Source organism: Prionailurus bengalensis, chromosome C1, assembly GCF_016509475.1.
Source record: "Prionailurus bengalensis isolate Pbe53 chromosome C1, Fcat_Pben_1.1_paternal_pri, whole genome shotgun sequence".
NCBI lineage: Eukaryota > Metazoa > Chordata > Mammalia > Carnivora > Felidae > Prionailurus > Prionailurus bengalensis.
Genome location: NC_057345.1, coordinates 220,026,680 through 220,087,627, shown reverse-complemented (window position 1 = coordinate 220,087,627; position 60,948 = coordinate 220,026,680). Strand labels below are relative to the sequence as shown.

The 60,948-nt window shown below is 57.2% G+C and overlaps 2 protein-coding genes and 1 long non-coding RNA gene across 6 annotated transcripts in view; 2 read left to right on the top strand and 1 right to left on the bottom strand.

Annotated features, from left to right (window-relative positions):
• The first annotated feature begins 380 nt into the window (after positions 1-380).
• Positions 381-40,642, top strand: PER2 (period circadian regulator 2). Of its 3 annotated transcripts, none has more exons than XM_043578339.1 (23): positions 381-542; positions 9,582-9,808; positions 10,296-10,358; positions 11,198-11,349; positions 14,168-14,289; positions 15,098-15,299; positions 17,231-17,282; positions 18,428-18,570; positions 20,188-20,266; positions 22,833-22,939; positions 23,491-23,644; positions 23,916-24,024; positions 24,806-24,931; positions 25,353-25,440; positions 26,975-27,134; positions 27,224-27,348; positions 28,173-28,337; positions 29,493-29,732; positions 31,620-32,431; positions 33,629-33,806; positions 34,707-34,899; positions 36,260-36,410; positions 38,455-40,642. In XM_043578339.1, the coding sequence occupies exons 2-23, from the start codon at positions 9,600-9,602 to the stop codon at positions 38,602-38,604; spliced, it is 3,780 nt and encodes a 1,259-aa protein (XP_043434274.1). In that variant the 5' UTR covers positions 381-542; positions 9,582-9,599; the 3' UTR covers positions 38,605-40,642. The 3 variants fall into 3 exon arrangements, with proteins under 3 accessions (XP_043434274.1, XP_043434272.1, XP_043434273.1); XM_043578337.1 differs by having other exon boundaries at positions 383-542; positions 11,195-11,349; XM_043578338.1 differs by lacking the exon at positions 381-542 and having other exon boundaries at positions 9,325-9,808; positions 11,195-11,349.
• Positions 40,643-45,001: 4,359 nt separating this feature from the next.
• Positions 45,002-46,826, top strand: HES6 (hes family bHLH transcription factor 6). Of its 2 annotated transcripts, XM_043578336.1 has the most exons (5): positions 45,002-45,184; positions 45,259-45,345; positions 45,464-45,545; positions 45,765-46,205; positions 46,478-46,826. In XM_043578336.1, the coding sequence occupies exons 1-4, from the start codon at positions 45,104-45,106 to the stop codon at positions 46,187-46,189; spliced, it is 675 nt and encodes a 224-aa protein (XP_043434271.1). In that variant the 5' UTR covers positions 45,002-45,103; the 3' UTR covers positions 46,190-46,205; positions 46,478-46,826. The 2 variants fall into 2 exon arrangements, with proteins under 2 accessions (XP_043434271.1, XP_043434270.1); XM_043578335.1 differs by having other exon boundaries at positions 45,765-46,826.
• An 11,731-nt stretch (positions 46,827-58,557) lies between these two features.
• Positions 58,558-60,948, bottom strand: part of LOC122481971 — a 3,593-nt gene continuing 1,202 nt past the window's right edge. Inside the window, exon 2 of the long non-coding RNA XR_006296969.1 lies at positions 58,558-59,135. This is a non-coding gene — a long non-coding RNA (uncharacterized LOC122481971). The remainder of the gene's footprint in view (positions 59,136-60,948) is intronic.

The following is a 60,948-nucleotide window of genomic DNA, read 5'->3' as shown; positions in this document are numbered from 1 at the left end:
GCAGCCTTCCAGGGCCCGGGCTTCAGCGGCAATTCGGCCGCCCCGCCGGCCGGTCCCAGGTGCACTGGGCCAGATCCCGTCCGGTACCCAGCTCCCCCCGGCCCGCGGTGGTACGCGCCACTCCGGGCTCCCCTAGCCAGACGACGCCAGCTGTCTTGAATGGAAGACTCCGAGGCCGGAAGTGGGAGGGATCACTCGGGAGGACGAGGAGGGGGAGACGAGCGCGCCGCGTCTTCATTGAGGAACCGACGCGGTGAACATGGAGTTCCATGTGCGTCTTATGTAAAGAGAGCGACGGGCGCTGTAGCCAATGGACACGCGGCGCTCGCAGGCCCGGCCCCTTCGGTATGCAGATGAGGCTGAGCTTCGGCCAATAGCGGGAGGCGGGGGCGGGCGCGGCGCGCGCAGTCACGTTTTCCACTATGTGACAGCGGCGGCGGCGCTGCGGGCTACGCGCTGCTCTAGGCGGCGGCGGCGGGAGCCAGGTCGGCGGACCGGACCGACGCGCGGACGGACGCGCGGACCAGCGGGGACGCGGCTCGGTGAGGGCGCGGCGTGACACGGCGGGCGGGGCGAGCGGATAGGCCGGTGGGTGCCAGGCTGGGGCGCCGGACCGCGGTCCGGCAGCCCGGCTGGCTGGTTACGTAACCGCCGGGCTGGGCCTCGGGCAAGCGGTCTGGGGTCCGGTGGACGAGCTCCGGGCGGGCGGCGGCGGCTCCTGCAGCCCACGGAGGCGTGATCCGAGAGTTTTCCGGGCCGTTTGACCCCTTCTCGTCTCAAAGGGGTGGGTTGGGGGTGAGTACTGTTACCCCATTTTGCAGATGGAGAGACTGAGGTCCAGAGAGCTTAGGCAACTTGTCCAAGGTCCTGGAGCTACCGAGTGACTACCACACGGGACTGCTCTTCTCTAGATGATCTTCTTTAATGAGCCCTGCCTCGCCTCCCTGTGCCCCATGGGGAGAGGGTCCTGGGAAGGCTAAGGCCACAGGTTCAGTGCCACGGTTCCGGGAACGTGCAGAGCCCCTTAGGGGGCTGATTTCCTGCTCTGAGGCCAAAGAGCCAAGTCTCGGGCTGGGGAAGGGCCACTGATGGACGCTGGTCTAGGAGCTTTACCTGGACAGCCCCCGGGTCCCCTGGGCTGGTTAAGCAGAAAGAGAAGAGAGCTCCTGTGCCAGGCCAGACCTAGAGCCCTGTGGGCAGGGAGGCGGCCCCACCCCCTTTGCCTCCCCTGGACCTCGTTGTATTTACTCCCTCTCCCCAGATTGAGTAGAAGGGGGTCCCACTTTGTGATGCCGCACTCACACCATCTTTTTGGGGTGTACCTTGGCTGCCAAGGCCCGGACATGGACCGGGGGCAGGTACTGGCCTGCTTAAGCGCTCCAGAAGGGCCAGGTAAGGGATGAGAATTGGGTTGCCAGGGTTTCTGTAATGTACACAGAAGAGAGCAGTTTGGAAAGCTGATTCATACAACAGAGACAGAAGGTACCCTGGAAATCATCCAGGGTAACACCTTGGCTTCACAGATCAGGAAACTGAGGCCCTCATCCCTGCTGGGCACACACCAAGGAAGATCTCCAAGGTCTTCCCGTCATCCCGAGGGTCTTGATCTGGGGCGGGATGAGCTTCACACATTCTACAAAGGCCTGAAATTGGGTACTGAATGCTGAGTGGGCCAGAATCTGGGGAGAGGAGTCCCAGGTCCCCCAAATGTTAAGCGCAGAACCATGGCAGAAATTCCTCCATGAATACTTCTTACCTCCCCTGTCTGATGCCGGGGGGGCGGGGGGGGGGGGCAACTGTCTTCTCCCTGGCTGCAGAGGGGCGATGCCCTGCCCCCAGCCCCACTGGGGGTTTCTTGTCCCAGGCTGGATTTGGCGGAGAAGAAACTGGGCTCTGTCTGAAGGCTCTAGCTGGAAGTTGAGTTTTTACATACAAAGTTCATCACTTTTTTTTTTTTCAACGTTTATTTATTTTTGGGACAGAGAGAGACAGAGCATGAACGGGGGAGGGGCAGAGAGAGAGGGAGACACAGAATCGGAAACAGGCTCCAGGCTCTGAGCCATCAGCCCAGAGCCCGACGCGGGGCTCGAACTCCCGGGCCGCGAGATCGTGACCTGGCTGAAGTCGGACGCTCGACCGACTGCGCCACCCAGGCGCCCCATATAAGGTGTATGAGTAAAGAGAGAAAAGGGACTCCTCTTTTTCTCCGTGGGAGCTACGTGATGTGCCAATGCAGGGCTGGTGCTGTGGGTGTTCACAGTTATCTGTCACTGTCATCTTGGTGTGACTCACTAGGACAGAACTAATGCAGCCCAGCTTTCTGTGGGGGCTGAGGTGCTGGGCAGAGAGGGGGTGACTCAGCCACCCCTCTGGGCCTCAGTGTCCTCGTCTGCACGGAGGGGCTCAGATGAGCCAGCCTGCCAGGTCTGTCTCCACTCCTAGGCTTTTGGATTCTGGTTCCTCTACGGCTGATTTCTCCAGGCGCTTGGGCAGGAGACAGGTGTCTGATGCGCTCTCTCCTTCCTTCCGGTCACATGACGTTCCCCGGTGAGGTATGTGCGCCATGCTTCGAAGAAAGTAGGAAAGGTTCCCTCTTTTGTGTTTCTCACGCACACGCTGGACTTTCAGAGAAATCCCGGTGGACACGCCTCTGTTTTTAGACGGTGATGTAACTTCACGGGGCCTCAGCAAACCACAGGCTCCGTCAGGTCACCGAGTGGCTGGCAGGACCTCTCGGCATTTAGTCCAAAGAGCAAGTGACCCTCAAAACGACCTTATTGGGCAAAGCTCAGGAGAAACACACAACCCCTCCGCTGCGCATCCGCTCTGGGCGCCGGCCCCCATGGGAAGCTGGCCCACCTGCTGACCCAGCAGAGAGCCGAGGGGCTTGACGGGCCTCGGATGGGCCCTGCCCCTGAGCTGTCGTTAGGCCCGGCTTCAGCTCTGTAAGCCCGCGGTGTGCAGGTCTGCAACAGGCGTGTTACTGTCTTTGCTCGTCTAGGGCAAATCCCAAGCAGGTGGCGGGAGGCCCTGCGGGCTCCGGGTGCTCCCGCAGGGTCACAGGCACCCAGGGTAGCCCCCTCCCTGCACGCTGGAGCCAGGAAGCTGAAGTTGCCGCATTCTCGGCTTTAAGTCTCACGCCTATCCACGTTTGAGGCTTTGGAAGGCAGAGCCGAGAGAATCAAAAGGAGTCTCGGTGAGGCCGAGAGGCGCCTCTCTCCTGCCTTCTTCCTGCCATATTTGGTCGGCGTTTTCCCCAGTCACCCGGCCGTCGCCATGGAGAGCGCGGGTGTTTATCTAGCAGGACAAACATTTTCTCTGGATTACGGCAGGCTGGCCCTGGGGGAATCGGCTCCTATCAGGAAGTAGCAAACGTGTTATAATATTCGGGGTTGTAAAATACCGCAGGCTTTCAGACAGAGTCCAGAGTGTGAGATCCCCGTCGTATAAAGTGTGAAAAGCGACAGAAGTAACCCGGCCGGGAGAAGTCGGGCTGGCGATGACCCTGGGGGTGGGTGATGGTGGGGGGGGGGGGTGGGAGGGGGAGCCCAGGGGCCTTCTGGGGGGGCTGGCAGTGTTCCACCTCCAGAGCTGGGCGCGAGGTATGCGGGTGAACTCAGTTCGTGGACGTACATCAAAACCTTACAATTTAGGACTTTTCTGGATGTATCTTAGACGTCTGTTTCAAAAAACGCGAGCACCTGAAGCGATGGAACCACATATACGCTGACTTCTGATTTCCACCAAGAGATGCCATTGGTCAAGGGTACTGAGTCTTGAGAAGCCGCCACCGTCCCCGAGGCCTGCCACTGGCCGTGGTGGGTAGACCGAGGACCAGGCTGTGCATTCGTTCAGGGGCTTTTTTTTTTTTTTTTTTTTTTTTTTTTTGCTATTTATCATGGAAACTCTGAATGCCTGTAAAGTAGGATGGTGTCATGAACCCTCATGAACTCATCAGCCGGCTCGGACGGGCTGGCTCCCGGCCCCTCTCCTTCCACGCCCCACCCCCCTCCTGCCCCGTGGTATTGTGAGGCCCGTCCAGACTGTGATCTCACTGTGGACTGTGCTTTCTAAATGTTCCCCTGTCCAGTCAAGACAACCCTCGCTAGTCAAGTGTGGTCACGTGACCAGGGTCCTTCCCTTGGGTCTGCCCATTCTCAGGGGCAGAGCCAGGGGATGGATGTCTGCGAAGGGGGCAGCAAGGGGGCCTCTAGGGACAGGAGCACCCCAGCTTCCCCAGCAGTCCCCTTTTTGGCCTGGGTGTCTTTGCCTTTCTGGGGCCCCCGGCGCCCCGAGCTCTGAGCACCTGTCCCCGGGGGTGGAAACAGGTGTGCCCGGGGCTCCCCAGGTGCTCCGGGAACATTTGTGGAAGGCAGGAGGCAAAGTCCGCCCCGATGAGCATGTTGGTTTTGCCAAGTTGGCAAAATGAGGTCGGTCCGTCAGAGCCCTTGGTGCCGAGTGACGCATCTTCCGGAATGATGAAGTTTCGGGTGGTTGGGATGGTGTGTTCCTGCACATTTCTGCCCCCTCGTCAGACCCTCTTGGCGAAGATCTACCCTCCAGCTCAGCTGATCTTGTGGCCCCTGCCCGGTGAGTCCTACTCCGCCAGGCCAGGCAGGCTCCCGGGGCCGGCAGGGCCGCGAGGCGGGGAGCTGAGACACCAGCAGAGTGTGCGATGCCTCCGTCCAGGGGTGGGGGGTGGCCGGCTAAGCTCCTTGTCCTTGAAGTACGAGCCAGGGACAGCTCTGGTGGCAGTGAAGAATCTCCTTTAAAGAAACACATTATTTTGTCGCCCCATCTGTTTGCCTGTAGCGATTGGTGGTCCTGATGAAAGCTAGCCTTTGTTGGACACGACCGCGTTCGGTCAGCTGGCACAGGCTGGGTCACTTAACCAACGAGAGGCGGGTGCCGCTGTCACCCCCGTCGGGGGTGAGGAGACGAGGCACGGCAGGCTCAGGAACCGGCCCGAGCTCACACCACAGGCAGGAAGAGGTGGAACCCACCAGAGCCCGTGCCGTGGTGGCTCACTTGACCCCTCAGCCTTGAGCCTCACTGAGCAGGGAGGACGGGCCGCTCGTCTGGGGAGGGCCGTGGGATGAGCTGGGTGATATCCAGAGTGCTGGGGCAGGAGGGGCAGCGGGGGGAGAGTGCCCTCAGCGCCCCGGGCAGCCCCTTGGCACCTCTACTGAACGGTAGCAAGGCCCCTTAAAGGTCTCCTTGCTGCCACCTTGCCTTTACCCGTTGCCCTGTCAGAGCGTAAGGCAGATCTTGTCGCACAGAACTCCGTTTCCCATCTTACTCGGAATAAAGCCAGAGCCCTGTCTGGGCCCCAGCGAGGCGCCCTGTGATCCAGCTCTGACCTTGTATCGCCCTCCTGCCCTCCGCCTCGCCTGCTCTGCTCCAGACTGGTCCATCTTCCTCACGTGCCCCTGCCTCAGGACCTTTGCACTTACTCCCCGACCTGGAATATTCTCCCTCCAGCACCTTCCTGGCCCACTCTCTCACTCTCTTCACTCTTACAAGCAGAGTCCAGGCCGAGACCCAATGGTAGCATGTCACTGGGAGGTGCAGTCCCAGGGCAGCAAGAGTGAGGGGAAAGGGAAGCAGAGAAGGCTCAGATGAGGCCCCGCTGAGAGCACATCCCGCTGAGACGGTGCCCCTCCGAGACGACGCCCTGCTTCACAGATGCCCAGCTCGTCTCTCAGCCCACTGGGGCCTTGTCACAAAGGCCATCCAAAAAAAGGAGGAGAAGGAGAAGAAAGGAAAACTTCGGAACTCCGTCCAAGGGAGGGGTGCAGGGGTGCTTCCCTGCTCACCGGTCCTCTCCCCCATCCTCCGTGGCCAGAGTTCACGTCCCTCAGGCCCGTTTGGTCCACCAGGCCCTCTGGCGGCAGCTGGGGAGGAGCAGCGGCCACAGGCCTGAGGGAGAGTGAGGTCGAGGGGCCGTGAATCGGCACCACCCGGGGTGGCGGGGCTCAAGGACAAGGTCAGACGTTGCTGACGCACAAGCCTTGCCCGGCGGCCCGCCCGGCCTCTCCCACACAGCAGCCCGTAGTCTCCTGCTCTGCCGCTTCTCTGCAGCACTTAGCAGTTCGTCCACTACCTATGCCGTTCCCTTGCTGATGCTCTTCTCCCCGTTGGAACGTAAGCTCCACGGGGACGGGAAAGACACCTGTCCCCATCCCTGACCTACTCCAGCCCGAAGCGCCACGTGCCGTAGGAGCGCGTGAATCAACGGAAGGCAGCGCCCAGCCCCGCCTGAGTGCCGTCCGTCGCTTTGTTGTTATTTCTTGTCCTGTGAGGTGTTCCTTTGTGTCTTAGAATCTCCCTACATCAGTGGGTCTTGCCTTCCTCTTTTCAGGAGGTGCACAGTATCCCCTAGCACAGCTGTCCCAGGCCTCATGCCTTTAGCAATTTGTGCGGGGCCCTGGGGTGACAGCAGGGAACGACTCAAAGCCGCAGCACACCAGGGCGGAGGGCAGGGGGAGTCTGGCAGCAGGCAGCGTCAGCACCATGGAGGAGAGGAAGCCAGGCCGGGGATGTGGAACAGGTGGGGAAGTCAGTGCTGTTTGTGCAGGGTGGACAGGCTGTCTGCAGGATGGAGCCTGCGGGCACCAGGGAGCAGCACGTGCAAGGGTCCTGAGGTCGGAGCTCAGTGTCAGGGCTGAGGAGGCAGCCAGGGAGGCGTTGCAAAACTGTGGGCCGTCATGCAGACCGAGGCTGTGCTCTGAGCCGGGGGAGCAGGGAGGTCACTCACTACTGTGTGGACAGGTGAGGCACACGCTCAGATTGAAGTCGAGGCTGGCACTGGCCGGGGTGCTCATGGTGGACCAGGTGCCCGAGATGACCTTTGGTGGTTTGTGCCTCTCCAAACACCACACTCATGGGTCTTTGTGCAGGTGTGTAGACCCTCCCATGGAGCGGAGGGGCTCCTAGCAGTAGGAAGGGGTGCAGATTATAAACGTTGCTGAACATGCCCAGAGTCCCCTCCAGAAAGACTGAGTTAGTGACCACAATGCACAGAAGTCCTCCGCCTTGTGGACACTGGATGTCGTCAGTCCCATTAATTTCTGGTAACCTCATCCTTTGCCTTTTCCTCGTGACCACTGAGGTCGAGCATCTCTCCAGCTTTCTAGATCTTTGGTGTTTCTCTTGGTGGGAATACCTGTTCTTAGTCTCTGGTCTCTCTCTCTCCCAAAGTGAACACCTTTCGTTCTGTCACCGGATCAGCCAGAACTTGCCTGAAATGTTAAAAACAAACAAGCGAATCGGCAACACAAAGGCTGAGTAGTAGACTTGTTTTGTTCCTGACTTTGCTCGGGTGTTGTGGGTTCTCTAATCCAGGACCCCGCTGGCCTGCTGCCAAGGCCATAATGAGCAGGTATGCTGGGCGGAGATCTCCTCCCTTTGACCACAGCCGCCTCCTCTCTGAGCTGCATGCAGACTGTGTCTTCCACCCAAGACTCATATGACTTTCCATCCTTTGTAGGTAATCTACTTGTTTCTCCTGTTTGGATGCGGGTAGATTTTTCTCCCCCCCCCCCCCCCCGGAAACATCGTTTGTCATCGGGACATCGCCGGCTCCGACCCGTCTCTAACTTTGCCTGGTCTTCAGGGAGTCCTTCAACCAGCAGGTGGGAATCCGTCTTCACCCAGGTTGGCTTTCTTGGGGTGTATCTTTCGTTTTAACCTCTGTTTTAAGGTGCGGTGTCTCTTTCAGGAAGAGATATTACCACAGGTGAAAACACGAGGCTCCGATAGCATCGCCCTTTCTCTTGCCGCTTTTCAAAGTTCCTCGCGCTCACCTCCCCATCGCTGAGGCCATCTTGTCCGTTAGGGACTCTGGACTCCGTCTCTCTGGTGTTCTGTTCTAAGGTGGCATTTTCTTCTCATTCTGTGGCTTCGGCTCATCCCTCACTACTTGTTTCCTTGAACCCACCGTTTCTCGATTTTTATTTATGATACGGAGGAGGTGCCGTCCTAACTCTGCTGGTCTCCCCCACGCCATGTGGCTTCTGTTCATCTGGTCTTTGTTGCACATCTTTTTAGAAGCCACACGTTGGCTTTTGCCCATCTGTTGGTTCATGCGCAAGACGAGGTCTAATCACACCTGCTGTTTTCCGGAGAGTAATGTGGTTGGATTCCCCGTGGGTGCCCGTCTTCAGGAGCAGGTGGACACAGGATCCAGCCCTGTCACCTGCCATGCGTGGCCTTGAGTGGGTCACTGGCCTGTTTTCTCATCCGTAGACTGATACCAGGAATGGTTTCCTATGTGGTATCTGATGATGAGTGATCACGAGGGTTACGTGAAACACTGTGTCCATAGCCTCTGCCATCAACCGGGTGTCTGCTCTGTTTCTCTGAGCACACGGAAGCCGTGGGGACACATTCTGTCCCCGGGGACTCCGCTCAGTCAGGGCACTTTGGCTGGGCCCTCTGGATCTTCCCTCCCTGCTCAGTGCCCAAGGGCTGGCCTTCCAGGCCTGTGCCAGCAGGGTCCCCTCGCTTTCTGGCTCTCTGACCGCTGAGGGCAGGAGGAGAGAGGAGCCAGGGGTCTATAGCCCCAGCTCTGTTCCCCCAAATTGCAGGTCGTCTCGGTTCTTTGGTTTCATAACCCTCCTTCCTCCTGCCCCCCTGGCCGGGGCTGGGGGCAGGGGTGGGGGGGTGTGTGTGGAATAGCAGCTGTCCCTCCCCCACCTGCCTAGCTTTTCTTTCCCAAGAGACCCTGAGGGAGACACCATGCTGGGTCATCCTTTCCCAGGGACACCTCTCTGCCCATCCCTAGGCTTCCGGTCAGGCCCCTCCCCCCTTGCATACTCACCGTCAGCTCATTCTCATGGTTGTGTTCCAGGACTGTTGCAGAAACCTTAGGGCTGGCCTGGCTCTAACTTCAGCCCCCTCCACCCTCCCGCCCCTAATGCGCCAAAGTTTCCGCATAGTACGGTGGTGAGGACCTGTCCGAACGCAACAGAGTTCACTCGTTTGCTACGTCTGCTACCTCGAATCCTTCAGTGGCCTCACGCCGGTCCCTCTCCCTCCACATCCCGCGTGCACTCACCCCTGTGCCGCTGTCCGGGCTCCCGCCCACTCTGCCCTCCTCACAGGGCAGCGCCTGCCCCATGGCCTTCTCTCTCCCGGAGGGTCTCCCCCGCCCACAGCCTGGGCTCGGGGTCTCCTGCAGCTTGTGATGCAAAGACTTCTGAGCCCTCCTGCTCTCCCAACGTCACCTGGGGAGACTTGTAAAATGCAGGTTCCTAGGCCCCACCAGCCATCCGGTGGGAATCCGTGTTTTTGCCAAAGCTCCCCACGTGCCGGGCGGCGGTCATTGATGCTCTTGTCGCCTCCTGACCAGGCCGTCGGCAATTAGAGACGTCTGGGGGCTGCGGCCACGCGATTCATCCGCTTCCTAATTCAGGGCAGGTAGGAGCTCAGCGAACAAGAACAAAGATTGCCCACGGTTGACTCTGACCGCGCCCGGCTTACTTAGCGGACCGTGGAGACAGATCCCAGTGAGGCGCCCCACGCGGCGGCTGCGGTGACTGAGCTCTTCGAGGCCTGATGACATTTCTCTCTTTTCCCAGCTTCACTGTGGAGCCAACATGAACGCATACGCGGGATACCCCCCCAGCCCCCCGGCCCAGGAGCCCGTGGAGCCCCCCCGGCCCCACGAAGCCCCCCTCCAGGAAGACGTCGACATGAGCAGCGGCTCCAGCGGAAATGAAACCAACGAAAACTGCCCCTCGGGGCGGGGCTCGCGGGGCAGCAAGGAGCTGGGGGCGCTGGTCCGGCCGCCTGTCGCCCCCCCGGGGTAGGTGGGACCCTCGGCCCACCGAGGCCGGGCTGGGTGTCTGTTTTCTCTGTATCTCATCCTGTTGGATCGCTTTTGTGATCTTTAAATCACGATGGCCCGGTTTTTCAACATTAAAAAGAGAAATCTCATTAACCCAGAATAACTAAAACGTACTACAGCGATGCGACTGTTGGTGTCGAGTATCTGGTTGCCAGCAGACAACCGCTAACGAGAGCGGTGAGGTCTTGGGGGCCGAGGACTCGGGAGCCCCGCGAGCGGCCGGGCGGCCTCCAGAAAATGAACTTGCTCCCTCAGTCCTTCTCGGAACACTTAGTTTTCCTGGTATCTGAAGGTTTTATGCTCCCGCTTTCCCTTTCCCTCGTGTTTTTCCTCAGTTGCCTTGCTCTGGTATGATCTGGATCGTTGTCTCTGGCGGGATGGGGGGAGAAGTGGGTGGAGCGTGCAGCCCTCTGAGTCTGGCCTTACCTCTCGCTCGTGCTTACAGTGCAGATGCCTTTGGCCTCCTGATGGCGAAGTCTGAACACAGCACGACAACAAGCGGCTGCAGGTGAGGCCGGTTAGAACCCCTTTGCTTTCGGGTCTTTAGAGACATGGAGACTTGTTACTGGAGGTTACGTCCCCCTGGAACATTCCGCGCCCACGTTAGGTGTTTGTGACACAGGCATCCTTAACTTCATATCCACAGACATTTTCATATGACCGCTGGAGCAGACGCCGGCTCTTAGCCCCGGGTGTGTGGGCACCTGGCCACCTCGCCCTAGAAAGAGACCTGGTTTCTAACCTTCTTTCTGCTCTTACCAGGAGGTGCCCACCTGTTCTGGCTTCCTCCTCTCTCTGTATCCTTACGTTTAGATGTCCTTCTTAGAACTTTCCTCTCTGAGGACTTCTCGTGTTCCTCATTCACATGCCTGCCCCCCAGGAAACCAGTTTGCTGTGCTCTGTAATGTCCATCACCCGATGCCTTTCTGTCTGACACGGGTCAGGCAGGCAGGGCTCCCGAGGGGGTAGCCTGCTCAGCCAGACTGCGGGTCGACCAGCAGGCCATGCTGGGCAAAGCCCGGCTCTAGCCACGGGGGAAGGAAGCCCAGGTGAAGGGGCTCGTGCCGCACTCACTTGGGTCAGAGCAGTGGTCCCCAGCCGGGGCGTCTCGTCCCCCTGCAGGAGATGTCTAGCAGGGTCGGGAGACAGCTCCGGTTGTCACAAGGGGCGAGGCGATTCTGGCGTCTGCTGCTGAGGCCAGGGATACTGCGATGCATCCCACAGTGCGCCACAGAGAACCACGCAGACCGAAGTGTCCTGGGGGCCTGGTGCAGAAATGGGACTAGAGGCACAGGAAGGAGGAGTCAGGAAGCCAACGTGTGATGGCTTTCTTTAATGCCACAGCAGCGAGCAGTCTGCCAAAGCAGACACGCACAAGGAGCTGATAAAAACCCTCAAGGAGCTGAGGGTCCACCTCCCTGGAGACAAGAAGGCCAGAGGTAAAGCCAGCACGCTGGCGACCTTGAAGTATGCACTGAGGAGCGTGAAGCAGGTGAAAGGTAGGTCCGGCCGCGTCTTTGATCCAAACTCGTAGAAATCCGTGGGGTGGTGTCGACTTTCTAAAACCCAGTCCTGAAACTGCAGAAGGAAATTGTGGAAGTCTGGGAAAAGGCAATGATGGGAAACCTTAATTCTCTGGGAGTTTTCTATTGTACTTGGCACTTAGAAAAAAAAGAAAAACAGAAAAGCAGCTGATATAAGACGTGTATTTACAGCGTAACGCTTCTGTGCTCTGGGCTGGGGTCAGGTCGTGCTCAAAAGAGCACAGCTTCCTCCAGGCTGAGGCGGGAGCTGGTGGCCCTACTGTGTGAGCAGCTCGGAGCACGGATGTGAGTTGAACTGAGGGCCGGTGGCTCCTTTGAAAAATAACAAGAGATGCTCCTCTCCTCAGTCGGTTAAGCGTCCTACTCTTGATTTCAGCTCAGGTCATGAGCTCACAATTCGTGAGATCGAGCCCCATGTCAGGCGCTGTGCTGACAGTGTGGAGCCTGCTTGGGATTTTTTCTCTCTCCCTCTCTCTGTCCCTCCCCAGTGCATTCTCTCCCTCTCTCTCTCTCTCTCAAAAATAAATAAACTTAAAAAAAAAGAGAGAGAGATACGAGAGAGGCTTTTGCCAGATCTCACCCTCACAGGACAGTATTTTAGGGTCCCTGCTTTAGACCTTCTTGTTTGTGTAAAAATCTCCATGTGAGTCTCCGTGTGGTTGTGTCTTTCACCCGGGAAGCCAAGCTGGGAGCCTCCTTCCATCACAGGCCCCGCCCAGACTCCACTCCCGCTTGGGGGCATGTTTGGATCTGACTCTCAGGTGGCAGATTATGTAAGAGCCCTTAGGGCTGCCCGTGGTCTAGACTAAGGCTTCCACCTGAGGGTACCTGTGCCCAAGTCCTCATAGATGCAGTGCGGGAATCTGAACAAACACTGCAGTTTCCAAAACCTTTGCATCATCCAGCTCAGACACTTGACGTTTCAATAAACTCCAAGCCCCTTAAGTAACTGCCGACAGAGTGGGGACTTCCTTCGCTCACTGCGGCTGGACTTCGCACTGAGAAGGTACCCCGCCCCCATCTCCTGGGACTCAGGCAACCGCAGGTGCCTCTGTCTCCGGGACGGGTAAGGGGCACACTGCCCTAAGGACACACACACGCGTGCACCAGCTTTTCTAGAGAAGCAGGAACTTGACTGCTGGGTGAGCCCTTCTGCAGACATCCATCCCGAGGAGTTTGGGCTGTGACCCCTCTGTTTGGGTCACCTCGGATGCTTTAGCTACGGGACAGTCAGAAAGGTTCGTGCAGCCTCGCCTTTTGGTCTGTTGCTGGGAATGGGGATATGAGCTTTGAGAGTTTTTTAAAATTTCCTGCAGTGCTTGAGAGAGAACAGCAGAAAGCTTGGGGGAAGTATCCCTGATCTTCGAGCAGTGAACCCTCAGGCGAACCTTTCCGTTTTGCTGGGAACCCCCCACTCCTGCACTTTGAGGAATCTCTCAGCTGTTTGGGCCCCTTATGAGCAGGAAACAGAGACAGAAGAAAAGCCAGCATCTCGTTAGGGCGGACAAGGGGGTACACGTCCCTCTACCAGGGAACCCCAGCCCGCTCTACCCCTTGACCTTCGTGTACCCGTCACAGGCACGCGGAGGGCCCAGTGGACCCTGCACAGTGAAAATGTGGGTAAGAAGAGAAAAACCCGGGAGGTTGAGATAAAGACTCAAACATTGGCTTTGTTCTGTTGTCATCAGTTACTCCCTCCAGGCAGGGCTTACACTCACCTCACGGCATGTTTGTCACTAACGGTGATGGATACGAAGCCATATTCCAAATGGTCTTCATGTTTCCAGACGTTTGAACAACTCTTGTCAGAAGGGCGCCCTTGCTCGCCCGTGCAGTGTGGCGGAAAGGTCCGGTGCTGGGCACGGGGGGTCTGCAGTGTGCGGTATCCGCTGGCCTCCTGGGTGCCCTCGTCAGCCCCAGATCTCTCTGCAGGCTCCTGTCTAAACCTGTGTCTGTTTTGTGAGGGTTAATAGAGTAGAAACAGAAGCCATGCTCGGCCAGCCCACCCGAGGGCGCTCACAGACTGCAGGGGTAGGGGCTTCTCTGAAGGGCGGGGCTGCCGGAACCCATCCCTGGGGGCTGCCCCCCCCGGAGGCCTGGGGGGGGTGGGCAGCACCATGATAGTTGCCCTTGAAAGCTGTATGTCCTGAGATGAGTGGATTCTGTCCGGATGGGAGCGCCAGGGCCACAAGGAACCACATACTGGGGCCACGGCCATCCTACAGAGAGACTCCCTTGTTGGGTCACGATTAAAGACCTTGTGGGCAAAGTGAGGGTTAGGGGGGACTCTCCACCCAGGTTACTTAAAATAATGTGTACTTACCATTTGACTTTTATTTTATTTTTTGTTATTTATCTTTTGAGCAACAGAGAGAGTGTAAGCGGGGGGGGGGGGGGGGGGTGGCAGAGAGAGAGAGAGAGGGAGACACAGAATCCGAAGCAGGCTCCGGGCTCCGAGCCGTCAGCACAGAGCCCGACGCGGGGCTCGAACCCGCGAGCCGTGAGACCGTGACCTGAGCCGATGTCGGCCGCTGCACCGACTGAGCCTCCCCGGCGCCCCGTGTACTCACCACGTTAGAAGTTCTGTAATCGCAGGTCTTCGGGGTTTTCAGGACAAATGAAGGATTTCTGTTTGCTTTGCCTTCACATTTCTCTTTCCGTTCTCTCGGCGTCCGAGGAGGCTAGTGTGCGTAGCCCCCCTTTTCCGTGAGAACAGCCGCGTCCGGACGCGCAGAGGCGGGAGCCGTTTTCAGCCCCTTGGTCTCTCCCGCAGCCAGTGAGGAATACTACCAGCTGCTCTTGTCCAGCGAGAGCCAGGCCTGCGGCGCCGGCCTGCCCTGCTACACCGCGGAGGACATCGAGGGCGCCACTTCCGAGTTCATCGTGAAGAACGCGGTAAGCGCCCCCCTCGAGCGGAGTCTCCCCCCCTGCCCCCCGAAAGCCGAGCCCTTGATCCAGGTGAGCCGGTTAAGCCACTGCAGGGTTCCGGGAGGTCAGGAGATAAGTTCGAGCCTTCGACGAAAAACAAGGTCAAGTGAGCGATTCAGAAGCGGGTCGTGTAGCGCACTCTTGCGGCTTTCTGTGAGGCTGTCCTCTCACGGCGACTCCGCCCCATGCCTTGTGCGCGTAAGGGCGAGCCCCACCTTGACCGAGCAGTGACCAGGTGATCTTAGGCTCACTTTGGGGCACCTGGGATTTGAACTCAGCTCCCGAGACAACAACGCTCATGCGTTTTTAAGCAGCCTGTTAGGGTGGGGGCATCCTTGGGGGTCTGGGGGAAGGGGAGCGAGTGCTCCCTTCCCTGCACCCCTACTTCTCAGTCAGAGAGCAGGCGTAAGGGCAGGTGGGGACCCAGACATAGTGGAATCGTGGCAGAACTGGCCTGGAGAGTAGGGCTCCCCAGTCCTTCCTGCGTCCTTCCTTCAGTGTCCGCACTGCAGCTGAACCACCCCCCCCAGAGCTCCCCGGGCCAGGGCTCAGGCTAGCCGGCGGGGAGGGAGCCCAGGGCAGGAGCCTCTGGGGCTCCCCCGGAGAGAGATGGGCTGGCAGGGGAGAGGGAGAGGGGTAGAGGCGAGGAGAGTTCTGGCCAGGGCTGAGGAGGGGGACCAGACGCCTCCCCTGAGCCCCCAGTCTGTGGCCCCGGGGAGGGGCGGCCCGTCCGGACCCCATCTGCTGTCCCCACTGAGCCCCTTCTTCCTTCCAGGGTATGTTTGCTGCAGCGGTGTCCCTGGTCACCGGGAAAATCCTGTACGTCTCCGACCAAGTTGCCTCCATCTTTCACTGTAAAAGGGACGTCTTCCCCGGCGCCAGGTTCGTGGAGTTCCTGGCGCCCCACGATGTCAGCGTGTTCCACGCGTCCACCACGCCTTACAAGCTCCCGCTCTGGGGCGTCTGCAGCGGAGCAGGTGAGGGCCCGGGCGGTGGCTGAGCGGTGGCCACCTGGCCTTGTGTGCCAGCGGCACGGGGGTCGTGGGGCTCTGGGGCACGTGCCACATCTCACCTCTGCCAGAAACCGGCAGCGCGCCCCTGCCCAACAGCTGTCGAGGCCAAAGACGGAAAGCTGCTTGCTCATGAATTTCAGAGAGGGAAAGCTATTTGAGTGAGAAGACTCTAAGAAACATTAGGCATTTTAGAAACGAAGTCGTTCTGAGAAGCTGAGGTCTTGGCGTGAACCCGCAGAGTGCAGAGACTGGGCCCTGCGTCCTGCGGGCGCCATGGCGGTCAGCCGCAGTGATGTCGCAGTGACGGGCGGGCGCTCCTCCCCTCTGCCAGGGGCGGCTTCGTGCTGGCGGCCTGCGACGTCCTCCTGGGCTCAAGCCACGAGCTCTCCAGGCTGGTCGGGCTCCAGTCTGCACAGTGGCCAGACGAGTCTCAGCAGAGACGTGGCACGGGGTCCTGGCAGAAAGTGCCAGACAGGGGAGGGGCCCAGCCAGCTCAGGGCTTCCCTGGAGGCCAGCAGAAGCCCCCCTTTTGCCGTGTAAGTTCTCCACCATCTGTCTACCTGTCCCCTGTGGGGCTCTGGTCTCTCGGAGCAGAAGTTGAACCGAAGGGCAGAAACACTAAGGAACCGGGAGGGACGGGACACGGTGGGACTCAGTGTGACTGTGGGGGTCATCCCAGATAGGCGTGACCTCAGTCGTGATCTTGGCTGGAGCCTGCCCCGGGGCCGCATCGCCCAGAACCGGCTCCCGTTTCGCCCTTGGCCCGGGGGTCAGCATCTGTGCTCATATCACGTGCTCCTCAGCCCCACTGACACCGTCTCCTGCACCGCAGACCCCTGTCCCCACCTGCTCCCTCCTCCTCCTGCTTCCAGTCTGCCGGCCGGGCCACCAACCCCCTCCCCCCCCCCCCCCGCCACAGCTGCGCGGCGGAACCTTCCCTACAGCAGACGAGCCAAGCCGGGAGTTGGCCGTAGGGTTGACTCGTGAATGGAGACACTCACTTTTGGTTTCAGATATAGAGCCGCCTGCCTTCTCCCGGAAATCCCACCGAGGACTGTGCAGTCAGGTCACTAAAGCTTGCAGGGCGTGTCATGAGGACCCGTAGGTCACTGCGTGGAAGGGACATCGCTGCGCACGCGGTTTACGGCGTGAACAGGCGGGCACCGTCTCCCTAGGATGGTTGCCCCTGAATTTTTGTCTGAATAAAAAAGAAGGACCAGGTGACTTCTCCGAGGCCTTTCCAGGCCGTAACTCTATGCTGTTTTCCCTCATTAGGGATTTCCTACTTTTCCTCTTTCTTTCGAGTAGACGAAACTTGACGTGAAAGATCAGCGTCTGAGATTTCTTCTTAAAAAATTCCTTTATCGTGGCAACGCCATTCCCTCATCTCTGATGACAGCGCCTGAATGACCTCGTGTTGCTCAGCGTTTCAGATTTTGAAGAAGGTTAATATTTTAGCAGAAGGACTGATGTAAGCTTGGGTAGGGCCTTCTGTTAGAACCGAATATCCCCCCAAACATGTAGGCGGAGGTATCAGACCCTTACGCACACACGTTCGGCCCACCAGTCGGTTTCCCCGAGTTAAATGGCTTATTGGTTGGCGTGTTTGTGTCAGCTTCGGAACCGTTTCAAAAATGGTAAACTTCTGACGGCAGACTTTTAGCCCCTCCTGATGCGGTACGTGCGACACTCACGAAGCACGTTTCAGTCGGAAGTGTGATCAATGGCCTCTGAGGGCTCCGCTTTGTGCCTGTGTAAACATGCATTCGCGCCTGACGATTCTCCCGCCTCTGTGTGGCTTGGGAGAAGCCAAGAGTGCCAGCCCGTGTGTCCTGTCATGCGATGGGATGAGATCGGATGGGATTGGATGTGTGACTCGGGGCTCTTTCTTTCAGATGCGTTTACTCAAGACTGCATGGAGGAGAAGTCTTTCTTCTGCCGAGTCAGGTAAGCCCGTGCCTGGGTGTCCCAAGCTGGGCACGGTGCCAACACTTCCCCCCGAGCCCCGCTTGGGAGGCTGAGGAGGTGCGGGAGGGGCCCCCACCGGCTCCCGCTGTGCCGTGACCCCACCCCGCGCCCCTCGCCCCTCGGCACCTCTTCAGGGTAGAGGCTTATGCGGGCACCCTGCCATGCAGTGCACATATTCCTGAAAAGTCTGTGTGAAAACTGCATTTCACATGTGCACAGGGAGGGGGCGCCTGGGGGGCTCAGTCGGTTGAGCGTCTGACTTCGGCTCAGGTCAAGATCTCGTGGTTCGTGGTTCGAGCCCCGCGTCGGGCTCTGTGCTGACAGCTCGGAGCCTGGAGCCTGCTTCAGATTCTGTGTCTCCCTCTCTCTCTGCCCCTCTCCTGCTTGCGCTGTGTCTCTCTCTCTGTCGATAATAATATTAAAACAATTTTTAAAATAAAAACAATGTGCATGGGGAGTTAAGGCAGCATGGTCAGCAGTGGGGTGATTGGATCCTTCCTCATGGAGAACATCAGCCCGAGGAGCCTGGACTTGGTGTCCGTCACCTGGGAAAGCGGCCCAGGGCCCTTAACAGGAAGGCACGTACCCCAGGGCCCAAGAGGACCCCGAAAGCACATGCAGCCTGTACCTCAAGTGTGTGTTTTTTCCAGAAAGAGCCCCCAGAGCTTCCCCAACAGGCTTTTGGCCCCAAACAAGGTGACTGGTTGAGCGTCCAGCCGCAGTGTCAGGAGTGACCCCCTGGCCGGGTTCTGGTACCCTGGGCAGTTGGGGCTGGGGCCTCAGTGGTGAAGCACCGTCTTCTCCCCCAGTGAAAATGTGACCCCCTGTAGAGAACGGCTCCTGGAGGAGCTCCCACCGCCCAGGGCTGTTCACTCTTCGCCGTGCCCTTTAATGTCGTTGACACCCGAGGGAGCGGGGCAGAGGCCCAGACCCAGACCCCGGGCGGCACCTCCGGCTCGGCCCGCGTCCCCAAGAGGGGAGCCTGCCTCCGCCGCCCGGGCTTCGGGACAGCCAACGCAGGGGTGCTCTCGGAGCAGCCGCTGCGGGGAGGGGTGGCTGGCAGTAAGCAGGACGGGATCCCTTCTGTCCTCGTGCCACCTCGCTGACCCTGCCGTCCTCCACAGCGTCGGGAAGAGCCACGAGAACGAGATCCGTTACCACCCGTTTCGCATGACGCCTTACCTGGTCAAGGTGCGGGACCCGCAGGGCGCCGAGGGCCAGCTGTGCTGCGTGCTGCTGGCGGAGAGAGTGCACTCGGGCTACGAAGGTAAGAGCCCGGCCCAGGCGGGGGCACAGGCTCCGTGTGGTGCCTCAGTTAGTCCCGTGGCTCACCCCTAACGTCAGGAAGGCCGACCGCCAGCCCTGGCCTCTCCCCCCCACCTGGCACAGTGTCCGTCTCCCTCTGGTTGCACGCCCACCCTTGTCCCCTGGGCCCCCCGGTGGCCCCTGCCATACCGCCTCCCCGTGTCCATCAGAGGGTCTGGGTGCCGGCATCTCGCACCCGTGACCAGGCTGTTGCTGTGTCCGGAGCGCCCTGCCCCTTCCCCAGCCACTGCCTTCCATCCATACGGTGAGGATGGCCCTGCCGGGTCCCCGGGTCCCTCCCATCCTCATGCACCTCCCACCTCGGAAGCACAGGGACAGCACTGCCTTCTCAGGACCCCACACCATCCGCCCACTCGAGAAATAAGGCTGTGGCTCGTCCTACCTTCTACTGCCTTCCCTGCCTTCCCGACGTGCAGCCTGGCAGCCTGGCTCCCACTGTTCACTCTGGTTCTTTCCTCCCTCCCTCTGCCTGTAGAAAAGCCGAGTACAGCAGGCTTATACCAGGTGCCCGTTCCTGGTCCTGCTGGCTTCTCAGACCACCTTCTCCCCCAAAAGCCCCAAATCTGGGTTTTCCCTTGAAGCCCAAAGGCCCCCAGGCACTTGGCCACCCCGATTCTGTCCTCCTGGTGACTCCACCTCCTGAACTGTGGTATGACATGGTCCTCGTGTGACCGGCTGCAGGACCGGGCCGGGAGCCCAAGGTCCTCGCCCCAGCAGCTCCGCAAGCCACGTGACCAGAATTCCCAGAAAGCGGGTGCCGTGTGCAACTCCTGAACCACAGGGATCCAGTTCGGTCCACGTTCCGTTGTGTTTATAATCTTGTCTCAGTGGTTAATGATGCCAGTTTTTAAAAAGGCATTTATTTCTTAAAACCGATAGAGATGTTTTAGGTATGTGGCCCTTTCTCAGATGTTTGAGGGGCTCCTCCATATGGAATATTCTCTTCCAAATATTCGAGAAAGACTGAGAGGGGTTCCCTGGGTTTCACCGAGTTGTTCATCCCAACAGGATTCTGCTTCACGAATGGAAAGCTTTGGAGTTTTGAATGTTTTGTCCACGAATTTGGTAGCTGAGGGAGATTCCGGATATGCGATTTCCTTTGTGCAAGTTACTCTATCTTCTTTGCCCGCCCTAGAAACTGTAAAGTCCCCGTTACAGTGACATTTCCTGAGCATGTTGAATCTAAGCACTTAACTCATTTATTTTTTTAAACAATTTGTTGAGCTCACCCTCGTTGGATCTGAAAGATCACGGATATGGCCTTCCGGCACGATTTTGTCGAGAGAAGCCTACGCGACAGCACGTGCTTCTGTTAGTGTGGCGGTCCTTGGCCTTCTAGACTGAACCTGCCCACAGAGGAGTTGAGGCTGGCTGGTGGTCATCTAGCATAGGGTCCGCTCTGCTCCCTATGTGACAGGCTGTGGTTCAGAGTCCCCTTCTTAATTCCTTCCTCCGCCACACATCCTGTGAATCTACATGGCGTTTTCCGGTAGCTATAATATAACTGCACTAAGTGTGTATTAGAATCAGAAACTTGTGTAAAATTCTCTTCTTTCAGCCCCTCGAATTCCTCCTGAAAAGAGAATTTTTACGACCACGCATACACCAAATTGCTTGTTCCAGGATGTGGACGAAAGGTAAGCAGCCTGGCGCTGTGCCCTTTGCGTGTCTTGGGAGCACTATCGTGCCCTTCGTGGCGGCAGACTCGATCACGTGATGTTTAGCATTTCGTCATTATCTTGGTGGTTACTTAATAGCAGCTCAACACAGCCCAGTCAATTTTTATGTTTTTGGCATGAACGCTATGCAGCTAAAGTTAAGACTGCATGTTGGTTTGAGAAGGTAATCCGCAAAGATGTTGAACTGCAGGCAATGAAACGATTGTGGAATTGCACTAACAGCCTCCCGAGATAGGAACGTTGTGTAAATGGAGCATCCTGGGGAGCTGATCATCGTTGTAATGGAGTCTATCTTTATTATCCTATTTAAACTCATTTCAAAATCGCACACGACTAAAGCGCGGCATGGCCAGGGACGGCGTGCTCGGGTTAGGATTGGAGACGCCATTGGCAGGATCCCAGCAGAAATGTGTCCACCAGCGTGTGTGTCACAGCCTGCTCCCCGCGGGGGGGGGGGGGGGTGGGGGGGGGGTGGGGTCACCTCCGTTCCTGCCCGGAGCTTCACTCCGTGTCCCACTCAAGGTGCTGTGGCCGGAACAAATGGTGCTTGTGGGAGTCGGGAGCCCTGCCCTTCTCAGAGGGTTCTGGGTTGGCTGACTTGGGGCCGAAGCCCGTGGAGCGCCTCCCCCCGGCCCCTCCTGCACAAAGACAGAAGATCCTGGTGGCTGCTGGCAGTGATGGGGAAGAGCCCCCCTCGGAAGACTCACAGGAAGTGGACCTAGAAGCACTCCGGGCTTTCTCAGTCGGCCCAGGCGACCTCCACAGATGCTGTCGAGGATCAAGCCCACCCCGCTGCCTGCGCCTGACCTGGAGACACCAGGTACCCGCCCTGGACGCAGAGCCTCCTGGGAAAGAGTTGCTCTCAGGCAGCCAGGTGAACCGTCAGCCTTCAGCTCTGGGCAGCTCAGGGCTGATCTGCTCGCCCCCTGTGGCAGAATCACCAGAGACACAAGGTTTCAAGGCGCAGGTTCCTGGGCCCCACCCAGCCCCATCCAACAGGGTCTCGGCATGGGGGCCGTGGGAGCTGCGTTCACAAAGCAGCCCCAGGATAATTTTTTTTTAAATTTTTTTTTATTTATTTTTGAGACAGAGAGAGACAGAGCATGAACAGGGGAGGGGCAGAGAGAGAGAGGGAGACACAGAATCGGGAGCAGGCTCTAGGCTCTGAGCCATTAGCCCAGAGCCCGACGCGGGCTCGAACTCAAGGACCGCGAGATCGTGACCTGGCTGAAGTCGGACGCTTAACCGACTGCGCCACCCAGGCGCCCCAGCCCCAGGATAATTTTAATTCTTCCAGGAGCCTGAGAACACCTGCCTGCAAACCAGCACAGGTGTCACTCGTGTGCAGGTGTTGTGAGCAGGTGCACAGGGCCTTCCTCAGCAGAGCCCTGCGGGCGGCCCAGCCCACAGAGCACAGGACACCTGGGCAGTGCCCCGGGCTCCTCCCCACCCTCTCCCTCCTTCCTCCCCCTTCTCCTCCTCCCCTTCTTTCTTCTCCCTCTCTCCCTCTTCTTCCTCCTCCTCTTCCCCTTCCTCCTCCTCCTCCTCTCCCCTGGCCAAACCTTGACCTGGAAGGGCACCAGGAACATTCTGTACATCCTATCAAATGAAAACACGAATCCTGGAGAGTGTGTGTCAGACCAGGAGGAGAGGATTGAATCCTAATGCAGGGCCCACGAGAAAGCTCCATTCGAGGGGAATAGGCAGGCGTGGCTCTAACGGCTTGGAGAAGGCCCTTCCGCGTGAGGGCATCTGCTCGGAAGAGGTTGGGGAAACATCAGTTCGGATGCGAGAAGGCTGGTCTCCAGGGTGGGGAGGCTGAACTGCGGCTCAGAAGAGGGAACAGTGGCTGCGTGGGCAGAGAATGCTGGTCATGGGGGCAGAACGGGCACCGAGACGGTCACCCCAAAACATCGTCCTAAAAGCTGCAGGAGGAAGCCCGGTGGCACAGAGCAAAGGCCCCCCGCCTGTGTGGCACCTTCTCAGGACCAGACACGGCAGCCAAAGTAACCGAAGCACAGCATCCTGAGCTGGAAAAGAGCCAAACAGGGTTTTCCGGCGTCCAGGCAAAACTTGTTTAAAAGAAGCCATGCCCGGCCCCATCCGGCCAAACTTACAAATGACACGAAGAACGAAAAGACCTTAAAAGACAAAAGGCAAGAACGTTATCGTGATTTACTCTTTCAGGAGCAAAGACGCCGCCCTGTGCTGGGACACTTGGCCTGTATGGGTTGGGCCTGCTAGGGCCTAGCTCCCCGTCACAGACCTGTGGGGATGTTGTCATCTTTTGTTTGCCAATTAACTGAAAGACTGTTCTCTGTGAGCCCAGTTCCCCAGCTTTGCTCTCTGGGGAATTTGGAGTCTGTCCCTTCCCTGCCCCCCAAGAGGAAGATGGTCCTTAGAGATGAACTAGGGCCCCCCCTTCGAGGCTGTGTTCCAGACCGTGTCCCGAAGCGCAGCCATGAGGCTGGGGCTGGGGAAGGGGGGCTGCACAGGGACCCCCATGTGTGTGCTTGCTTTGCAGGGCGGTCCCCCTCCTGGGCTACCTACCTCAGGACCTGATCGAGACCCCCTTGCTCGTGCGGCTTCACCCCAGCGACCGGCCTTTGATGCTTACCATCCACAGAAAGAGTAGGTCCCCTTTTCACAGTAAATCCTGCCGTCAGCACCCAGCCTAGATGGGTCAGGCCGGCCGCCGGTGTGTGTGACGGATGCCCCGGCCGTGCCCGAGCCCTAGTCCCGTGGGTCAGGAGCGCTCATCTCTCGTGGGGCCTCTGTGGCCCACAGCCTGACCCGTGGCCATCCTGCCTTTAGGGTTGGCTTCCCTGGCGGGTGGGGGGAGGGGTGCGGGTTCAGCTGTGGCGATACAGGTGCTGACCAGGCCAGGGGAGTGGGTGACACGGGTCCCCACTGAGCCCAGGCCTCGCAGACACGGGGGACGCTGAGCGTCCCCCTGGGGGCCGGTCAAGGCTAGAGACGCGTGTGCCAAAATGCGTGGTGGCGCTTTTGGCAACGGTCCGTTGTTACAGTTTAAAGTGGAGCGGGGCGCCGACAGCGGTAGCGTTGGGGAGGTTGGCATCTCTCGAGTTTCGAGGTGATTCCAGAACGGAGCGCCTCTCCCTCCCCTCTTCCCGAGAGCGCCAGCCTCTCGTCCTCACGCCCGCACCCTTCCCCTCCCCCAGTCGTGCAGTCCGGCGGACAGCCCTTCGACTCTTCTCCCATCCGGTTCCGCGCCCGGAACGGCGAATACGTCACCCTGGACACCAGCTGGTCCAGCTTCATCAACCCGTGGAGCAGAAAAATCTCTTTCATCATCGGGAGACACAGAGTCAGGGTGTGAGTGCTCTCAGTGCACGGTGCGGCCCGGGGACCCTGGCTCCCCCACCAGCACACCGCGTGGGGCGGGACTGGGTGACCGGGACCCAAGGGGTCCCCAGGGGGGCGGGGGTGGGTGGGTAGGGGGACACCTCACGCAGGCAGGGCAGCGAGTGGAAAGGAGGAGGTCGTGAGTGGGCAGGTGGCAGCCCAGGGGTCTGCAGGGGGGAGGCAAGCCCGGCAGGGGTGTGCGGCATGGGGCCCAACTAACAGACAGATTCGCACGGCACAGGGGCCCTTTGAACGAAGACGTGTTCTCGGCTCCGTCGTGTGTGGAGGAGAAGGGCCTCCACCCCAGCGATCAGGAGCTCACGGAGCAGATACACCGGCTGCTGCTACAGGTGGGTGCGTCGCCTGCGCGCCCTCCTGTCCCCCTGCAGAAGTGGCCCAGGGCTGCTCGGAGACCCGGGGTGCCCCTCCCTCCCTCCCTCCCTCTCAGGCTCATCTCCCCGCATCCGGCTCCTCCCTGCGTCCCAGTACCCCTGGTCTGGGCCCCGGATAGTTGGGCACACCTGCAGTTTGCGCCGTTGGGGGCAGCCCCAGCCGTGCATGTTGGGGCGTCTGTGCCTGAACGGCAGCCCGGGGCGAGCCACTGAAGGATGGCACCCAGCCCCCGAGTCCGCCCGCAGGCCCTGGTGCGAGCCCACGCGTGGCCCCCCACAGGTGCACCGGGTGAGAGCGGGTCACCTGCTGGGCCCCGGGGGACCAGAGAATGCCTTCTCCGTGTTCTGGGGACACACGCAGCACTCGAGAAAACTTAGCGTGGCCACCAGTCCCCCCAGCCAGGCAGCTTCTGCCTGTCCGTCTCCTCAGACCGCGGCGACACCACAGCACGCCCCTTCTTGTTCCTAAAACCCCTGGGTAGAAACCAGACTGGCCCATGAGGGAGCTGAGGGACAGGGTCGAATGGCCCCTCTTTCAGGGAGTGTGTGCGACGGGGATCGGGGGATGCATCCTGCAGCCTGACCCGGGGTTGCAGCCCAGCCCCCACCTTGTCCTTGCCCTGCTCCCCCGGGCAGGTCACAGCCTCTGCGAGACGGCCGTGTTGGGGGGCACCGAACCCGCAGTGCCAGCCACGCCCCCCAGCCACGTCCAAGGCCTTCCTGTCTGCTGTCTCCCCAGCCCGTCCCCCACAGCGGCTCCAGCGGCTACGGGAGCCTGGGTAGCAACGGGTCCCACGAGCCCCTCATGAGCCAGACGTCCTCCAGCGACAGCAACGGCCACAAGCACTCCCGCCGGAGGCGGACCGTAAGTCCCTGTCCACCGTGTCCCTCCCTCTCCGGCTAGACTGACCCGCGGCAGCCCTGGAGCCCGCACAGCCCCAGCCACCTGCCCTCTGAACCTGCTCGCTCGGGACTCACTCTCTAGTCTCTAAGGGGGGAAGCGTCCAAGAGCTGTGGCTGAAGTCTGGGTGAAAATCCCTTAAAGCAGGCGAATCAAGCAGAAGTGAAGACGCAACAAAACCATAACCTGCCGGGTCCCTTGATTTGTGTTCTTGGGACCATCAAGCTCGTTTTCTTTAGCTCGGCCACACTCTGATTTCTCGCTCAGAGCCTACTTCTGCGTTGCTGGGAGTTGTCAGCTCTTCTCTGACCTCACCGTGGGGGACAGGCTGCAATGCCAGAGGGTCCCCTCGAGGGAGTGACGCGCTCTTGTGTTTTTCCTCAAGGAAATTTGTAAAAATGCTAACGGCAGGGTCAAAAGCAAAAGTCCTTATCCTGGTGACTCTGGAGAACAAAAGGAAAAACCTGCTACAGGTACAGCATTATTCTCTGTTTCCTTGGTAAAACCTTTTTGGTTTTTAATGTTTATTTTATTTTTGAGAGAGGGAGAGAGACAGAGCGTGAGCAGAGGGCAGGGGTGCAGAGAGAGAGGGAGACACAGAATCCGAAGCGGGCTCCAGGCTCCGAGCTGTCAGCACAGAGCCCGACACGGGGCTCGAACCCACGAGCTGTGAGATCATGACCTGAGCTGAATTCACACGCTTAAACTGAGCCACCCAGGTGCCTCTCCTGGCAAAACTTTAAGTGTGGGAGGCGGAAAGAGGAACCTGGTTTCATGTTAACTCCAGGTGGCAGGGATTTACCCTGCCAGCGTGCTGCCTCCCCTCCCCATTGGGCAGCCCCGCTCAGTGACGTGCCGCCAGCGTGGGCCTTCACTCCTTCAGTCTCGCCGACCCCGGCTGTTGTGTGGTCACCTGGCTCCCCGCAGGCCTGTTGAGACGTGGCCAAGGCGTGCGTTTCCGCCCCGTCGCCCCATTCTAGTTCTGTGTACTGGCCGTGGGGTCGGTGCTTCCAACGACGTGAGCAGGTGCCCTCGCCCCCCCCCCCCCCGGGCTGCCCAGCCAGCCCACAGTGCTCACACCCGTGAACGCGGTGTCTGAAATGGACAGCGCCAGCTCTGCTCAAAGGCCTCCCTCTCACGGGGAGCCAGCGGCCCAGGGAGCTGCCCGCACACCCCCTCGCCGCCTGAGCCTGCCTCACCCGGTTGTGTCCCCGCGCCCTCGTGCCTGGGCTCATGCTGTTCCTCTGCACGTATGCGCACACACACACACATGCGCCGCAGTCCTCTCCCCGTCGTGGGTTCTTGCTCTTCCCTTGCACTCAGGGCTCGCCTCCTCCAGGAAGCCTCCCTGGGCTGCCCACACCTGGTCTTCACCAGGATTTTTGGCCTTCGGGACGTGTGGGTGTGCACTTTGCCCCCAGCGGACAGACTGCATGCTGCGGTCTGTGTTGGGTGTTGGGGACACAACAGAGGGCGGGGCGTGGCTCTGCCCCCGAGGGCCCTTAGGGGAATGCATTTGGTGCGCGTGGTGAGGGCAAGAAACGTCCACAGCAAGCCGCACTGGAGACCATTACGACTGTTGTCACCACTGGGTCATATTTGGAAGGACTGACCCTCCCAGAGACAGGGAATAATATTGAGCAACTAAAAAGCGTCTGCAATCTAATTGGCCCTAGAGGCTTCAGGAGTTTAAGTAAGAACTGGCCTTCCCCACTGCTGAGTCCCTGACCCTGGGGATATAGCCCGGGCCGAGGGCCACCGAGCCCCAGAGAGAAGCAGGCCTTGGCCCTGGTGACAGCTCCCTCTAGGGTCCCTCTGTGGGTGGCACAGTGACACTTGCCCCCACAGAGCTGCCTGAGTATCTGGCTGTCCCTGGATTTCTGTGTCTGTGGATCATATTCTGAGCCCCGAGCCTCATTGGTAGGTACAATTAAGAGACTTTGTAAACATACAGAGTACAGTTTGGGGGAAGCAGGTATTGACTGAGCCATCTGATCCTTCTTTCAGAGACACAGAGTAGTTCCTGTGCTCAGATGAAAGCTGTCCCCGTGGAAAAGGACAGCTCGGGCGCCAGCCTGCCCCCGGGCGGCTTTCCCGAGGAGCTGGGTGGCAAGAGCCCGCCCGCTGGCTCCTACCAGCAGATCAGCTGCCTGGACGGCGTCATCAGGTGCGGCCACTTTCGGCCCCCGCCTCTGTCGTTCGTGCACTCTGGGGGCTCCCGTGTCACATGAAGCCCTTCCCGGCCCCCCCGTGCAGGTACCTGGAGAGCTGCAGTGAGGCTGCTACCCTCAAGAGGAAGTGTGAGTTCCCGGCGAACGTGGCGACGCAGAAGGCCGGCGATAAGCGGAAGGCGGTGGCCGGTCTTGGGCCGCATGGCACAGGTGTCTTGACCGTCCGAGCTGCGGGGGGTGTGGTAACTTGGATGCCCGCTGTGGGATCAGGTGTCCCGGAAGGCCTGGAGCCCCCTTCCCTCCCAGGGCAAGTCTGAGGGTTTCAAGGACACAGTCTGTGGGTGGAGGCTGTTTCTTCAGTAACCAAAGTAGCTCCAAAGTTAGCAGCCGTCTCACGAGCTAGACGTAAAGGTGATCTGGGACTTCGAGACGAGGGTCCTGTCGGGGCTGCTGGAGCGGGAGGACCGGGGGCACGTCACACGGTCGTTCTTGGGCAACACGGTGTCTCAGCAGAGCACCGGCCTCTGAACGTTGCTGCAGCCCTACAAGCCAGGTTAAGTCCCAGGCCCCTCAGACCCTGTGAGTGTTGCCGGTGGTCATTCCGAGAGCCAGAAACCGGGTGTCCCGTTGCTGACAGAGCACGAGCTGGGCAGTCACACTGTGAGGGACTGTCTGTGCCCGAGCTGCGGGGAGAGCGCTCAGCAGAGGGCGGGCCCCTGGCTGGCTGTGCAGCCTCTCTCCACGGGCCCGCAGAGGGGGTCCCGGCAGAGGCCCCTGACCCAGAGGACCTGCGGCTGCCCGGTCGCCCGCCCCCTTTTAGAGGACTCGGGACGGGAGAGGTGTGATTCTGCCCACTTCAGAATTTCCTCTTCTCGCCCCGGGAATAAATACCTGCCGACAGACCGTCACTGCCGGGTGTGTGCGGCCCAGGTGGGCCCGTGGGTGTGGGTGCGTCACACAGACAGTGCTGGTTCTGATCTGAACGGTTTGCTTTTATTGCACGTTTGTGTCTGTGTCCTTTCTGCCTCACAAAGAGACGGCCTCACCCTCCGAGGTGAATAGCCACGCGGAGGTCAGTGCGCACTTAACCTCGCTGACGCTGCCCGGCAAGGCGGAGAGCGTGGCGTCCCTCAGCAGCCAGTGCAGCTACAGCAGCACCATCGTCCACGTGGGCGACAAGAAGCCACAGCCGGAGCTAGGTATGCTTCTTGGTTCTCGGACGATGCCGAGGGTTCTCTGACTTTAACGGTAAAAATTGGGTTTTTTTCATTAAAAAAATTTTAATTATTTTTTTTAACGTTTATTCTGAGAGAGAGTGAGTGTGAGCAGGGGAGGGACAGAGAGAGAGAGAGAGAGAGAGAGAGAGAGAGAGAGAGAGAGAGAGAGAATCCTAAGCAGGCTGCATGCTCAGCGAGGATGGAACCTGACCACGGGCTCAATCTTAAGACCCTGGGATCATGACCCGAGCCGAAATCAAGAGCCAGACATTTGGCTGAGCCACACAGGCGCCCCTAAAAATTTGAATTTTTGGCTGCCCTCTTAAAATTTTCTTTAAGTTTGTCCAAGTGCAAAAGAACCCTAGCACTGCCCAGGAACGGAGATCCAGGAAATCCTGGAGCGTGAAAAACAGGTGGGGGGGGGGGGGGGGCCGCACCGCACCTGTCCGAGTCCCCGTTGCTCTCTGGCACCACCTGGTGGCAGGTGTCTGTTCAAGCATGAACAGGGAAGACGCTGAGGTGGTTCGGAGCCTGGGCCTGTGGGGGGTGGTGGGGAGGCAGGGGGACTGAGTAGGGATCCTCGGGTTCCCACCCCCTCCCCTGTTTGAGGACAGGAGCCAGCACAAGTCGTACAGCACTGAGTTAGCTTCTTCTTCAGAACACCCATGAGTGAAATGAAACCCAAAATTGTTCTTTTCTGGGAAGAGAGAGACAGGAAACAGTGCAGGTAAGAGAGTCGATGTCCAAACCCCTCCTTCCGGACGGTCAGTGGGTTCCACCTGCCCCTGTCCCGTCACGGCTGTCACGCCTGAACCAGGATAGGGGTCATGCGCTAGCTCTGTCTGTGGTGCTCTAAATGCTAGGGACTAGGAGTGTCTCCAACGTTGAGCTGAGCCCCGAGATCCCCCACGTTTCACTTTGCTTAGAAGTCTGCTCCTGGAGCCGCCCCAGGCTCCAGAATGAGACTTCCGTCATGGACTTTCGTCTTTCGTTGTTAGCCTTCTCAGGGCGCTAAGTGAGCTCACCGTGGATCTCAGCTTCACGAAGGATTTCTCTTCTTCAGAGATGCGGGGTGGGTTATCCGTTGTTTTAGCCCCCGAGGCCCTTGCACACCAGAGGTGCCGTCTCGTGTTACAGAGCTGGTGGAAGATGCTGCGAGCGGGCCCGAGTCCCTGGATGGCCGGCCCTGCGGCCTGGGCGCGGAGAAGGACCCCCTCCGGACGCTGGGCCTCACCAAGGAAGTGCTGGCCGCCCACACCCAGAAGGAGGAGCAGAGCTTCCTGCTCAAGTTCAAGGAGATGCGGAAACTCCACGTCTTCCAGTCTCGCTGCCATTATTACTTACAAGAAAAATCCAAGGGGCAGCTGAGCGAAAGAAGTAAGTGGCGATACCTGACCTAGAGGTGGATTTCTAAAAGCTTCATATTCTTGGTGGAATGGGGTCCAGTGCTCCTTTCGAGGTGTGAAATGTCCCCAGTTTGGGACCCCCGCGTTTGTGAGATACGTGTTGGAACTTGGAGGCGATGCAGTCTCTTGCGGTAGAAACAGGTGTCCTCTCGGGTCCCCAAGGGCACAGTGCCATCGAGAGCAGCGACAGCACCAGGCTGGCCCCCGTGGAACGTGGGATGGGGCCGTTGCAGAGATGCCACGTCAGACGTTTCTCACTGGGTGGCTGAGGGGCAGGGGACCCCACCTGTCCGCAGTACTGACGGGGCATTCGGTGTCAGGCTCCTGAGCGGGGAGGAGCCCCGGCTGATACCCTTCTCCTCGGGAGGTGTGCCCTCCTGGCTGGTCTGGCCTCAGGGCCGGAGGACAGCCCCTGGTTGTGCAGAAAGCTGCCTTTTGGGTTGAGAGCCAGCGGCTGGTTGAAAGGCGTGGGGGGAAGTCAGATAGACAGGGCTGGACTGATCAGAGACACCACGCTTTCCCTGGGTCCCCCAGGCCAGACACAGGGATCAGAGCTAGTGGGCCCAGGAGACGTGCACCACAAGCTCCCAGCTCCCACCATCTCTAGGCGGACACTCCAGGGTGAATGTATAAGAAGTAAAAGAAGCTGATGCTGTCTAGAATCGTGTCTCTTCTACTCTGTTCCTTTTCTCCTTCTTCCCCAGACTCAGGGTGACTGCCAGGCCATAGAGAATCTCTGTGGAAATGAGAAGAAGGTGTCACCTCCCCCTGTGGGCAGACCCACCCTGAGGGCCTGGCTTGGTGCGGAGTTCCAGCTCCCTCTTGCCCGCTTGGCCCTGTTTTTGCAGTGCACAGACTATACAGCTGTCCACGGCAGCCCTGTCTAGGCCCTGATGTGTTATCCCAGGAGCCCAGTGCTTCAGCCACTAGTCCCACCAGGGGACAGATTTCCTATAGGAAGAACACCAAACAGAGTCTGAATCCCAAAACCGCTGCCCACTTACCACTTTGCCTTAGACTGGCTGGTTTGTCTTCAGCATGGAGCAAAGGTGTGGACCACACCCTGGCACAGGTGTCCCCGCATACCCGCTGCAAAAAGTCCCAAATTACCCTAGGTGACACGAGAGGAGACGCTGAGGTTCCTGGGACCCATCCCAGGCGTGGCATGACACTCCGACCCAAAGTCCTGCTAGCGCACCAGTCGGGGCCCGGGGTGGGGTGGGGATGTGCCCAGGGTCCTCCGGTTACCAGCGCAGACCTCCCGCCTTCTAAAGAAGGCATCATCTCTGCAGCACTGGTCGCCTGATAGACCTCCGCTCAGGTGCAGTCCGGGCTTTATTTGACAGGTGAGGCAGGAAATCTCTTGTCTTAAGGAACAGTAGTGATAACACTTGTAAAATTCAAAAATAAGGTTTCATGAGATCAGTGGGTCTATCCTTCAGGTTTCACAGACCAGTGTCAGAGAACAGCATAGATTCATCAGCCTTTTGACTTCTTTTGGCCCAACTAAAACCTTCTAAATACTACTTTTCATCACTATGATTTTGCAAAAGAAGGGACTTTTTAATAGCAGAAGGAGACAGGCATGTGATCTTGTAGTTAAGGGCAGTCTTAAATTGGTTGACTCTGGTTTCATGAGTATTTTGCCCTGATTACTTCACTTCACCAAGGGTCAGGGGACACCTTTATGGAGGCCCCAGTGGGCCCCAGGCTGACATCTGGAAACCCCAGACTGCTGAACTAGGAGGTACCCTCACGTTTCTAAACTTCTACAAGTCTCCAAAAACCAACACAGAGGAGTCACATAAACACTTACATCTTAACTCTGGTGGGTTTTTTTTTTTTTCCATTATTTTAGCCACCCCTGGACTAAGAAATGCCTCTGGAATAGACTTATCTTGGAAAAAAACCGGGAAGAACAGAAAACTGAAGTCCAAACGGGCCAAGCCTCGAGATTCCTCCGAGAGCACCGGGTCTAGGGGGCTGGCGCCTCACCGGCCCCCACTGGTGGGCCTGAACGCCACAGCCTGGTCGCCGTCGGACACATCCCAGTCCAGCCGCCCCTCGACACCCTTCCCTGACTCCATGCCAGCTTACTCCCTGCCGGTGTTTCCAGCCCCAGGACTCATGCCCACGCCGGGGCCGGTGGCGGCCACACCCGTGGCTCCCCATGCCGGCTTCGCGGTGCCCACCGTGCCCATGGACACTCAGCACCCGCCGTTCGCTGTCCCCTTGGCCCCCGTCATGGCACTGGTGTTACCCAACTATTCCTTCCCTACGGTGACCCCCAGCCTGCCCCAGGCCTTCTTCCCAGGCCAGCCTAACTTCCTACCCGAGATGATCCCTGCCTCGCAACCTGAGCTCCCTGGTCGGACCTCACCCCCCAAACAGCCGTGCACGTGTCCTCGGGCAGAGTGTGGGCCACCGGCATCTCGTGCAGCCACCCCGGCCTCCCTGCCGTCTGCTTCTGGGCCCACGGGCAGAGCCTCCCCTCCGCTCTTCGAGTCCCGGGGCAGCTCACCTCTGCAGCTCAACCTGCTACAGCTGGAGGAGGCCCCCGAGGGCAGCGCCGTGGCCACAACAACGGCAGGGTCCTCGGAGACCACGGTGGCAGGGCCAGACTGCAAACCTGGCACGGCCTTGGACCGGCAGCCAAAGCCTTCGCCAATTGTAAGGACCCCCCCCCCCCAATGTTCCTTCTCTAAGGCGGGCGCCACACGCAGCACGGCAGGGGTGGGGCAAGCCCATGTCCTCCCAGATGGGGGTGGTCAGACACTGTGGCTTCTGCCAAACTCTTTGTTTTGACAGAAGTACTCATGCTAGAAATTAACATCTTCCAGTTAAGCGACCCTAGCAGAGTAGAGTGGTGGGAGCTCTTCATTGTTTGGAGATCCGAAAGAAGGAGGCTGGATTGATGGACGGCACAGGCAGGGTCCGAATAGCCGCATGTGACTTCATGCCTGGCCAGGAGCCGCCTGGAGATTCTAAACCAAAGTCCGATGATAAAGCACAGTCAGCCTAACTGCCAGAACGAAGGCTTGTTGCGGGGGAGGGGGGGCAGGGGCGGGGAAGCTGGCAGCGGAGGCACCCTGGGTGGACGTAGAGGCGGAGGACAGAGCTCTGGAACCAGGCGGTCGGTTGCCTTCCTCCCAAGTCCTAAGGGACGCCAGTGTGCCATTCTTACTCGATTAATGAAATTGCAATTGTGTCTCCAAAGAACCGCTTCTGTGTTCTGAATGAGCTTAGGCGTGTGGTAGTGTTAGCGAGGCTGTGCAGTCCACGGGCGCCCCGAGGGGGAGCTGCACGGGGCCCCCAGAGGAGGACGCACAACCTCATGAACACAGACTAGCTTCCCCAGTGCCTCCCTGCCCTCCCAATTCCTGTTTCTGGGGTCCTGGCCTCCCGTTCTGGTTCTGAGGACGGAAGGGTCCGGCTGCTGCCAGGCCACACCTCTCCCTCGGTCCCAAGGCCCCGCCCCCCAGGCCGGAGCCCCACCCATGGCGAGGAGCAGCCACCCGGTGCTGCTGAGGCCGTTCCCCACTCCCCAGTCTGCACTGGTGGAAGGCCAAGCGGGAGCTTTTCCCTCAAGGATCCTGGAACTGCTGTCTTTGGTGTGACTGTCCCCAAACTAAGGTTGATTAGACGGCATTCATAGACCACTGGCGAGCATGCTGCTGTAGTCCCAGTAACCGCGGGACGCATTCACTGGGCCTTCTTCTTTGGCATGTGAAGGAAGGGCCAGCGATCTGGGGACCCCGCTCTGCTGTGTCCCTGGTGTCCCTGGTTGGCCTGTGCACACAGTGCCCTGCAGCTCCCCAGCCCCACCCGGTCCATCCTGACCGCGCCATCTTCTCCCTGTTCCTGAAGCGCGAGGAGCCCACAGACGCGCCAAACGGCGATGCCCTCTCCACGTCCAGCGGCCTGCTTGACCTCTTGCTGCACGAAGACCTGTGCTCGGCCACCGGGTCGGCCCTGTCTGGGAGCGGGGCCTCCGATTCCCTGGGCTCCAGCTCGCTGGGCTGCGATACATCTGGAAGCGGAGCAGGTACGTTGGTGACCTGGGAGCACCCGAGTCCCGCGGGAGTGGACGTGTTTTAGTTGCCTCAATTCAGGGCTTTTTTGGAAGATGGTCTCTTGATGCACCTGAGGGCATCCTCAGCTTTTCCCGACCTCAGGCCACGGTAGCGGGTGCGGACCAGGTCCCGACAGGCATCCGGCTGGCCCTCCGAGCGGCTCCCCGGAGCCCACAGCAGTTCACACCCGCAGGCACGTGCCCCTTGCTCCTGCCCCAGCTCTGCCCGTGGGCATGCCCTGCACCTGTTTGCTTTACACTCTCCTGGCATTGCAGGCCTCACCCCTGCTGGCTCTTTAGGACCGTCCCTCCGGCTCTCTGGGCTGCTAGGAGGGCTGGTGGTGTTCGCCCTGCCAAGGGAGCACCCCTCACGTGAAGCTGGGGTGTGGGCTGCACGCCTGAGCGGCGAGGATGAGCCTGGTGTGCTGTGGAACTCCGTAAGGGGCAGAGCTCACTCCACAAACTGAGAAACCCCCCTTCCCCCCCATGGGGTTTCCCTTCCCCTTGCTCTCTGGCCTCACTCCCCACGGGAGGCTCACTGGAGAGCGATCCCCGACCCAGCTTCTCTGTGGCCTAGCCTCGTCAAGGAGCAGGGAACTCTTGGAAAGAAGACCACACTTTCTAAGACCTAGCCCCATCTGGACTTCTCGGGGCTGGCCCTGGAGGGAAAGAATCACCTCCATGGTGCCAGCTGGTATTCCCCAAATAATTTGAGGACTGAAATCGGGGGGAGGAACATCCACCAACCTGGGCACTCACCGCCAAGTAAAACTCTTCAGCTCCCCAAAATTGCCGTTGCCTTGTACACGCGCGTCACACGAGGTTTAACATTGTGTCAAAAGCTTTGACTTGCCACGTTTTGTGTTTTTAAAGGCAGTAGTGACACGAGCCATACCAGCAAGTATTTCGGGAGCGTGGAGTCTTCGGAGAATAATCACAAAGCAGAAGTGAAGGCGGACGTGGAAGAAAGCAAGCACTTCATCAAGTACGTCCTCCAGGACCCCGTCTGGCTGCTGATGGCCAGCGCAGATGACAGCATCATGATGACGTACCAGATGCCTTCCCGGTAACCGCTCGACCTTTTCCTAGGGACGTGGGATCCCCCACCCAGTCGGGGGGACTTCCCTCTGAAGCCTCATCTCAGATTGAGTTGAGTGCAGCAGACAGAGAAGCAGGGTCACTCCGGGTGGCTCTGTGGTCCCACAGAGAGCCATCTGTGTGGACAGTATGCCCCGGAGCCCTGCAGAGTGACCTCCCACGGGCTGTGAGGAAGATGGGCTCCCGGCCACCCTCCTGGGCGTCGCACTCAATGCTCACGAAGCATTTGTGCCAACGTCTGTCTCCCTTCTCTGTCGCCCAGCAACCCTGTGGGGTGGATGGGGTGTGTCTGTCTTAGAGATGCCGAAGCCAAGGTCGAGGTAGGTGAGCAGCCCTCGGCCACCGGCTGCTCTGCGGTGACTGGAACTGGGCCACCGCAGTGACTGCTTGTCAGGCTGTTCTAGTGAACCGTCATGGTCCCTGCCCCCGCGCAGCCCCCAGGGTGGGGGAAACTGGGGAAAGAAGGATTAAGGCTGAGGCTCAGAACAGCCCGGCCTCTGTAGGGGGGTCACTGGGGGTCTGTCGCCGGGGCAATGTCAGGGTTTGCAGGAGGCAGAGGAGTTATTCCGCCAACCGCCTTAATGGCAAGAGTCTCCAGCTGATCAGCTTGTGCAGGTAACCAGCTCCCGTGTCTAATTCAAAATAAAACCAGGGAGCCTGGGTGGCTCAGTCAGTTATGCATCTGACTCTTGATTCTGGCCCAGGTCATGATCTCACGGCTCATGGGTTCGAGCCCCACATGGGCTTGGCTCCACGCTTGGCGTGGAACCTGCTTACCATTCTCTCTCCCACTCTCTGCCCCTCTCCCCTACTCATGCTCTCTTTGTCTCTCAAAAATCATAATAATAATAACAATAATAAAATCAAAATTGTTGGGGCGCCTGGGTGGCGCCGTCGGTTAAGCGTCCGACTTCAGCCAGGTCACGATCTCGCGGTCCGTGAGTTCGAGCCCCGCGTCGGGCTCTGGGCTGATGGCTCGGAGCCTGGAGCCTGTTTCCGATTCTGTGTTTCCCTCTCTCTCTGCCCCTCCCCCGTTCATGCTCTGTCTCTCTCTGTCCCAAAAATAAATAAAAAAAAAAAAGTTGAAAATCAAAATTGTTACTCAGGTTATCATTTTAGTAGGAAAACTATGGATTGTTTACTAGGGAGATTAAGTTATCTTAAACAGGGTAATTTATTTTAAACAAAAAGGAAATTTGCATGAAACAAAATCACCTGAAATTATACTAATATGGAAAGAGTCAACAGAAAATGAGCGTGTAAAAGAGAAAACCACGAAAATCCCTTATTAAGACATTCTGAATTGCCTAACTGAATGTTCTCTGAAGGAATTTGGAGACCGTCTTGAAGGAGGATAGGGAGAAGATGCAGCCGCTGCTGAAGTCCCAGCCCAAGTTCACGGAGGGCCAGACGCGGGAGCTGCAGGACGCACACCCCTGGCTGCGGGAGGGCCGCCTGCCCCCCGCCGTGGACGTCACCGTAAGTCACAGCGCGTAGTTTCTGACGTCGCATTAAAGGGCACTGCGAGGGGGCCGCTCCGCACTGTCTTTGCTAGTGTCGTGTAAACTTAAAACTCCTAGAATTTGAGAGCGTTCATTAACGACAACGAAAGACACCGCGATACCGTTAGTCTGAGGAACTTTCTTGTAACGGCTCTGCCACATTGCTCCCGAAAAGGCCGTCTGAAGGCTCAGTCTCAAGATCCAGTGCTGAAATTGGAATGTTTTTTCTTCCTTTCAATTCTGTTTTCCATTAAAAACGAAACAAAACAGGAAACAGGAAGCTCTGCTCCTACCATAAACCCTCACTGTCCCTGTGGACCATTAAGTGGCCATAGGAACAGCGCTTCCACAAGGCCACACGCCCCCTCCCGCGGCTCCCGGAGACATACCTGCGTGCCCATCCCTGCTCCCCGCTCCCTCCTGAGCCCCGGGTCCCCCGCAGCCACTCATTTCGGGGGCTCGGTGTCCTTCCGTAGCTGCACCCGTGGCCAGCCCTGTCCTCCACCTTCAGGATGGGAACCGGCCACTCCCCATCACCTGCAGCGTCACCCCCTGGTCCAAGCACGATGCTTCTTCAGCTGCATCTTCCTAGCAGCCTCCCTGCCTCATGTCGTTCCCCCGGTCCCCGACAGTCACATCCCTGTCAACGGCGCCCCGTCTCAGTCCCAGTGCTGCAGAGCCATAAAAATCTGACATCTCTTGGTTTCTCCTCCCTCACTCTCTGCACCGCATGGGCCTCTCGCCTGCCCCTGAACGCAGCAGGCAGGCTCCTGCCACCGGGCCTTTGCACCTGCCCTTCCCTCTGCCTGGAACCCCCTCCTCTTGGATAGACACGTGGCTGCTTCTGGCTTCCCTCACGTGTTCCTTTCACACGCCACAGTATCGGTTGCCTACTGCTCTGTGTCAGATGACCCCAAACCTTAGTGTCCTAAAACAGTAAACACTAATGATCTCCCACTGTTTCTTTGGGCTGGGAGTTCAAAAGCAGCTGGCGGGGAAGCTCTCTCTCCGTCTCTCCTGAAGATAAAGGCAAGATGTTGGCTGGGGCGTCTGTGGTCATCTGAAGGCCGGAAGACCCCCTTCCCAGGAGGCTCCCTCCCATGCCTGTCAAGCTGGTGCTGGCTGTGGGCAGGAGGCCTCAGTTCCTCGCCACACAGGCCTCTCCCCACAGGGCTTCCTGGCTGTACTTGTGGCCTGGCACCAGATCCCCAGAGAGGACAGGAGGAAGCCACAGGCCTCTTGGGCCCCACGATGCCCTCCATCACACCATCACCTCCTCTTTGCTGGAGGCGAGTTACCAAGTCCAGCCCACACTTCGGGGAAGGGGAATGAGGCTCCACCCTCTGAGGGAAGGGTCTCAAAGAACAGCCCTCCATCAGTCACCTTCTCTGGCCTTTTCTAAAGGTCCAGCGTATAATAGGACCCCCTCCACGTGCCTTGTTCCGCGTCCAGCTAGACTTTCATTTTGAACACTGTAGGGAACTCGCCTCACTCTGTTCATTGTCCCTCTTCCCCTACGAGGATGTCACCTCCACCGGGCGGGGGTTTTCATCTTTGTTCACTGGTGAGTCCCAGTGCTCAGGACATGTCTGACGCGTAGCAGGTACGCAGCAGATAGTCGGGGAATGAGACCATACATCGCTGATGCCCCATTTCCCAGATTAGAAAACCGAGGTTGGCGAAGGCAGTTATACTGGGCCTCGATCGACTCCGGCCCCACAGGCAGGAAGAGGAGGAGCTGCGACCAAGCCTGAGTCTCCTGGCTTTGCCTCACTGCTCAGATAAGGGCTGGACTCTCCTCTGGCCTCGGGGGAGGGGGCAGCGCGGCCCCAGGGGGGGCAGCTGTGGCCTCCCTGAAGAGCAGGCAGGGTCCCAGCAGCCCCTCAGAGGCGCCCCACGTCCCACCCCTCCTCTAGCAGCCGCCCGGCCAACCCCTGGTCACCTGCACCTCCTCAGATTGAACTACACCGTGGTAACGAGGATGTCGTTTTTGTTACTGATTTGACATTTTTCCTTTTAAGGAGTGTGTTTACTGTGAGAACAAGGAAGAAGACAACATCTGCGTGCCATATGAGGAGGATGTTCCTACTCTGGGTCTCAGCGGAGACCCAGACACCAAGGAGGAGGGAAGTGGAGCCCCCTTGAGTCACAGAAGGGAAAAACAGACCTAAGTCTGTCCTGGCCCCACCCCCCACCCCAGACAGCCTTGATCTGCGCTAGAAGGTGCTCGGAAGAGAGGAGAGGTTTTCTCACCTGTTTGTCATGAAGTGGACAGATATGCTTATGTCGCTTTTTTTGTTTTAGCGGGAAAAAACACATGGTTTTCTGAAGGGGTGATTTAAAACCGGAGGGTGGGAAGGGTCTGGGAGGAAAATACATTTTTATATTTAAAACATACCTACGGAGGTTGGGGGGCCGGCGGACAGATTTTCAGTATTCTTTAACTTGAGAAAGCCTGAACCCCCTCCTTGCACGTGTCAGGAGGTTGTCCCAGGGCTCCCGGAAGTCTGTGGACTCGAGGAGGCTTCTCGCCGGTCCCTGTGGGTGTCGGGAGGCATCATGCAGGCTGCGACAGACAGCGGGGAGCCTCCCCAGCTTGGTGCGGGTCAGATCAAATTCTGGCCTCTGGGGGCTGCTTTTTATCTAAAGTATCATTTAGGCAAACTAGGTGTTCTTAAAAACATGCCAAATGGGGATCACAGCCTCTCCCGATTTTCTTTCAAAGTGTTTCGCATTAAACGGCTTGAAACCTACTCTGGCAAACCAGCAGCTTCGGCTTCAGGTCCCATAGCGGCAAACAGTTCAGTCTGACGTAGCTTGTGTTTGGGGTGAACGGCGTGGAGATGCTCACTCGGGACCACAGAGGCCCAGTGGCTTGGGTGGCCGGTTCCACCAGACTAGCACACGCTCAGAATCTCCTGTGTCTTTCTACAGCGTTCTTGTATCCTTTTCAGCCCGTGACCAAGAGGTAGATAAAATATGTGGTTGATTACCTCCGTGGTGACTTCCCTTTGCAGACCAGGCTTTGATCGCCACCCAGAGGACCATTCGTGTTGGTCGGTCCTTTGTTGGGAACCTCCCAGACCGGAGCTCTGGCAAAGAGTAGCCACTGACATCATGATCTGGTGACCGCGTCTGCGCTTTCCGGGGTGCCACGAGCTCACCTCTCCCACCGCGCCCTGGGCTGGGATGCCAGCCCTCATTCTTTTCATGAGCCTGACCTCACTCGGGGCAGCTTCCGGTCTCTGCAGTGAGGTCCCCCGGGGTCACCAGCACTCTCAGGGCAGCGGGACACCCGGGGAAGAGTGAGGCCTCTCTGTCTATCTCACCAAGCCTCATGTTGCACCACGCACCCCCAAGATTTGGGGGGAAAAGTCGTATAGGTCCCTGGAGCGAACGGAAAGTTACCACAGGTGAAACAATGAGCTTAAAATTGGACTGAGTTTGTAAAGACGGAAAAGAAAGCAGGCTTCCCCTTGTTCTCTGATGGAGGAGGGGCTCCTGGAGTCAGCCTCCCTGTAACCTGCTTGGTTTTCAGTCTTATGATTGGATATTAATCCCGTTTTCCATAAACTCAAATGCAAGAATACTGTGGGTTTTTTTTTTTTTAATTTATAAAGTAACATCACCTTCTCATGCCCAGAATGAGGTAGTAGCCTGTGCGTTTGTGTGGAAAATAGAGGCTGTCAAACCCGCCTCCCGCCTCTGAAGTCCGATCATCAAGGGATTAGACGCTGGCCAAGGTTACATGTATGTTACGTTAGCATACAGCCGTCCAGACGCTCTCCACTGCTATGAATGTTTACCCTCAGCATTGTTACCGTATGATTCGCGCCCATTGATTGTTATTAACCACGTAGCCTCCACACGTGCTGGAAAGTTGACAATAGGGGCATTTTGTGAAATTGTTTACACGATGCCGCGCATCGAGATGTGTTTCCTTTAGTGTGCGTGCTTACACAGGGGTCATAAAACTTTCTCTCGATTTTAAACTGAGCCTTCTTTTTAATCTGTTCCTAAACAGACATGTAAATACGCTCTCCGTGTCTGTCTCATGACTTGGTAAGCCTTGCCGGACAAGTGGTTTGTCCATGCACCCACCAAACTTTCTTCACCCAGTGCAATATGTTTGTTTACTGCTCGTGTCTTTTTACGACTGTTTTGCTTTTTAGAAAATTGGTAAATAAAGCAAGTATATTTTTTATTGTTCCTTGGGTGTATTTTGAATGTAGCACAGAGCAATCACAATGGAGATCAAAGATTTCCAAAAGGTGTGTCTCAACAGAGAACTCCAGAAATGCCGTGTTCGGGACAACTTCTGTCACCGAGGCCTCCCTCACCCCTTCCGTTGCACAGCTGGTCCCTTCCCGTGTGCGTGCGCGTGCGTCTCTCTTACGTGCATCCTCACCACATGCTGTCGCACTGCCCAGTGAAGTCTTAGGATGTGAACTTCATAAAATGTAGATCTAATCACGTAATCCAGCGCTCCCATGGGCTTTTCACTTGCAGATGCAGGGGTGAGGCTGCTTGGCTCAGCCCCCAGCTCTTCTCCACTCCAAGGTGACCCCAGGCACCTCTTCTGTTTCTCTTGTGCCCTGCTCTGGGTGTCTGTCCCTTCTAGGGGAGCTGGCCGTGCGCTGGCCACGGGGCCAAGGGCAGAGGTCTGAAGGATGCCAGCCAGAGAGGCTTCATGTCTCTGTCGGAGATGATGGGGCAGAGCCACCCAGTCCCCTCACTCCACACGCCCTGTCCTTCTTTCCACAGTGATGGAGCCGTGTGGGGCCCGGGCAAAGCAGTGGGGTCCTGTTCCCCACTTCCTCCCGCTTTTCACACCAGGATCATGAGGAATGGAGCAGAGACATAAATGGATCCTGGACCCAGTGCCCAGCTTCCCAGAAGCTCTCTGAGCAGGAGGGGGAGGCTTGAGTCCCTGCCTCCTGGCTTCATGGTGACAGGGGGGACGGCGTGGGGGTGAGGGAACAAAGGCAAAGCCCTCCCAGTAAGCACAGAGGCCTCTGCAAACTGGCCTTAAATGGCCAGAGAGGGCTGTTTCACCAAACTGACTGCCTTTGGGGACTCTTAATTGCATTTTTATTTACCATATAACCCCAAAGTCACCCCCCCCTTTTATTTCCAGACCAAAAGGAGCTTCTCCAAGCTTTCTGGGCTGATTGCCCACAAGGGGCCTGAATGTCCATAGGCTGGCTGCTGCCTTTGTTCCCTGGGGATTTATGGCCTGCCCCCCCTGCCGCTAACTGGTCCCCCTGTGGCCACCACAGCCCTGCCCAGCCTCTGCTGGCCTCTGTTCCTGGATCTGGGGGGATCAAAGAGCCCAAATGCTCAGGAAGTCTGTGCTCAAGCAACCTTTGAAGGTAGGATCAGTCCAAGGGACAAATGGCAGGAAATGGGTCCACTAGAGGAGGCTGTGCAAAGGAGAGAGAGAGAGGGCCTGGTGGCCCAGAGATGGAACATCCAGGCTTCTTGGAGGAAAAGGCCAAGCCAGCCAACCAACTAAGGGAAATTGAGGCTAACTTCAAAGATGGGGCCTTGGGCAACTTCTGGTCCAACCAAGGATTTTGTTGACTCCTATACCCTGCTCTGTCCTTGTACCTCAGGGTACTTGGTCACACTGAGGCATATCCTAGCATCTAATTTCTCCTTCCTTCAACTCTAGACGGTGTTCCTCAAACCCCACCTTCCTTTGTAAGACAAGCTTTTTGAGGACTTTCACCCTCCCTTCAGCCTCCTCCCTTCTCATGACAATAGTCACCTATCCTTTTGTTTTTATAAAGTCAACTTTATTTAATATCCTGTAACCATAATAAGACTTTCTTTCCTTCTCTACAGATTGATCCTAAATGTTGAGCCCCCATGAACAGTGTTATATTGTTGTGACTGTGGAAGAATTGTTAGCTTCTGAGTCAGTCAGTATGTTGAGATCACAGTTCTCTTTGGGAGGAGCTTTTTGTTTTTCCTGGAATTACTAGTTGCTTCTCATTTTTTGCTTGCACTATCCGCCTTTATCATGCCTTCCCCCCCAAACCCATACTCCATCTAATCAAGTGTTCTATTGATCTTTTCCCAAAGGCCTCCCCCAGAGCGCTGACCATCCTGTTCCAACATGGACTGCCTCTCATGGAGAGCATTCTAAAATACCTGTTTGGTCTTATTCAAACAATACAATGGATAAGGGGAGGCATATTCATCAGACCACAAGAAATAGCACTGAGTTTATTTTTTAATATCTCAGATTCTCAAAGTAGGGGTGGAAACATAATTGTAGTTACTTGGGGGTCTCCTTCCCTGGAGTGATGTCTAAGTGATTAAGAACAGTAAAGTCACAGGCCAGTTATGTGCTCTCTTGGGTTCCACACTGAACCCCCTCCCCTCCCCTGCCAGCCCCACCACTAGGTGTAGGGAGAGAAGGGCAGTGGGGTTCTGAGCAGCCAGATGAGGGGGAAGGAAGGAAGAGAGCTGAGCTTTCTGGCATGTGGAGGAGACCGAGAACAACAAGGGATGACTGAAATAAAGGAGTAGGTTTCTACCTGGGTGAACAATGCTGGGCTGGAGAGGTCTTCGAAGACTGCCCAAAGAGAAGCAAACAAGAGGCCGAGTGTGGACAGGTGAAAATCAACAGAAGAAACTCTCGGGTACTTGTAGAGGTCAGTGAGGTGACTTTGGGAAACTGCAAACCTCTCATCAAACTCGCCTGCCTATAAAGGTCCTTCTGGTGGGGAGCCCAAAGTGAAATACACACAGGGAGGGCTGCAAGATCCGCCTTCAGGTGGCTGGGGTGGGGGATATCTGTGGCCTAGTCCTACCACCCACTACACTGCAGTCCCTGGATGTTTCCTTCCCCTGCTGCTTTCCAGCCAGGCTTGGGGCATCCCCTCACCCTGCCTATCCACCCGGGCTCTGCTGAGGCCCAACTCTGCTGGAGGTAGATAGGAGGTCCTAGGTACCCTTGACGAGGGATGGTTAGAGCTTGGAGGGGTGCAGACCAGACCCTGACAATCCCAAACCCTGGTGAGCGGTTCAGGACTGGGTAAAGGCAGGACTACTGTGGGGCAGGTGCACTCCCACCAGCAAGAGGAATAAGGAAGCAGAGACCTAAACAGTGAGGAAATAGACATTTGAAGGTGTTTGAAGCATTCCAGGTGGAAGGCTCGGTGGGTGCAAAGGCCTGGTGGCCAGAACCCATCTTGCCATTCCAGCTTTGCTGTGCTGTGAAGGTTACCTAGGCCGGTGGAGCAGGGAACAGGCCGGGATCCCCAGGGTGCTGCCCCAGGGCGCGGGCCCCACCGACCATTCACCCCACCCGCGGGGAGGCCAGTCTGGCAGATGGGCGGCCCGCGGTGGGGGGGGCGGTCGTCTGGCGGACACAGGCTCACCCGCCCTCCGCCGCCGGACAAAGCGCGCCTAGACAAAGGCGCGGCCAACACCTGTCGCTCTTGGCTCGGCCCCCGCTTTTCTCCACCGAAGCGGCTGCAGCTGCCAACTGTCATGGGCATCAAGTTACGGGGACCAGACGGCGACCTACGCGAGCCTGGGCGAGGGGAGGGCTGGGAGAAAAGGGAGCCGAGGGGGAGGGGTGGCGGGGGACGAAGGAGACTGCCACAGGGAGGGAAGCCGGGACGAATGAACGAGAGTGGGGACCAGGGAAGGACGGGCGAGGAGCGGGGAGGGCTAGGAAGAGTGGGTGGGCACAGCGGGGAACCAGGGCAGGGTGTGTGTATGGGGGTGGGGAGGGGGAACTGGGAAGGAGGACAGGGAGATCAGAGGGGGACAGGGGAGCGAAGGCGATTAGGGGGACATGGAGAGCTCAGGGGGACAGCGATGATGATTAGAAAAGAAGGGGCGGCTGGTAGGGGCGTGGTACCAGAGAAGGAGCGGGGGAAGGGTGACCAGAGAAGGAGCGTCCCTAAGAGGAGGGGCGGTGTCGCCGGACCCGCCCCACTAGGATCTCCGCGAAGGCGGAGGGCTGTGTCGAGGGTCGAGTGGGGACCCACACTTCCGCAAGAAAGTCAAAGGAGTCCTGGGGCCCGCTCCCAACCCCAGTACCCCATGGGTCTCTGTCTCTCCGGGGTTCCGCAGCTATCCCAACCCGGACCCTTAGACCTTCCCAGGTCCGGAGACCGCGGCCTTGACTGTGGTTCTGCCCTCCACAATCTAGCACCCCGACACTCGGGCAGGAGCGCTCCTCTCCGGAGGCACCTTGCACGAACTAAGACCAGTGTGAATGCACGAATGAGCTCCTGCTCCCACGCACAGCAGACCTGGGGGCCCTGCTCAGGTAGGGAGGAAAACAAACGCACCCCCCGTCACAGCGCACCGGGTCACCGCCCCCTCGGGTGCCCCAAGCCGCTGGCGTTGCGCGGAGGCCCGGCTGGGGGCCCCGCCCGCCGGCCACGCCCCACCAGCTGCCTGTGGACCCCGGCGGCGGGGCCGGACAAAGCGCGCCGCTCCCATTGGCCGCGGCGCGCCTAGAAGCCGGCGGCTCCAGGGCCGCGCGGCCAATCCGTGCATTGAAATGCAAATAAGGGGCTATAAAAGGGGCGGGGCCTCGGCCGGCGGAAGACGCGAAGGAGCGAGGGCTGCGGCGGGCCCAGCGGCGCGCTGCGAGGGGCGCGGGCGCTCGTCGCGCTTGCGGCGCTCTGGGCCGTGCGGGTCATGGCTCCGCCCCTGGCGCCCGGCCGGGACCGTGCGGGCCGAGAGTTTGAGGACGCCTGGGAGACTCGGGGGGACCGCAAGGTGCGGGCCGGGGCCGCAGGCGGGCAGGCGGGCGGGAGGCCCGGGACCGGGGCTCAGTCGCCCGCTTCCCGCAGGCCCGGAAGCCCCTGGTGGAGAAGAAGCGGCGCGCGCGGATCAACGAGAGCCTTCAGGAGCTGCGGCTGCTGCTGGCGGGCGCCGAGGTGAGACGGGCGCGCGGGCCGGCGGGCGCCCGGGGGCTGCTGGGCGGAGAGCGGGGGGCGCGGCCCTGCCCGGCCTCACCGGCCCCCCACACGCCCCCCGGCGCTCCCGCCCGCGCAGGTGCAGGCCAAGCTGGAGAACGCCGAGGTGCTGGAGCTGACGGTGCGGCGCGTGCAGGGCACGCTGCGGGGCCGGGCGCGCGGTGAGTGGCGGTGGGGCGCGCGGGCGGGGCGCGTCCTCCCGGCCCGCCCCCGCCTCGGAATGGGGTCTTCCCCGCCCGGCCCCCCGGTACAGCCCGCGCCCGGGGCTCCTCCGGGTCTCCTGGGTGAGCCCTGTCCCCGCGGGCTGGGACGGGCCTGGCCACCGCAGTCGCTGCTTACCGGACGGGGCGCCGCTCTCTCCCTCCCACTCCCGGGTGCAGAGCGCGAGCAGCTGCAGGCGGAAGCAAGCGAGCGCTTCGCGGCCGGCTACATCCAGTGCATGCACGAGGTGCACACGTTCGTGTCCACGTGCCAGGCCATCGATGCCACCGTCGCCGCAGAACTCCTCAACCACCTGCTCGAGTCCATGCCTCTGCGCGAGGGCAGCAGCTTCCGGGATCTGCTGGGGGACGCCCTGGCCGGGTCTCCGGGAGCCCCTGGGCGAAGCGGCTGGCCCACGGGAGGGGTCTTGGGGTCCCCTCTGCCCAGTCCCCCGGGCCCCGGGGACGACCTGTGCTCCGACCTGGAGGAGGCCCCCGAGGCTGAACTGAGCCGAGCGCCTGCCGAAGGGCCAGACTTGGTGCCAGCAGCCCTGGGCAGCCTGACCGCTGCTCGCATAGCCCAGAGCGTCTGGAGGCCTTGGTGACTAACGCCAGCCCCAGGTTTGCAAGGGTGGGTGTGGCCTTCCCTTGCTCTGTTCCAGCCTCCCTGGGGACAGATGTGGTGGGGGCAGGGCCCTGAATGTCTCCCAGATCTGCCTGCCCTCTTCCTCCAGTGAGTGGGTTGCAGGGCAGTCCAGGATGACCAGCCCATTCAGGCCCCTAGCCCTGTTTCTTAAGCGAGTATCTCTTGGGGAGCCCCAGCCCCGGGTTGGGTGGAGGGTGGGAGCTGCAGGCGACAGGAAGAATCCTACAGAGCTACCGCGGTTCTCCAGGACTGCAGGTGGCCCAGGCTTCCCAGGTACTGTGTGGATCTGGGGGCAGAAGTGCTGAAACCCTCCTCCGTGCCGGGCACTAGTGTCGGGGACAGAGGGAGACCTCGGACCCTGGTGGCCCTGGCCTGAGCAGAAGCTTGAACTTGCCACTTCATTCAGGACACGGTGCATTCATTCAGGACACAGGAGGCAGGTGCATTCCCCAGCATTGCCAGTCCTCTGCCAGACAGAAGCAAAGCCTCCCCGAACGCCTTGCATTTATCACACTTGGAGTTTGTGTATTAGGTTACCAACAAATGTTCCAGTTTTATTAAATAAAGGATTTTGGAGAGTTAGTTACCCTTCAGAAGTATGACTGATGTGGTGTCTTTACTGAGTCTAATGTGTAAATACTAAACTAAGGAAGGGCATTTTTCTTGTATCTAATGCTGGTGGATGTTTCTAAAACCTCTCACCCTTTGTCAGCAAAGTGAGGAGTAGAATGGTGGTGGAGACGAGACCCCCGTGCGACACTTCTCACAGTGGATGGTGCGTCCACCTCCCTGGGCGATGGATACCACCGGCATGGGGTTTGTCTCCAGAGTAACTAAGCACCAGGGAAACAGCCTGTCCCGGGACCATTCTCTGGTACACGAGCTCCTAGGGATAAACTCATTCCTACTTCCTAGCCATGGGGTTTGGAAGTTTCTTTCAAAGACCTGTGTCAGGACCCATGAGCATGATGCAGACATCGGTCTCCCCGTGTTAGGTTGTGGGTTGTCCCTCTTCCTGACTAGAGGGAGCTGCCCTCAGTGCCAGGCAGTTCAGGGACACGGAGGCCCTCCCGGTGCATGGCTTGAAGTCTAAGCGCCATGGCTCTGGGCAGCTTGGGCTGAAGATCAAACTGCGCCCAAGAGGCCAGGAGCCTTGGAAGGAGGGCGATGGGATGGGCAGTTGGGGAATGGGGAGCGTGCCCTCCTGGGCTGGGGCAGGGCCTGCAGATAGCACGTGGTCAGTTGACAGTCACTCCACGGGTAGCCCAACTCAGTCGTCTCCTGCTCCAGGACCCAAAGCAGCTTGGGTTGCCAGTGCCCAGACTGGGGCTGAGGTGCGACGACTCAGGATTGTCACCTGGGTCTCCTCTCTGGTTGTGCGCCTTTGCTTCAAGAACATCTTTCTCAACAGCCCTTTTACAAAAGCCCCCCAACAGGTCCTGCCCACCAGGAGGGGGGGTTCACATTGGCTCCCCTCTGGTTCAATCTCAGATCTCAGCCACTAGCCTACATAACCAGATGCACCTTATTTTTATACAAATATTTATTTTTTAAAAATTTACATCCAAGTTAGTTAGCACATAGTGCAACAATGATTTCAGGAGTACAGTCCTTAGTGCCCCTTACCCATTTGGCCCATTCCCCCTCCCACAACCCCTCCCGTAACCCTCTGTTTGTTCTCCATATTTAAGAGTCTCTTAGGCTTTGTCCCCCTCCCTGTTTTTATATCATTTGAACTCATATGATTTTTGTCTTTCTCTGAATGACTAATTTGACTTAATACCCTCCAGTTCCACTCATGTACTTGCAAACGGCAAGATTTCATTCTTTTTGATTGCCGGGTAACACTCCATTGCATATAATACCACATCTTCTTTATCCATTCACCCATCGATGGACATTTGGGCTCTTTCCATACTTTGGCTGCTGTTGATAGCACTGGTATAAACATCAGGGTGCACGTATCCCTTCAAAACAGCATACCTGTATCCCTTCCATAAATACTTAGTAGTACAATTCCTAGGTCGTAGGGTCGTTCTGTCTTTAATTTTTTGAGGAACCTCCATACTGTTTTCCAGAGTGGCTGCACAGTTTAGATGCACCTTATTTTTAGCGACTGGGGATGAGTTGGTGGGATGGGGTCGGACAGGCAGGTCCACAGGAGAGGTCTCAAGAGGGATGGGAACATTATTCCTGGGATTATTTTAGCTGTGCCAGACAAACTGACATAGGAGGTGTCCACAGAGACACAGATGGAGAGCAGGTCCCCCTGCAAAACCTCTGTTGCCTGTGGCTTCTAGGAGCACACAAAGGCCACTGTGATGAGCTCTGATGCCATTGGGGGGGGACTGTTTTGAAGCATCAACTCCTTCCTCTCATATGCACACTTGTCACATTCTCCCAGTGGCCCTGGACTCACTAGGCCACGGGACTCACTAGGCTGAAGAAGAGGCTAGTGCTTTCAGAACAGCTACATCCCCTCTGGAGGCTCGAAAGTGAACCCGTTTCCTTTTCCTGCTTCAGAGGCCACCGACATTCTTTGGCTGGTGGCCCCCTTCCTCCAGCTTCTAAGCCAGTAACAGTGCATCTAGCTTTGTGCCTCCCTCTTTGTTCCTTCTACTTTTAAGGAACCTCATGATGATATTTGGGCCCTGGGCCATCCAGGAGACTCGCCCTGTCTCAGGGCCCTCAATCCTTAATCAGGTTTGCAACACCTCTTTTGCCACGTAAGGTGACACACTCACAGTTTCTGGGAATGACGACACGGACATATTTGGGGGACCATTATTCTGCCCAGGCATTCTACCTTCCATCAAGACACGGTGTGGTGCCAGCCTTCCACACAGCCGTTGGATTCGGTCCCCTCCGACCTCTCAGGGGCTCTGCTGCATCACTAGTCCCTCCTCCCTCTGGATCATTCTACAAAGCTGTAATCTCTCCGTCTGGAGAAAGAGGAGACACAATCCCCCTGGACCTGCCATCCCTGGTTAGGCTCTGCCTCATTTTTCTGCTCTGAAGCAACATTCCTTGAAAGCACTGTTTACACTAGCTGTCCCCACTTCTGCACCTCACTCCCCTTCCCTCCTCTGCAGTCAGGCTGTTCTTCCCCTCCGCTCCAAGGAACCTGCCCTGGCCAAGATCTCCAGCGAGCGTTTCCAGACCCGGGGATTCTGTCTCAAGTTTCAACTTGCTCAACCTTCTTCCAGTGAAGCACTCCTCCTGGGTTATCACTCCCTCCCTCCGGAAAGTCCACTTCAAAACCCCCCAATCCTTCAGGCTGTCACTGGCCATCCTCAGTCTCCTTTGCTGACCAACCTCTGAATGAGGACATACACGTTCAGGACTCTGTGTCCTTCCCTGTCACCCCTGCCCTGGCCCATTTGGCTTGTTCCATCGTGTGCCCTTGATGCAAAGCCCATCTCTATCCTTGTCGGCCCCTCTATCCTCAGGTCCACTCAACACCTCCACTCAGACGTCGGATGCGCATCACAAACCATAGCCAGAGCACAGCCGACTCTCAGCCCCAAACGCACCGTCACTGCGCCAGTCGTTGCCCCTTCACGGCACCCCATTGACTACGGACGATAACCTATACAAGCCACACTCTTTGCCTGTCACCTCCCCTCCACTCAATCAAGTGCATGAGCCCTACTCCAAACTCCAGTTTCCAACCGTCATCTTTCCACCGGCAGAGGGCTGGGCACCCTCATCTCACCTTTAACCTGGACTTGGGCAGCAGGCCTAACTCGCCTCCCCACTCCCACGTGGGGCTTCTGGCAGCGGCCTTCAAGGCCGGACCAGAGACCAGCTGCCTCCGCGGATCCTCCCTCCCGCAGTTCTGCTCTGGCCTCGGGCCTGGGAGAGCAACCTGAGGGCGGGGGTGCGGCCAGTCTCGCTCAGCGCCGAGCGCGGGGGAAAGCGGCCGGATTTGGGAATGAGCGAGCGGAGCTCCAGGGGTCTCGGGCCGGACTCCCACGGCGCGCAGCTCTCGGACGCGCCGCACGGACTGGGAGGAACTCCGGGGACTTCTCCCAGGCTTTCTGGAGGCTTTCTTCGCTGGGCCTGGGGGCCGAGACCTTGGCCGCGCCCCCGCCCCGCCCCGCCCCGCCCCGCCCGAGGCGAGCCGCTGAGCCTCCTGGGAGATGTAGTTCTCGTCCTTCCACTTCCCCTTCCGCGAGGCCGCTGCAGGCTGAGCCGGGACCGCGACTCCCAGAGGCCTGCGGGCCCGGAGGCCACGCCCCTCTCGGCGAGCGTCCCGAGCCAGGTGCCGGCCAGGATCCTCGCGCCGTCGGGTAAGTGGCCGTGTGGCCGGTCGCGTCCGGAGTGCCGTCCCTTCGGCAGCCCTGGCACCAAGAGAGGACGCGAGGCAGGCGCCGGCGCCCCGCAGCTCGAGCCGCGCGTCCGCGTGTGGACGCGAAGGCCAAGGGCGTCTCGGCCGGCCGGGCAGTCGCTGCGCGGGCCGCCGCCCGGGGTCGCCGACCGCCGCGGGTCCCGGGAGGCCGGGGGCATTGAAAGAGCAGCCAAAGCCACCAGCGACGGGGGTCGAGAAGGAGGGGGTCGTTCCAGGCTGTGGTACGGAAGCAGGTTTGTTGAGGAGGGGGACACGAGCCTTGCTGACGGTGCCGGAGACCGAGCCCCGGCTCCGCGCAGCCTTCACTCTCCGCCGGCGCTGAGCGAGCACCTGTTGTGCGCTGCGGTCCGAGACGCACTGACCGGACCCCCGCTGCCGTGGACCCTTGCATTCTCTAAAGACGGCCGAGAGCCCACAGCGAGCCACTGGCCACCGCACACTGCCCAGAGGTAGACAGTGGCATCGCTTTTGAGAGCAACCGGGGAAGCCCAGAGCTTATCAGATTATTAATGTCTGTCCTTGGGTTTAGGTGGGTCTAGAAGCGATAAGGTTTTAAACTGGTGACCGAGAGGCCTCCTGGATTGTCGTGGGAGCACCCAGGCATCTTACCCGGCTAGACCTGCGCTGCTGCGTCGTTGTCGTTGCCTCGCTGTCCATCTGCCATCAGCAGATGACACTAGGGGTACCGTCTTCTTGCCCCTCCGGATCCTGCCCCGCCTTGACCTCGGAAATCTGCTACGTGCCCTTAGACATCCAAGTCAATAAGCATTCCGTGGACCTCGTCACCCCTCACCGTCGAGCTGGCTCCCAGACCTTAAGCTCCTACCTTCTGTCTTACCCACTCTCTCCAGCCGAACTTGTTAGACCCCCCTGGGACCTAATCACTGTCCTAGTTTCCTTCACAGTCCAGTTTCTTGAAAATAACTTCTGTTCCCATTGTCTTCACTTCCTCACCTGCTTGCTTATCACAGAATTTCACCCCGGCCTACATTTCCCATCACTGTACTGGAAACTTCTAGAAGTCTCCGAGGAAGTCCTTACTGCCAAGTAGACCCTTTAGTTTTCTTCTGCCTAAATATTGCAGCATTTGACACTGACCGTAACCTCATGCTTTTTAAAACCCCCGGCCGGGTCTCGTGTTCTTGCTTCCTCTTCAACCCTTCCTTCTCAGATCCGAGACGGCTGTCAGCCCACCCTTTAAGTGTTGCCGTGTCCTGTGTCCCTTTCTGTAGCCCGCTTATCTCTAGACTACAATCCGTATGATCCCTGTGGCGTTCCCTCCTGTGTGGCTGAGTCCACACTTGACTTTCGGCCCAGCTGGGCTCTCTAGAGCTCTCGTGGGGTTTATCCAGATGCCCCTGGCTGTTGCCTTTCGACACCCCACAGGTTCTAAAGACACAGCAAGTGCAACCTGAGCTCTGCTCTCCTGCAAAACCTGTGCCTCCTGTCGTGTTCTGGATCCCTGGCCATCCTCAACCACCCAGGGCAGACCCCTGACAGGGAGACACCTCCTCGTCCTTCAGCACCCCCACCCCACGCGAGTGGCATCCAGGAGCCATCAATTCTCCCTTGTTAATAGCGCTAATGAATGAATGAGTTTGCATCTTCCTTGTCCCCGCTGTCCCTGCTGCCACATTCTTATTTCAGGTTCTTACCTCCCACCTGGAGAATGGGAATGGTCCTTAAGAAAACCACACCCAGTCTTACCTCCTGAACTTCGGTCCTTCAAAAGCCCGACCCTGCAGATTAGCAAAGTGTGGGAGGCGCATGACTCCCAGGGGTCCGCTCGGAGCCCCACCGCCAGGCCCCTCTTCTCTGCTCCCACCCCCTTGCCTGGGGTGGGACCGGCTGCCCCCCACCGCCCCGCAATCCTCTCCCGTTGCCTTCAAGGTTGGGAAGGTTTTCCTGGTCACCCTGGTTGGAGGCGGTTTTCAAGTTTCTTTTGATGCTGTATTTCAGACAACGGTTACTTATCCTTTCACAGTATTCATTGGATACCTGCTCTTTGTCAGGCATTATTCTCATTGCTGGACATAAAGCTTCTTCTCAAGCTCATACTCTTATGAGGGAAACAGACCAAAAACACACGATATGGCAGGCAGTGTTCCCGGCCAAGAAGAACATAAAGTGGGTCGAGAGGCCAGGGAGTAATGGTGTGGAAACAGCGTGCAGGTTTAGGAAGGCTGGTTAGGCCACCTGTCTGGTAGGTTTCATCTGAGCAGAGAACGGATGATGTGAAGGAAGGAGCAGGCAGCTCTCCTGAGAAGGAACGTTCCTGGGAGAGGAAGTAGCAAGTGCGAAGGCCGAAAGTGGGATGTGTGGGGCCAGTTCCAGGGCCGGTGCCGCTGGGTCCCTACAGTCTTGTAACAGATGCTCTTTGGAGCTCGTGGGGGGCTCCGTCGGTTAAGCGGTTGAACGTCTGACTTGGTTTCGGCTCAGGTCATGATCTCGTGGTTCGTGAGCGCGAGCCCCGAGTCAGGCTCTGCGCTGACAGCTCAGAGCCTGCTTGGATTCCCAGTCTCTCTCTCTCTCTCTCTGCCTTTCCCCCTCTTCCTTTCCCTCCCCTGCTTGCTCTCGTGCTCTCTCTCTCTCTCAAAATAAATACACTTAAGAAAAAAATGTTCCTTGTGTTTTCTGTATTTCTTTCAATAATAACAGCAATACCATATGTTCATTAACAGCAGGTACCAGGAGACTCTGTGCGTGATCTTGTCCGTTCCTCAAATGTCACGGTGACCCTCTGGGGGAGGTATTTGTTACTACTCTCCGTTTTACAGATGAGGAAACTGAGGCTCAGATAGGTTAAGTAACTGTTCCTAAACTAGATTTTTATTTTAAAAGCAATACACACGCCCAGGAAAAGGCAAGCATTACAGAAGGCCTGCCGTGGACAGTCTGGGTCCTCCTCTCTTCTTGCCCCATACCTTCCTCCCTCTCTCCAGGAGTCCCCACGGTTAACAATTTCTTGGGTGACCTCTTTGATCCTTCCCATGCATCTGCAAGCATATATATCTGGGAAAAATGTCTTTTTCTTTTTCTGCCAATGGGACCATTCTGTACATACGATTCTGCAACTTTTTTAACCCAACAGTAGGATCGTCTATTCAGCGCTGTGGACCATGCTCCCGCTGCGTGCCAAGCAAGCACTGTCCTCGGCACCAGGGACACAGTAGTGAAGAGGAAAAGCCCCTCCCTCACGGGGGCCCCCCCTGGCCCACCACGTGGCCTGGGGCAGAGCCTTCTTGCCACATTAACCTCACCAAGGGTGTAGAGAGGGTTTCCGAGGTTTCTCCAAGACCGGTACTCAGCGAACATCCCGTGTACTTTGCACATGCTTCTAGAATTAAAGTGGCCGGGCAAATGGTATGTCGTTGAAATTGTCAGATCGTTGCCCTGAAAAACTGTCTGCGTTACACTTCCGCCTTCAGCAGAGGAGGGGAGTTTTCTACACTGTCTTTATTTATTTTTTTTTTTTTTATGTTTATTCTTGAAAGAGAGACAGAGCACGAGCAGGGGGAGGGGCAGAGAGAGAGGGAGACATAGAACCTGAAGCAGCTCCAGGCTCCGAGCCGTCAGCACAGAGCCCCATGTGGGGCTGGAACCCGTAAACCCCAAGATCGTGACCTGAGCCGAAGTCGGACGCTTAATTGAGCCACCCAGGCGCCTGTCCCATCTACACTGCCTTTAGTGGCAGACATCCCTATTTCACTGATTTACTACCATGAAAAAAAGTTTGTTTGGGGGCGCATGGGTGGCTCAGTCAGTTAAGCGTCCGACTTCGGCTCAGGTCATGATCTCACGGTCCGTGAGTTCGAGCCGCACCTCAGGCTCTGTGCTGACAGCTCGGAGCCTGGACCTGCTTCGGGTTCTGTGTCTCCCTCTCTCTCTCTGCCCTTCCCGCGCTCATGCTCTGTCTCTCTCTGTCTCAAAATAAATAAAAACATTAAAAAAAATTTATAAAAAAAAAGTTTAAGGGAAGAATATTGAATTTAGTGGGTGCCATTGGCATCTGTGGAGATAATCACATGTTTTCTTATTTTCACCCTTTTGCTTGTGAATGTGGAGTATTTTGTGATTGGATTCATCCATAATGAGCCACGCTTCTGGTTTTAACCCAACTGTAGAATCGTCTTAATGGGGTCAAGGTCTTGCTGAATTTGGTTTGTATATAATTTTATGTAGGATTCTTTTAATAGATTTGATTTTTTTTTTTTTTAAATTTTTTTTTCAACGTTTATTTATTTTTGGGACAGAGAGAGACAGAGCATGAATGGGGGAGGGGCAGAGAGAGAGAGGGAGACACAGAATCGGAAACAGGCTCCAGGCTCTGAGCCATCAGCCCAGAGCCCGACGCGGGGCTCGAACTCCCGGACCGCGAGATCGTGACCCGAGCTGAAGTCGGACGCTTAACCGACTGCGCCACCCAGGCGCCCCTAGATTTGATTTCCGAGCAGAAGATAGAGATTTCCCACGTACCCCTGTTCCCACACACACCCTGATCAGTATCCCCCACCCAAGTGGTCCGTTTGTTGCAGTCGATGAGCCCACCCATCATTATCTCCCAAAGTCCCTAGGTGACACTGGGGTTCGCTCTAGGTGCTGTACATTCTCTGGGTTGGGACAAATGTCGGGCATGCATCCACCACAGAGTACGATACAGAGCAGTGTCACTGCCCTAAAAATCCTGTGCTCTGCCTGTTCATCTCTCCCTCCCCGCAGTGTCTCACAGTCACGATCTTTTTTTACTATCTGCAGAGTTTTACCTTTTCCACAGTGTTTTGTAGGATTTTTTTTTGCATTAGAATTCCTACGAGGTATTGCTCTATGGTTTTTTTGTATGTGCGGTCTTCCTGATTTGGGTGTTTGTGTTAAGCTGCCCCTCTGAAAAGATTGGGAGTCTTGCTGTTTGTTTGTTTTAAGATTTTATTTTTGAGTAATCTCTACACCCAGCATGGGGCTCAAGCCCACAACCCAGAGATCAAGAGTTGCAGGCTCCACCGACTGAGCCAGCCAGGCGCCCTGGGAGTTTTGCTTTTATTCCTGTGTGTTCTGGAACAGCTTAAATAGCATTGGGATAACACAGTCCTTAAGTTCTGAAAGTGTACGCCTTGAGGTCACCAGGGCCTAGAGAGTGCAGTGGCAAGAGGTACACTAATTTTAAAAAGTTTGTTTTTAGATAGTTTTTTTTTTTAAAGTTTATTTGTTTTTGAGAGAGACACAGCATGAGCGGGGGGAGGGGCAGAGAGACAGAGAATCCCAAGCAGGATCGGCCGCTGCCAGCATAGAGCCCGACTCGGGGCTTGAACTCATGAAACCGTGAGATCATGACCTGAGCCGAAACCAGGAGTCAGACCCTTAACCAATGGAGCCGCCCAGGTTCCCAAGAGGTGCACTAATTTAAAAAGTTTTCTGGGGGCGCCTGGGTGGCTTGGTCGGTTAAGCGTCCGACTTCGGCTCAGGTCATGATCTCACAGTCCGTGAGTTCGAGCCCCGCGTCGGGCTCTGTGCTGACAGCTCAGAGCCTGGAGCCTGTTTCAGATTCTGTGTCTCCCTCTCTCTCTGCCCCTCCCCTGTTCATGCTCTGTCTCTCTCTGTCTCAAAAATAAATAAACGTTAAAAAAAAGTTTTCTGTCCGGGCACCTGGGTGGCTCTGTCGGTTAGACATCGGACTCTCCGTTCGGCAGATCGAGCCCCGCGCAGGCTCTGCTCTGGCAGCTCCGAGCCTGCTCGGGATTCTCTCTCTCTCTCTCTCTCTCCCTCTCTCTCTCTCTCTCTCTCTCTCTCCCCCCTCCCATGCTTGTGCTCACGCATGCATGCTCTGTCTCTCTGTCTCAAAAGAAATAGACATCAAAAATAAAAAAAGCTCAAAGCGATTGTCTGCATCGCTCCCTGTAAGCCTTTCCAAGGCATCTGATTGTTTCTCACTCCCATTTCCTGAGTGACGTGGGGCATCTTTTCTCAAGCTTACCAGGTATTTGTGTTTTCCTCAGAGCCAGGTTGGGTGCCCCGTCTACACCTCCGGAGGTCCCTGAAGGTACGGTGTTGGAAGTGCAGGAGCACGAAGGAAACCCGAGAAGGAAGTGGAGGGCCCTGGCAGCCCGCATGGACCCGCATAGGCCACTCAGGCGAGGCTGGACAACACCCCTCCTGCTGTTCGTGGGATGCGACGGGCAGGGCAGGAGCTTGGCCAGGGAGGGAAGCGGCCCCCAGGAGCCGGCTGCCCGGGCTTCCATGTTTTCACCGGGCCACTTTTCCGTGTCACCCTGCACAACGGCCCCGGGGAGCTGGCCACCTTCGGCCATTCTTCCTTCCATAGTCTGTGCGAGCAATAAACGGAATCTAGAAAGGGCTCACGACTTCCTTAGTAGCACCTCTGTCAGCCTGTGCTGGACAGAATGGGAGGAAAATGAGGCAAAAGGGGGTTGGGGGGGGGGAGGGCAGGGCCCACCCGATTTGGGGAGCGAGCCACAGATCTCCCCTTGCCCAGGGCCAAATTCTCCTTTCTGCCCCTTGTCTCCTCCAAGGCTTGATCGAGCCCCTGGAGGTTTGCCCACTTCTCCTTCGGGATGTCGTATCCAGATCTGCCCCAGCCATTCCACCCGGAGAAACTCCAGTTGGAAGAGCTCTCAGACGGACCGGCAAATTCTAGAGGACTGGAGCTGCCCCAACACTGTATTATGGACATTTCCAGCGGTACCGTTGACATCTTCCTCGACGTTTATCACATCTGGGCAGCCATCCGTTAATCCAGTTTTATTCTTGATGCCTTCAGAGTAAATTCCCCTCCAACATTAGCTAGCATCCGTTATTCACAGTCTTTTCCTTTGGATCCAAAACTTACAACGAAGTGCCCTGCTTGTAAGGGACCATCTGCTGAGTTTTGACAAATCTGTACAGTTTTGTAACTCAGACCCTACTGAGATACCGGTAAGAAAGTTCTCTCATGCTCCTCAGACAGTCCCCACTCCCACCCAGAGGCAAGCAGTCAGTACCCTGCCTAGCAATACTGGAGCACAAAGCAAAAGGAAAAATCAAATTTGTGCTTAATTTTTTTTGCAGAACAATAAAGTAGGTGAAAAGCCGTTGAAAAATTTTAAAGTAGGCATATTAAAATTAAAAATATTTTGAAGTTTAAATATTTTATTTATATAAAACCAATTGATGATTTTACTTAACCAGGTTTAATGGAAACAAACAATAATATTTCCAAAGTTTACTACTTATTTTCAGTTGGAGAGAATTGCCAGATTAATTTCCTTTTTTTTTTTTTTAAATGTTTGTTTATTTTGAGACACAGAGAGCGTAAGCGGGGGAGGAGAGAGAGAGAGAGAGAGAGACAGAGACAGACACAGAATCCGAAGCAGGCTCCAAGCTCCGAGCTGTCAGCACAGAGCCTGACTCGGGGCTGGAACCCACGAACTGTGGGAACATGACCTGAGCTGAAGTCAGAAACTTAACCCACTTAGACACCCAGGTGCCCCCTTTGGATGTGTTTTTTTTTTTTTTTTAACATTTATTTATTTTTGAGACAGAGAGAGACAGAGCATGAATGGGGGGAGGGCCAGAGAGAGAGGGAGACACAGAATCTGAAGCAGGCTCCAGGCTCCGGGCTGTCGGCACAGAGCCTGATGCGGGGCTCGAACTCATGGATCGCGAGATCGTGACCTGAGCGAAGTCGGACGCCCAACCGACTGAGCCACCCAGGCGCCCCTGGATGTGTTTTTAATGTGGGTTTTCGAACAGAGGCAAAAGGCAGCACCTGGGTGGCTCAGCAGGTTAAACCTCTGACTTCAGCTCAGGTCATGATCTCGTGGTTTGTGGGTTCGAGCCCAACATCGGGCTCTGTGCTGACAGCTCAGAGTCTGGAACCTGCTTTGGATTCTGTGTCTCTCTGTCCCTCCTATGCTCATGCTCTTTCTGTGTCTCTCAATAATAAATAAAAACAAAAAAGCTTTTTAAAAAAATGGCTAAAATGATACATTTGCTGTTAGGTATATTTTACCACAATAAAAAAATCAACTAAGGAAAGTATGAACTGAACTGAATGTAAACACCCCCAGGCCCAGGATTCCAATCCCTGGGCACGTGCCAGTGGGGATGGGTGCCAGTGTTCGCCAAAAGACACGCTTTGGGATGTTCCTAACAGTAGTATTTGTTAGAGCCTCAGACTGGATATGACTCAGCTGTTCACGGATGCCAGAACATGTTCATAAGGAACCTGCACCCACACCAGGGATTATCACACAGTGAGAAGACAAGGTCAGGTCCGCCTGCTAACAGTTCACACGAGTCTCACCTACATGGTGCTGAGCAAAGAAGTCCGGGTCGGAAGAGCGCGCACTGGGTGATTCCATTTATATGAGGTTCAAACCCCCACCAAATGAATCCGTGGCCCTAGTGCCAACCGTGGGACGTCATGACTGGAAGTGGTTTCTGGGCGCAGGAAATATTCCGTGTTGTGATCTGAGTCCTCGTCGGTGGGTGTATTTACTTTGTGAAACTTCATCAAGGAATATACTTGGATTCAGTGTGGATTTCAGTAAAAAAAAGTTTCCTAAAAAAACAGAATCAAAGAAATCGATCATTACAAATAGCAGAAAATTAGGTACTGGGTGGAAATAAAGTAATAAAAATATTTTTTATCTAAAAAGTGAATTATGGTGACATATTTATCAGCGTCTTAAGTGGATAAGGTGTAAAAGTTTCCTAGTACATTTATTTTCCTGGTTAAATGGTCTCAGAAAATGCTCGATCAAGTCTCACTTGTGAAAAGTCAAATATATCCATAAGTGAGACGTGTATGGCTCATCTCCGTGCCTGAGATGAGGTCCAGAAAATCCTTTTGAGGAAGTGAGCTCTGAGCTGAGTTTGGGGCCTGAGGTGGGGGGGGGGCGGCCACTTGAGGAGCAGGAAAAAGTTGTCCTAATCAAAGGGAACGAGGGCCCAGTCTTGAGGTCCACAGAGCCCGCTGCATCCTGGAGAAAGGGAGGAGCCCAGGGGTCGGAGCCACAGTCAAGGTTTGGGACTCCCAAGGTCAGAGGTACTCATGCCCACTGCCCAGTGAGACAATGGAGGGCCTCATAAGCATAGCAGGGAATTTGGATTTTATGCTACGCAAATGGGAAGCAATTGAGAGACTTGAAGCAGGGGAGGGCAGTGGGCGGAGTTATGTTTTAAAATGATCTCTCTCCCTTTCTGGAAAATCAGCTGTAAGAGGACAAGAGTCTCGCAGAGAGGAGGCAGCGTGACTTGCCTCAGGAAAACGCAGTCCTGCCTCAGAGATCTTGGGGGTTCGCTTCCAGACCACCACAGTAAAGCAGATACCACAGCGAAGTGAGTCCAGTGAGCTCACTGGTCTCCCCGTGCGCGTGAAAGTTGTGCGCGTGCAATACACGACACTGTCGTGTGTCAGGTGTGTTAACAGCTTCATGTCTACAGGAATGTACAGACTTGAGTTAAAACGTATTTTATTGCTCAACAATGCTAACCATCACCTGAGCTCTCGGTGAGTCAGAATCCTCTCGCTGGAGGAAGATCTTGCCTCGATGTTCACGGCTGCTTGGTGGTTGTGACAGTTTCCTAAATTAGTCAACAACGAGGTTGGTCTGGTACATCAAGTGACTCCTCCTTTCGTGGACGATTTCTCTGTGGCACGCGATGCCGTTTGACGCCATTTTACGCACAGTAGGAATCGTTCGACACCGGAGTCCGTCCTCTCAAACGCAGCCACGGCTCCATCAGCTCAGTGTATGCATCTTCCAGATCCTTTGTGGTCACGTCAACGGTCTTCACGGCATCGTCCCCGGCGGCAGATTCCGCCTCAAGAAACCACTTCCCCAAGAAGCAACTCCTCCTCCGTGCAAGATTTCCCCCAAGACCGCGGCCACACATTCAGTCCCATCATCAGGCTCCGCTTGCAATTCTGGTTCTCTTGCTGTTTCCACCCCATCGGCAGCGACTTCCTCCACGGGAGGCTTGGACCCTCCATGTTGTCCGTGTGGGCTAGAATCAACTTCTTCCAAACTCTCGTGAATGTTGGCATTTTGACCTCTTCCCGTGAATCGTGAATGTTCTCAATATAAAACATAGAGAGTGGTGAATCCTTTCCAGAAGGGTTTCGGTTTACCTTGCCCAGATCCCTCAGAGGAATCACGATGACACTTGTAGCCCCATGAAATGTGAAGACCTGAAAGTCAAAACGACCCCCCGATGCACGGGCTGCAGAATGGGTTCTGTGATAGCTGGCAGGAAAACAGCATTCGTCTCGGTGTCCTTCTCCATCGGAGCTCTTGGGTGACCCAGTACGTTGTCAGTGAGCGCTGATATTTTGAAAGGAGTCTCTTTTTTTGTTCTGAGCCCTGGGCCTC

Coding starts and splice junctions, on each gene's coding strand:
- PER2 (XM_043578337.1), top strand. CDS start 9,600: ATGAACGCATACGCGGGATACCCCCCCAGCCCCCCGGCCCAGGAGCCC. Junction 9,809..10,295: donor CCGCCTGTCGCCCCCCCGGG/GTAGGTGGGACC, acceptor TCGTGCTTACAG/TGCAGATGCCTTTGGCCTCC. Junction 25,441..26,974: donor AAAGGAAAAACCTGCTACAG/GTACAGCATTAT, acceptor TCCTTCTTTCAG/AGACACAGAGTAGTTCCTGT.
- HES6 (XM_043578336.1), top strand. CDS start 45,104: ATGGCTCCGCCCCTGGCGCCCGGCCGGGACCGTGCGGGCCGAGAGTTT. Junction 45,185..45,258: donor AGACTCGGGGGGACCGCAAG/GTGCGGGCCGGG, acceptor CGCTTCCCGCAG/GCCCGGAAGCCCCTGGTGGA. Junction 45,346..45,463: donor TGCTGCTGGCGGGCGCCGAG/GTGAGACGGGCG, acceptor CCGCCCGCGCAG/GTGCAGGCCAAGCTGGAGAA.